This window comes from Sander vitreus, chromosome 2, assembly GCF_031162955.1.
Source record: "Sander vitreus isolate 19-12246 chromosome 2, sanVit1, whole genome shotgun sequence".
Classification (NCBI taxonomy): Eukaryota; Metazoa; Chordata; class Actinopteri; order Perciformes; family Percidae; genus Sander; species Sander vitreus.
In genome coordinates, this window is record NC_135856.1 from 37,055,077 (window position 1) to 37,127,165 (window position 72,089).

Here is a 72,089-nt window from a genome sequence, read left to right on the forward strand (position 1 = left end):
AACTGTATAGGCCTAAATGAAAACACCACCACCGGTTATATGCAAGCTTACCAGATTATGGCTTTAGGGATCGTTGATTTGTGAGGACAACGTTGACGTCAGGACGAATGTATGAAGAGTAAGCTGAAGAAGACCACCGACCCAGCCTTTGCAACGAGGTCCGAGAAATTCCTTGATTGGCCGCCGTGGTAGCAACCCCTATCCTGAATGAGTGCCCTGAATAATGCTGCGGTGACATGCCAGATTTGAGGAGAATTAACTCCAGATGTTGCCTAAATCAATCTTTAGACAAGGGAAAATCCCCCAGAATAATGAACAGAGACGCGAGGGAGTTAGTAGGAGGCCTTACTGTAAGATAGTTTAACATGGATTTAAATGGGCAAAATAGTGTATCTGTGCTGGCGACAATAACTGAGCATGCTCCTCCGCATTTAGAATGCTTTAGTTGTAAGCAATAGTGATTATCGTGAAAGGCCAGATCAGAGAAAGTAATATCACTATCGGGGTTGAAGGATTTGAAAGGAGTAGCAAATTCACCGCATCTGAGAAATGCATAGAAAGCTAACAGAAAACGGACTCCAGAAGTGCGTCGATGTAATGGGAAAAAACGCCTATCCTGAGTGTCGACACTAGTTTATGCAAAATCCCAAGAGTGATAGGATGCCTGAGGTCAGGGGAAGAAGGGTGAAATTTAGAGACGCCTTTCAACAGCAATTTAATGGCCTGATTAGAAAGGAGGCTTGGAAACGATGGATCGTAACACTTTACATGAAACTGTATACCTGCAATCAACCCACGAGTATACTGCACTTTGAAGTTGCGAGTATCGGTACAATAACAGATGAATGCACAAATGCTTTTAACAAGAACGGGTCTGAGAGGTACACAAATGATTACACAGAATAAAGAAAATGTATGCCAGGCAAAATCATTTTTAGAGTGGAAGCCGCTAGACCGTTCCTCATGTACATCCTAGATGATTCTAGATATTGTTGCAAGGGTTAGAGTTAATGCAGCGCTAGCTCTTGAAGAGAGGAAAGCTCTACCGGGACAGGGCTGGCTGACGGGCAGAGGCTTCGAAAGGTCTGCGCCTCAGTTTGCCCAAGGACGAGCCGGAGCCATCGTGGGGGGGGTCTACGAGAAGAAAGTCATCCAGCAAGTGAAGCACCGAGGGCACCCTCTCCCTGTTAAGCAGGATCCAGCACAGGGCCTCGGAAACGTGATTAAATATACACGGGCTGCTTTGGCAGCTGAAGGTTAAACGCACCCCGAAGTAGAACTTAGAGTCCCACCTAACGCCGAAGAGGGGCCACTGCGAAGGATGAATGGGCACTATTTTAAATGCTTTGGTGATGTCCGCCTTAGAGAGCCAAGCGCCAACCCCCGCCAGCTTAATCAATCTAATGGCGTTGTTCCTCCAGGTAGGTTGATATTATTAGGACTTTGTCGTCAAATAAATTACAATGATATTTTTAGCATCATTGTTGCAGTGTATTTGCAGTTTGCTTTGTATTTTTATGGCTGCAGTCATAGTTTGCTACTTCTTGCAGCGTGCTAACGTTAACGTTGTTGTTCAGCTTAAACAGGGGCTAATTAAGCTATCGTTAAAGACAGCCCTGTAACATGGGGTGTGCCTGGTCTTTGTATAGAATTGGCAGTCTGAAATGTTATTTAGCGCTGCTGTGTTTTAGTGGGCCCAATTGTAAAGCTAGTGAATATCTTTGGTATCATATGAACCTAGAGCATCTAGGGAATCCATTGATACCAACAATGTGATGCTTGTCTATATGGGGGCTAAATAAAATAACATTACAAAGTTAGGCCATTTTCAAAAGAGGTCTTTCACCTCAAGATATCAGAATAAAAATGGAATTGTTAACATTTTCTCAACATACTGTAATCATGATTATTAGTACAGTAATCGCCACACACCACGTTAAATACATTTACATACATGCTTCTTCTTCATTCAAGACCAAAATATCTGCAGTTGTAAACCCTGATAAAAACATTATAGTTTAATCCAACACTGAATCTGCCATGTGTGTATGCATGAACTACTTTTTCAGGGTCAGGCGGTGACAATATGTTTTTGATTTTGGAGATGATTCTGATATGCAGAAAAGAGGACTAAACAACTTAATTGATGTGAGGAATGAATGTGAAGTCTGAAACAAAAATGACAGCTACGTTTCTGGCAGTGGGCTTGATGTCACTATATAGTGGGCCAAGGCTGATGGGACTTGTGATGGTGTTGGGCAAATTGAACAGTATAGTTTCGGATTTGGAGTTGTTTAGTTGAAGAACGTTTTGGGCTGTCCAGTGGTTCACATCTTTGAGGCAGTCTGAGACAGCAGCCAGGCTTCTCGTATTGTTGGGTCTCTACCGGAGGTATTTCTGTGTGTTGTCAGCATAGCAATGAAAAGAAACATGCTGCTGGATGAGTTAGCCAATAGAAGCATATAAAGAGAAAATATAAATAGGACCAAAAATGGAACCCTGTGGTATACCATAGGGTATTTGAGTTATAGAGGAAGAGTTGTTGCCTATGGTGACTGCAGAGGTTCTGTTAAAAAGGTTAAAATTAAACCAACCATGTGCAGTGTCCCTGATACCAACCTAGTGGTGTGATCAATGGTGTCAAAAGCAGCACTTAGATCTAAAAGAATTAAAATTGTGCTCTCTTCTCCGTCTGTGGTTAAAAGCAGGTCGTTGGTAACCTTGAGGAGGGCAGTTTCAGTGCTGTATAAAGCTTTAAAACTGGATTTAAAGTTCTCAAATAGATTATTGTGTGCCATAAAAGATAAAAGTTGAGAAGAAACCACTTTTTCTAAAGCTCTAGAGATTGGTCTAAAATTATTAAAATCAGAAGGGTCTAGGTTGGGTTTCTTTAAAAGAGGTTGGACCACAGCATGTTTAAAAGCAAAAGAAAAACACTATGAATTAATGACCTGTTAACTGACTGGCTAAAATACTGGGTCAGACTGTGTTAAAAACCTCTTTGAGAAACTTGGTGAGAATACAATCAAGGCTGCGTGTGGTTGATTTAATGCCCAGAGGCGTTGTTAGGCCTGGGCGCCCTCAGCGACAGCCCCGAATGTTTTATGAATAGCCCCAGATCTCTCTCTCTCTCGCTCTCTCTCACTTTGATTTTTATTTTTTTTTTTACAATAATAAGCCCCACATGCCATGGCAAATTAAGAAAACAAGTATTTTCCAAGGCACTCGAGGTTCTTACATTTTTTTGGTATTTCATGGTTGAACTGTACCTATTTTGAATGTGCACAGTGTTGAACATGAGCAGAAGTCTTGCTTAAACACATCTTAAATATTATAGTCCAGGGGTTTATTAATTCATTTTAATAAGCCTTACTGCAATATATTCCATTATGTTTTTATATTTGGATTGTAATCTATGTTTCCCTTTACATAAAGATATTTCCAGCATACATTGATTCAGAAAAAGGTAGAAATAGGTGCATAAAATTTCACCAGAATGCAGGAAATGCTTCGTACGGACTGAGGATTGTGATTGGTTTAAAGAAATGCCAATAAACCAGGTTTTTCTCCCATCCCGGAATGCTGTGTGGACTCGCCAGACCCTCCTCCGCAGCGCGTAGGTCTGGTAATGCAAGGATTGCACAGACAACTTTACTCCTCCACGATGACATTTTATAGGAGATGTCAACTAGTCGCTGGTCATGTGGTTTTGTCACTAAAAACATAGGCCTGTAGCTCTGTCACTTGCAAACCACAGAACGTTTGGGACGTAAGGAGTTGGCATGAGAGGACGAGTAGAGCTGCCTTGTAGCTGTTTGGAAGCACATTTGCAGACAGCTGTTGGTGTAGACATGCAGGAGCTACGTGCTAATGCTAATGTTACAGGCTGTCGAACATCGGATCACTGGATTATCGCACGGAGCCCTAGTAGGAGGTATGAGAAGCGCTACACTTGAATGGCCATTTAAATCGTGTGCACATAAGTAGGCATAAACCCAATGCATTGGTTGCCAATGAGGACGGTCAATAGACTTTGCACTGACTGTTTGTCTTTTGATTGACTGACTATCACAGGGATGTGCGACTCAGCGTCGGACATAATTACCTGGACTGGTGGGCGTGAAGTTACCGCTGGTAAACCCAGTTGTGTGAGTAGCGGTGTTGAAGCACAAACTGAAAAATGGGTAACGTTAGTTAAACTGACTGCAAAAGGTTGCAAAATGCTAGAAATGCTAAGCTACACAAAGCAAGCATCTTAAAAAATCAATACATGGGGTTAATATTAAAGGGTGATAAAATATTGGTACATAATGCAAAGCATTCCCTCTTCCTTTGATTTTATTGGGCTAATGACTGAAAAAAATGTCAATGATGTCATCAGCGACTAGTCGACTTGACTTTCATCACATTAGAGTCGACTTTTAAAAAAGTCATGCAACTCTTACGTCTCACTCTAGTTTTGTGTTGGATGTCAGGAGAGAGGGCAGTAAATCCAAAAGTTTGTCCAAAATTACGGTGACTGTGGCCCAAGGGAAGCAGCGTGTAATGGCATTAAAGAGGCTAATGAACCTGGTTATGGAGCCTCGGATGATTAATGTAGTTGGGAGAAGAGAGGAGGAGGAGATGGTGAGGTTGTGTGTGGACTGCCTGGGAGGGGTAGTGGGCACTCAACCATCAGTGGTGCAGACGACGGCCCAGGCTGGGGGGACTGAGCCATTGAAATGGAGGGAGACCCAGTCAGAGGAGGAGGAAGACCAGAACCTCAGATGACGGCATAATCCTACACTGGTTACTTCCCGTGCCAAAGCGACGAGCTGCTCGGCCGGCGCTGGTCACAGGAGGACCCCCCTCCGGTGTAGGGTCTGCTGACTCAGGTGGATCCGGGACTGTGGGAGCATCGGTGGGAGCATCGTCAGTGTGGACCAATGCCTTATCCCTCAGCAACCTGAAAAGGTTGGAGAGAGTGAGAGGAGGTTGTGGAGAAACTTTCTCACCAGCTAGCTCCCTCCTTCCTTCCTTAACGGCATTGGTGTAGCTGTAGTGGGAACGATGGTGGTAGTGCCCGGTGCTCCTGCATCTAGCTCTGTCGCGGAGAGGTGGCCATTCATCTCGGCCGCAGGACCATCCGGGCAGGCAGTGTGCATTGAAGTCAGCCAGGGAAGAGTGGCCGCAGAGGCCGACACCAACAGCGACCCCGGGGGAGGACCGCAATAGGTCAGCCTGGATACCGAGACTGGAGAGCTGCATAATGGAAATTTGTTTTGGCTGGGTAGCCGCTATGGAGGCAAATCCTGAGATCAGCTGATTCTTGTCCTAAAGTTCGGACTGCATATCCTCCATTAAATGTGAGTATTGAGATTTGAAGTCTACAACACACAGTCATTTGACGAACTTACTGATGTGATCTGCTCATATGTTACCTTTTGTTAGAGCATGATAGAGCAGTTTAAAGTCCTCCTCCTCACCCACAAAGCCCTCGATAAGCCCTCGATAACAGGCTCCTTCCTACCAGTTTCATTGTTTTAATTGTTTTAAATATGCATGTTTTATGTGTTGGGTTTATTGCTTCATCAAGAGCAATTAAATCTAGCCTACAGAGGAAAAGGTTGGCCTTTAGACAAGGTGGGCCTCCTGAAACAGAGGCAGCCAAACGTCAGCTGAAAGTAGAAATCTTAAAGCTAAACAGATGTATACATCTCAAGTTGAGAGCAAACTAGCAGAGGTTAACCTTGGCTCAGCTTGCACTGGTAAGAAAACAATTGCAGGAATACAGCAAATAAGAAATAGTAACATCATTATGGATGGTTTCAGGTCTAACTGGGAATTTGCCAATGCTCTCAATACATTTTGAGAGCCCTAACCCATTTGACTTCGGAGAGGAAGTTGAGGGTCTGAAGTGTAAACTGAAAGATAACAGCACTTTGTTTTGGAGGAGAAATAAGTAGGAAAGGCTTTCCTCTCTCTCTCAAGACAAACAAAAGCTGTGGCCCTGACAATATCAGTGGCATTTTATTACCGGCATGTGTAAGGCAATTGAGTTCTATATTTTATAATATTTTTAACATGTCCTTGTAAACCAACAGAGAGTACCCAATTTGTGGAAGCAGACTGTGATTATACCTGTTCCTAAAGGAAGCAGACCCAAAGTTTTTTAATGAATTAAGGCCAGTACCTCTCAAAACATTCAAAAACATTGTGAAGTCAGAACTTGTAAACAGAACATGTACTTAACCCTATGCAATTCGCATATAGGGCACATACAGAATTTGAGGATGCCACAATCACCCTGCTCAATCTTATATTTAAACATCTAGAAGGGAACAAACGCCACGCTAGATTATCTTTATTATTTTCTTTGCCTTTAAATCAATTTAACCCCACATTTCGGCTACAAGACTTACTGAGCATTTTTGATAGAATCATAATTTAGTGGGTTGGATTTTAGATTTTTTTAAACAGGAAGCTCACAGAGAGTGAAAGTTAACGGCATTTTATCTGAGTCGCTATACTCCTCTACTTGCTCCCCCCAGGGCTGTGTCATCTCACCCTGAAGTGACAAGTGTCAAAGTAAATAGGACAACAGGCATATTTTGAAATTTGCCGACACAGTTTGAGTCTGCTAAACATCGAAAACATTAAATTTTTTATCAGTTGGTGTGATGATTCATTTTTAGAACTGAACATATCAAAAACAAAGGATATGATTATTGATTTTAGAAAGCATGCTCCCACCCATGATCCTACAATAATCAAAAGCCAGCCTGTGGCGTGTGTTGACAATAATAAGTACCTTGGGACAGTCATTGACTCTAAATGAAACTTTAGTGAGAATTTCGAGGCAGCCTGCAAAAAAGGTCACCAGCGTTGTCTTGCCTTAGAAAATTGTCCGTTTCACCATTGATGTAGTCTATATCCACTTTCGGGATTGCTCCATTGCCGCCGTAAATTCTGCCGGATCACACTCTTTTCAGCTGGATGTCACTCTTAGCCAACCAACCACAAAAATGTAGACTACAGAATACACTCAATTACATTGGAATGCATGCCACATCGTCATTGAAACTGTTTGGAAAAGGGCAGGCACGTAAAGAAAATACCTGGCAGGTCATTGGATGAACCATCTGTCTATCAAGGCCGCTACTGTTCATTCAGAACAACAGTGGAGGACACACACCTAAAGCTCCACTGCTGTTCGAACACTAACCGAAAAGCCTGAAAAGATGGATTTCCTCGTGATATGTGATATTGTGAGAATCCAGCTACCATGCAAGGTAACTTGAAACCCAACCAGTAGTCAAACCATGGGCTGAGTGGTAAATATTTCCATAGCTGGGTCTCTGTAAAGGCTTTAACCAGGTTTTCTAGATAGAGCCCTGGGGCTTACTTCAGGCAAGGCTTCCCAATCAACACAGGGAGAAAACGCAAAGAGCTGCTCAACACACATTCACAATCATCCATCAAAACACTGTCTAATGATGATGACACTGAATCATGAAAGAAATATCGTCCGACATTAAAAGGACTTGCTTCACTTAGATTTTAGCTTAATCTTAGTTCTAAAGGTTTAGAGAGGTCTAAAGGAATTAGTTGATTTGTGCAGTAAAAGAGTACATTCAATGAAATTCCTCTCTTCTGAGGTACTCAGATTAAAAAAAAAAAAAACATCAAAGAAAAAGGTAAGACACACACTGACTCCAGGTCACAAAATGAGTTAAAAAAGACAACACTTTGGATCCAAGTACATATAGGCCTACACAAAATATCAACATATGATAGAACACATCGTTTAAACTACTAACGTCCACAGTTTGTGAGGTTACAATAAGTCTTTAACTATTGCAACTTTAAATGCATTTTTTAAGTTGCCTTTGTAGATGTCTGACTTCGAGTTTGTTTTGCAGATTTAAGTAATATATGAGGAGACTGCGATTGAGCACCATTTTCACACTGACTCACTCTGAATAATGCCTGATGTGGGATGGCTGCTCACTCTTTGTCTGAATGCCTGGCATGGATCCCACAGGTCAAGATGTATGTTCTTGTACTTTTAGCAGCAATTGTGTAGTAAATAACAGGGTCAACATTAATTACATTCTCACTTCGCTGTGTCCTTAAGGCATTAACTGAACTTCTGTTAATTAGTAGCCGTGTGTGTGTGTGTGCGTGTGTCACACACACACACACACACACACACACACACACACACACACACACACACACACACACACACACACACACACACACTCTCTGGACCAATCAGGAAGTAACTGCATGCTATATAGGCAGGGGGTTTGTCCTCTGGACACTCTCTACTCTTTGTTGCCAGAGCCACATTTCTGCTCTGGGTCCCGCTGCGCGTTACGGGAATTCAACACTGTCTCCCTGTCACAAACCCGACTCCTGTAACGCCACGTTTAGTTTTGCTGCTGGCACTATCGGTGGTGTATTGGTGCGAAGCTCCCTGACAGGGTTTGTAAACTGCTTCGCCGGTGCTGGTATCTGCACTAGCCTCCCCCCCCCCCGCCACGCTGCTGTTCTGTCTCAACAGGTTATTTGCATGAGCTCACTCCAGGCTTTGAACACCTCCACGCACCTTTCAGCGCCAGGAATTGTTGCCCAACTGGGTGCCCTACAGGGCTGTATTAGATTGAGTGATTGTGACACAGGCGATAGTTTTGCCTTTCTTTGGCCTGCCCGTGTTTATTAATAATATGTGTGTGGAGATTGGAGTCTGTGTCGCCGGCGGAGAAGGAGGTGTCCCTCTGGCGGCCGGCAGCGAAGGCGATGTCCCTCTGGCGACCGGCGGCGAAGGCAGAATCCTTAAGGCGGCCGGCGGTGAAGGCAGAATCCTTCAGGCGGCGAAGGCAGAACCCTTTAGGCGGCGAAGGTGAGACCCCTCTGAAGGCCGGCGGCGGAGGCGATATCCCTTTGGAGGCCGGCGGCGAAGGCAAGAATCATCTGGAGGGAGAAGGGGCAGCTGGGTTGGAGACAGGCAACGAGTCAGCTGGGCTGAAGACAGCTGGGCCTGGGTCCGTCAACAATGCAACAGGGTCAGGAGTCGGCAAATCCACCGACAAAACACAGGAAGCAGAGGTCGGCCGGACCACCCACAAAACACGGGGGGCAGGAGTTGGTCGGACCGACAACAAAAGGCAAAGTCTCTGGGGTACCGGGGAAGGGCATAGTCTCTGAGGTGTCGGGCAACGGCACAGTCTCTGAGGTGTCGGGCAACGGCACAGTCTCTGGGGCTGCGGTCAATGAAGGCACTGGGAGACTGGTCAGCTGAGGCTCTAGAAGACTGGTCAGCGCAGGCTCTGGGAGAACAGTCAGCGCAGACTCTGGGAGGTCGGTCGTCGAAGACTCTGAACGGCTGGACGTCAGTGGAGGTTGCGGAAGGCTGCACATCAGCTCCGTAACAATGATCAACTCAGACTCGGGAACACTGGCAGACTCAGGAACAGCATCAGCACGGACTCGGGGCCGCCGGAGACCTCGGGCCCAGAACCACCGGACATCACAGGCTCAGGTCCGCTGAACAGCTCAGAATCAGGCTTGCTGCACAGCATGGACTCTGGACCGCTGCACCACAAGGCTCAGGAACACAGGTCAGCTCAGGAACACAGGTCAGCTCAGGAACACAGGTCAGCTCAGGAACACAGGTCAGCTCAACTTGGGCTCGGGGTCTCTGGACAGCACAGGCTCAGGGCCAATGAACAGTGAGGACTCCGGACTGAAGAGAAGTTGAAGCTGGGCATGGTGAAGGGAGCCATAACGTCCTTTTCCCCCCCCCGTCTACAGCCTCCACGGGTCCCAGGGAATATGGCTAGGCGGGTGCCCTCAAAAGACTGCTGGTGGTCGGGGAGTTTTGCTGACCAGGTGGCAGTAGGACAGTAAACAAAATTTCCGGAGAAGCAGACCAGGGAGCAGGACAAAAAACCTGTAGTAACAATGCTAGCAGGCCTAGCAACTGGCAGGCTGGTAGGCTGCTGAACATGAAGCTCGGAACGACCGCCAGGCTTGGAGACGGGGAAGCCAAATTCCTGCTCCATAGCCTGCCAGCGCACCTCCATCAGGTGCCTAGCAAAGGCGGGGTCCTCCTCATGAAGAGAGTGATAAAATGTTATCATCAGCTCACCATCTGTGTCCATAGGGTGAAGTAGAGGCTCAAACACTTCTGGGTCCATTTGTGGTTGGATTCTTCTGTCACGGTGTAGATAAGGCTTGGACCCAAATGCAGTTCAAACAAGATTTATTCCAACCAAGAACAACACTTAGAAAGAATCATCCACAGGGAAGCACACAACATGACATAAACCACACCAGACACAACAGAAAGCAAGAATCCAACAAGAGACAAGGAAAAACAGACTAAATACACAGGGTACTGAAGGGACAGGTGATACAACACGTGGAACATATCAGGGTGGGGCAGAATATTCAAAAAAGGCGGGAAACAAACAAAGACAAGAAGAAAAACCAGACGAGACAGAATACCAGACTATCAAAATAAAAACAGGAAACAGAAAAACAAGACTACCACAATAAGACAGAACACGGAACAAAATACCAAAACCATGACACTATGTTTATGGGTTTCTTTGTTAAATTAGGATTAAGTGATTTTTAGTTAATTTCTATTTCTTTTGTTTAGGTTCTGATAAAAAGACTTTCATTTCTGTTGAAACTTTATGGTTTATTTGGTGTTAATCTTTGGTTATTTTTGTTTGGCTCTAGGCAGCTATTAGTCACTTTCGGCTGCCTAGATTTGCCTTAGATTGAAGTTGGTTTTCATTTATTTTTGGTTTATTTATTTATTTCCAACCCAAAAATTGAGTGTTCTTCAGTGGCGGCTGGTGATAATTATTTTTGGGGGGGGGCGTTTTTTTTTTTTGGTGGAAGTGGGGGAGGAGGTGGGGCAAATAAATACAAAGCAGTACTTTGAAACTGGGCAAAACAACCACCACTACTTTATTTAAACAACTACGTATTTAAGAAGAACAAGACAATACGATACAAGATTCAAGTTAAAAACATAAGAAGATAGTGACTCTGACTGAGTTTTTTTTTAACTCACACCAACAACAGAGTAACTTTGCGTTTAACTGTAGTGTATTATTGGTTCTTTTTCCTGTCTTTCCTCTCAATTAGAACAACAATCTTGCATATGTATGTTTATTTACAGCACTACACTTTCCATTTTGCTGACAGAATTCATTTAACTCGTACCTTGGGCATGAAACAAATTTCAGCCACAACCAGTACTACTTTCAACTTGAGATTATGCTAAATAATCTTTTACCAGAAGTCTAGCATGGCTAAACTAAATGATTCAGTATGGTAATCAAATTTAGATCCAGCCAATTAGTTTCAAACTCAGTGTACTCAAACCACAACTTAAATATCAAAAACCCGACAAAGAAAATAAAAAATATAAAACCAAATTAACCAAAAACTAAGATCTCAGAATTAATGTTTTCATAGAGATAACCAGGGGAATACTAAATCAGTCTTGGTTCAACCCTGTGTCATTAGTTTGAGTGTACTCAAGTTCCTACCACCACCCTTAGCAGATAAAACTGTCCATCCTGGCTCCTCAGACAATGGAGTAGATGACGGGAAAATCCTGTGAGCAGTTGTTCCTAGTAACCGTTCACTTGTTTTTCTCCTCAGGATACAAAATAATCTTACATACTACACATTTTAACCACATTTCACTTAAATGTTTTAGCTTAAACTCAATGTTATTTGTCCATCTTAATTGACTAGCTTACAGAAAACATAGCAGTCACAACAAAATGACAGAAAATACAAGTGTCTGTAGCTGAATTAACCAACAGCTAAGATAACATTTTCCTAAATGTATGTTCCAATGACAACAATATCAATATTAACCATACCCATTGTAGCTTCATCAGGTTAGTAGCTAAATCCGACTGCTTTTAAACAGCCCAGTCTCATGGCAGTTCGTGAAATGGTCACGTTATTGAATCTATTGATTGTAATTTAATGTATTTAAATGGGAAGCATATTTCATGATCACAGCACTACAACGGCAGGGAGTAGTATGAAAAGCAGAAAATCCGCGTAGGAAGGTAGGTCGGGGTGGTGGATGGGTCAAACAATACAGGACTTTCACCCTGGAGACCGGGGATCGGGTCCGGCGTGTTGCAGTTCCTTTCCGCGTTACTCTCTTCCTAACCACAACCGTCCCGTTGTTGTCGGTGTGTCCTGCGTGTGATGGTTCCTTTCCCAGTTCTTCTTTTCCTAACTGCAACCATTCCGTTGTCCCCGGCGTTTCATGTCCCCGTTGTTGCATGCCACAGAGACCACAGATCGTGTCCCTGTGCCCGGGAATCGCGTCCCCATGTGGCGGTCCATCCCGTGGTTTTTTATATCATCTGTATACATTTATATTTCTGGAATTTTGATGGGGGCGGCGCCCCAGCGCCCTCTATTGATAAGCCGCCACTGGTGTTCTTTCTCCCACAGTTGCTGAGTGCCGAAGGTGGTGGTGTTGGTGTCCCTGGTGGTGGTGTCTCCCTCCCTTGTGCTGTGTTGTCCCCCCAACCCAGTCTCACGGCAGTTCATGTAAATGTCACGTTATTTTTAATCTATTGATACGTATTCACGGGGACGTTTTTCTCGTTTTTTACGTGGTGGCCAGCACAAAATACCCTACGGGGAAAGGATGCCTCACACGCCGGGAGACGGCCCGAAAAGGACACCCCATATGCTGGGAGGCAGCTGCGAGGCGGCCGCTGGGGACGCAACTACGGGGAAAGGACGCCTCACACGGAGACGGATGTGCGACAATAACGGGATGGCGGAGGTTGGGTTTAGGAAAAACACTACGGGGAAAGGACGCCTCACACGCCGGGAGACGGGTGCTGGGGACGCGCGACAATAACGGGACGGTTGTGATTAGGAAGACTACGGGAAACAAAACACCACACGCGGGACGCGATCCCCGCTCGCCCGGGTGAAAGTCCTGTGTTGTTTGTGAAAGTCCTGTGTTGTTTGACCCATCCACCCCCCCGACCAACCTCCCTACGTTGATTTTCGGCTTTTTATACTACTCCCTACCATTTTCGTGCTGTGACCACGAAATATGCTTCCCATTGAAATACATTACTTCACATTTTCATGCTGGCCACCACGTAAAAAACGAGAAAAACGTCCCTGGGAACACGTATCAATAGATTAAAAATAACGTGACATTTACACGAACTGCGGTGAGACCGTTTCCCCCTTTGGTTTATTTTGAGTTTTTCACCACCGTGTGTGTGTGTGTGTGTGAGTGTTCACGTGTGATTGGGGTGATCCTTCCCTAAGATCCCACACCCCTTGACCCTGTCCCTCCACTGGTAAGGCCTCCGCACTGATCTCCCCCATTTCTCTACCCTTGTGTGTATGCTATTTTAGTGGTATTTTATACTTGAGGTTTTTAGTAATTGTATAAAAAATTAATAATAAAATAATTGTCTTTAACAGAACTATGTTCTCTGGCTTCATGCATAAGTCGAACCTGTGTGCTTTCTGTATTTTGGTGGTTTAACTATCGAGCTAGCCAAATCCTATTCTCAGGGTGAAATTCCCTGGGTGGCGTTGCCGGTGTCTTCCTTGGAGCCATTGAGCAGGCCAAAAAGGTGCTCCACACCAAAAAGTCCCACTCGCCACACAAAGAAAAACACTATACACGAGAGTGCTTGCGTTTACCAGCGAGAGCAAAAGCCAGGTGCTGCAGATGTCCAGCATTTGAGTCAGAGTCTAGAAAATGTGGTAAAAAGGGTTATAGGGTGAAAAAATGTTTCTCTAAGTCAGTAAGCGAAATCAATTATTATACAGACACAGATGAAAACTTTCATCTTGGAGCAGTAAGTAAAGTAAACAGACCCGGGATGGATACTAAAATTGTAGGACAGTACACTACATAAACAGAGGAGCATAACTTTAACATATATGTAGCAAGAGGGTCTTTTGTTTGGGCCTTGTTGTATAAAGTTTTGCAAGCCAAAGCGTCTAATGAATGGCACAGTAGCTGCAGGTGCGGTCAACATGTTTGTTGTCCTCTCTCGTGTGGCCACGCGCAGCAAATACGTTCATGTTACATAAGTAGGTTCTACATTACGCAGAGATGGGAATAACATTCACCTCATTTTCCTAAAAATTAAGATTATTCATGAGTCCCGCAAATCCTAATCTGAAGTCGAGTCGAGACGAGTCTCAAGTCAAGTCTGAAGTCACTGTGCGTGCGACTTAATTGCGACTCGAGTCCAAATCTCAAACTCAAGTCCCCATCTATGGCACGGACAGATTTGACAGATATGGCAGCTGACCAAAAATGGATGGCATCAATGAGTGGGTAGTATCGCAAACAGTTCAAAAGAGCATTACACAGTGAAAGATTTATTGTCAACATGTGAGGACCTTATTACACTAGGCTGTCGTAATTCCACAATCGATGAGACAGGAAATACTGGAGCGCAAACATGACGGACATCAGGGCCTGAAAATTGGAGAATGTGCAAATAAAAATGTGGTGGCCTAAAATATCTGCAGATATTAAAAACATTTTGGAAACATAGCACTTCTGCCAGGAAAACAAGGTATAGAGTGCAAGGAGCCACTACAATCCACACCTCTGCCTGAACAACCATGGCAAAAGAAACAGGCCACATATTTAAGTATTAAGGCAAGCACTACATTGTGGTATCAGACTACTCAAATTGCACTTACCAAGTACCACAACAAACCAGGTTGTTAAGTTACTAAAATCCACATTTACAAGTTTTTGCTAACCTTACCAGATAGTCAGTGATAACGGTCCACAGTGGTAAGTGAGACCTGGAACAACTTTTGCAGACGGCATGACGTGCATTTCACGTCCAGTCCCCACAACAGCAAAAAGTATCCTTAAACAAAAAGGCCCACTATTAGCATTAATGTGCTAGACATAGTAAGGACCAGCATATGTCATCCAGGAGAGCTGCACTCAGCAATCTTACTAAGTGAACTCACCAGAGGGAGAAGAGGTGAGCAGGAACAGGCGATACCTACAGATGTTACTAAAAACATAGTTGCAGCTGCCAAATGCAGGAAGGACAGCTGGCAAAAAATTGCCATCTGTGTGACTGCCTCAATTAATAGGTGTATAATATCACTGCCCAATCTGTGTATATCTGACAATAATTATATTTGTGTACCTCATTAAATAAATGTGTTGCTATGTATTGATGTATTCTTATGTTGTGTATGACAATTTTAGCCTTTCAGCTCCAGTACATGGATTTGGGAGTGCTGTAAAGTGCTGCCTGTCTCCCTTCAGCACTTAACTGTATATAGATATGATGTTACCAATTAGACTATTGAGACCATAGCAGTGTGGAGCTCTGTCGCACTGGCAACATACAGCACAAAAAGCTGACACAGATAAGTCAGTCCCTCCAACAAGAATCTATATCTCATGAAAATAATCATCAGGGAAAGCCAAAGGGCTTGAACACTCTTACCTCCCACTAAGAGACCCAAAGTGTCTTCTATAAAAGAAGAAAGAAAATTGATCGGCCAGTAGGCAGTGCTTTTAAATGCATTGATCTGTTATCTCAAACATAACATACTCTGGAGCAGGTAAGCTGTGCAGGATAAGTTACCATTATGATGTACCCCAGTAAAAAGTAAAATCAGGGTTGAACCTGAAGTGACATCGCTAATCCCAAATCCTGCTTAGTTGTAAAGGCCTTTGGTGTTCTGTGAGATATGAACTTTTAATATGGTATCTCCTCTTTGCTACTTTCTTCTATTAAGGTTTAAGTTTTACACTCACTTCTTGGTTTGTTTAGAATGAATAAATGAGGAACTCCAGGACTAAACAAAGAAAAGAGCGCACCCTACAGAAACACAAATGTTATCCACAGAAACCCTCCCACACTACAATCTGGTACGTATGCATTTGTGTGTGTGTGTGTGTGTGTGTGTGTGTGTGTGTGTATCGCTGTGTGTGGCCTGCTTCTTATTCAAAGTGACATTTTAAGCTGTTTAGCTGTCACTCAGCAGCGCAGCGGCACAGTGTTGATGACCACCCCCCCATTGTGGTTTTGGTACGACCCACTGGAGCTTTGCCTGTTAATAAGGGTCCTGCCATGTCCGGTGGGTAAGGGGGGAGGGGGAGACAGGATAAGTGGCTATCCTAGTGGGAGTGACACAGCTGAATAAGTTCGGAGTCTCTGATGTGATGTCTAATACGATTTTAAAGGAGTGAAAAAAGAAGCAGTCTGGAAGCAGAAAGGCAGTTAACTGCAAGTCATTTGAAGCGCTTTTTGAAGTTTTCTGCAGTGACAGAATCAATCACGCTTCTGAACTTCCTCAGCCTGAGAGAAAAGCTAACAAGTTAAGTCTGTTATCTGGGGAGCTGATGATGACACATGAAAACATTCCAGCACTACTGTTGACTTGGCAGAGCTGAGGCCATTCAGGGTCTCAGCTTAAGGTTCAATATTATGTTCTCAAGCCTGAGAACAAAAAGTGAGTTGGAATTGAGTCAGGTGTATTGAAGAGATAAGTCATTATCATTTTTGCTATAGGGGAAAAATGCTCTGGCTTGTTTGTATTTCTTTAAACTAATCACAATCGTATGTATGTATTTATGTATGTATGTATGCGTGCGTGTATGTATTTGCATGCATACGTATGTATGTGTGGTTGAGTATATGTATCTGCATATGGAGGACAGGGTGGATAGCTGGGTCACAAAAACATTGGACCTGTACTCAGGAAATCAGTGTCCGCATCCCTTCTGAAACCAAAAGTTAACCTTTGTACACCTGCGGAATCTTTTCCACAACCCAATGCGACAGCCTGCATTTGGATACCGGCTGTCCCAAGCATTGGGGCTTAAAACAAACAAACAACTGGACTGTTTGTCTGAAAGTCTGAGTTCGCTGAGCATAGACCTTCAGGGCTCTGACTGGACATAGCCACGGTTCAGCGTGCTCCAGCTCACCGCCTTCTTGGGAGGGGCAAAAGGATCGCAGCAGCAATGGTCAACCTCTTGCCATGTGGTGCAACCCTCTGTGCGCCTTTGAGGAACTGTGCAATAAGGGCTGTAGTCCTCCTCAGCCAACCTATTACCAGCAACACGAGCGGCCTTGATCGCCGCCACCATGCCTCTAAGGGTTGATGTTGATTTGCCTGCTTCAAGTAATACCTGCAGATATCGGAGCACCTTCGGGGCTGAGCAGGACAGCACGTCAACATGGTTAGCCCTACACCATGACACAAAGAGTTCCCAGCGATATGCATTTGCTGCTCTAGTTGATGGTGCCATGGCAAAAGCTTGAACCCTGAGGAAAGGGATGGAATAGGGACCCCTGAGCCTGACTCAGAAGGTCCCGACGAACCGGAAGTTCCCACGGTCTCCCGACCAAGAGGGGTGTTATCCATGAGAACCACATCATGTGAGGCCAGTTCAGCACCACCAGGACCAGCCTCACTTCCTCCACCCAGACTGTATTCAGTTTTATGCGACGAGATGGGCAGTGAACACCGACAATTGCTGCTCCATACCGAGGTCCGGTGGCTGTCAAGAGGGAAGGTGCTTGCACGGCTTTACGAGTTGCAAGATGAGGTGAGACTGTTTCTACTTGACACCAAGTTCGACCTTCCTGGCTGATTCAATGATGCAGACTGGCTTGCCAAGTTGACATAGCTGTCTGACATTTTGGAGCACCTGAATGGACTAAATAGGAGCCTACATGGGAAGTCGGTTACTCTTTTTCATACGTAAGACAAAATTGAAGAAGCAATCAAGAAGATGGGTATGTGGGCCAGGCGCGTGGAGGAGGCAAACTATGACTAATTTCCAAATCTTTCTGATTTTTTAGACAGCTCAGACACACACCTTTCAGTGCAAGATGATATCAGACAGCACCTGCACCTGCTGAAATCCGTTTGCCACCCTGGATGACTACACCCTGACAAACCTCACCTCCAGAGAGCAAGACAGCCTGGCCAAACTGTCCTGTGACAGTGCTTTAAAAATGGACTTTTCTGAGAGATGCCTGCCTGCTTTTTGGCTGAAAGTTGCCACAGAATATCCCGAGCTGTCCGACAAAGCCCTGAAGTGGCTTGTGCCTTTTCCAACCACTTACCTCTGTGAATCAGGATTTTCATCCAGGGTCATGTTGAAGACAAAATATTGGAACAGATTTAATATTGAACCATATCTCAGATTGAGGCTGTCATCACTGGAACCTGACATTCAGAAATTAACAAAAGCAAAGCAACATCATCCATGTCATTAGGTGAACATTTATGATCATTTGTTTGTTTTTAATATAGGCCTATATTAGACAGATGACAAAAAGATTAAGGGAAAGATGTGGAGGGGGACAGAGGGGATATTACGTTCATATAGGGCTGGCACATACACTCCAATGGCTTTTCCTTTGGACAACTTTTATTTTTATTTTTAACCAGGAGTAGGCCTACTGTGTTTTCATTAAATGTGTATAGGGCCAGAGGCAAAGAATGTTCTCATGATCACATCACACGCATAGCCTTTATAGGCAGTTTATATGAAACGAACTGTTTTAAATTATAAATAGAATGAATAAGGCCTATTATTATTTTAATTTCCAGTTAGTTTCTTGATCTTGCGTTTCTGAAATGTCTATGGGGTTTGTTTATCCAAGTGTTCTTATTACTGTATAGATTTAATACTCCATTGCTATGGAAATAAGCCTGTTGTTCAAATGAACCTGATTATGCCCTCGGGCACTTGAGTAAATAAATAAATTAAATATGTGGCAGCCGTTGTGTGCAGTAAACTTTCTTTTAACAAGCCTGTTGTACTGATGCAATGACCAGTTATACTTTTAGTGCTAGTAGGCCTATTGAGAGGCCTACTTATTACGTGTATTATGAGGTGGTCCGCAAAAATTACAAATAGTGGTCCACACACAAAAAGTTAGAAAACCCCTGGTTTAGGTTACCTTAATTGCAGTAACGTTAATGCGTGGGTTAATCTACTCACTGTATTGTAATGGTACTAGTTTGTTTAGCGGATTGTTACATTGTGGGTGTGTTAGAGTCAGGGGAGGAGTTCTAGGCCAAAGTATCAATACCCGAGTGGCCGACAGGTTAATTAGTGAAGCTCATGTGTTCCTGACGTCTAACTGGACTGTTCTGCAATAAAGCCAAATACAGTGGATAACTGTGAATTATTCGTACAACATCATTCTACATGGTGTCAGAAGTTAAACGAAGATGACAAAGTTTCCACCTCCTGAAAACTTTGACTTCACTCGCCCACAATTGTGGCCGGAATGGCGCCAGCGATTTCAACGCTTCAGGATAGCAACGAAACAACATAAAGAAGCTGGAGAGTTACAGGTCTGTACACTGCTCTATTCACTGGGGAAAGAATCGGAACAAGTTTTCAAGACCTTCCATTTTGATGAAAGAGGAGATGAGAATAAATACGAGACTGTGTTAGGCAAATTTGACAATTACTTTGTGCATAAAGTTAATATTATCCACGAAAGAGCCCGCTTCTACCAGCGAGTCCAAAAGCATGGCGAGAGCGCGGAGGAGTACATTAGAAGCTTGCATGATATGGCAGATACATGCTCATTTGGTGAAGCAAAGACTGAAAATATTCGCGACCGGTTAGCGGTCGGAATACTTGATAAAGAACTGTCCAAAAAGTTACAGCTTACTCCCGACTTAACTCTTGACAAAGCAGTCGAGTTAGTGCAACAGTCGGAATAAGTTAAAGGACACATTAGTGAGCAAGGTGTCACTGCTAACACAAGCACACACCTTAGTGAAGTTGCTAAGAGAGGGCAACGTGCGGCAAAGCCAGAGCGCCAAAAGGGGAGCAAAGTGAAGCCGGCGCAGGAAAAGCGGAGAAAGAACTGCTACAGGTGTGGAAAATGTCATGCAAAAGACGACCGATGTCCAGCGAGGAATGCTGAATGCCACACATGCAAAAAGATGGGACACTTTGCTGCAGTATGCCGTTCATACATTGTCAACGAGGTCAGTGCACAGGACGGAGATAAGCAGAGCCAGGCTCCATTCCTCGGGGAAATCACACAGGTGATGGATACCACTGATGCATGGACGGTAAAGTTACCAATACAGGGCATTTTTGTGAACTTTAAAATTGATACTGGGGCAGACACGAGTGTAATAGCAGAAAAGACTTTTAGCTTAATGGAAAATAAGCCAAGACTGAATAAAGTCTACACACCACTGGTTAGCCCAGGGGGCAGGCTGAGCTGCTTAGGCTATTTCATAGCTAAAACGCAAAGAAATAAGAAGCAGTTCAAATTCAAGTTGCATGTGATTCGTGGGGATGGCAGCCACCTTCTTGGGAGAAATGTAGCTGTGGCAATGGGCCTAGTGAAACGCATTGGAGAAATAAGACAGCAAACCCCCTATCTTGCAGATGTCGGAATATTAAAAACAAAACCAGTCAAGATAACACTGAAAGAAGGCGCAGTCCCATACAGTGTGTCAAGTGCAAGACGTGTGTCAGTGCCCATGCTTTCTAAAGTTAAGAAATAACTTGATCACATGGTAGCGAGTGGCGTAATCACTGAAATTAAAGAGCCAACAGAGTGGTGTGCATCAATGGTACCAGTACCCAAGAAAAACAAAGAACAGATTTGAATATGTGTTGATTTAAAGAACTTAAACAGAGCAGTGAAGAGGGAGAAATATATGCCGCCCACAATTGAGCTCAGTGGTGTTTTTTGCCCCCAACTGGAATTCACTCATTCCACTTATCAACGGTAAAGACCTAGATACAGTGCCAATGAGATGTCAGAGACTGTTGCTGCGCATGATGCGTTATAACACTACAGCTGAATATGTTCCAGGGAAACAGTTGGTCATTGCAGACACACTATGCAGACACCCTCAACCGGAGACAGCTGCAGCTGCTCAAACACTATGTAGCTAAAGTCATCCCATTATATAAATCTGGTGACTCACATATTTTCAATAACTATAGACCAATATCTCTGCTTCCTCAATTCTCAGAAATACTTGAAAAACTATTTGTCAAAAGGCTAGATAACTTCATTGATAAAAACAATTTACTAATGGACAGTCAGTATGGATTCAGATCCGGTAGATCAACATCTATGGCACTTATTGAGTTAGTTGAAAGAACAAATTGTATTGAAAATAAAAACTATGCAGTGGGGATTTTCATAGATCTGAAAAAAGCTTTTGATACTGTTGATCACAAAATCCTGTTAAAAAAATTTGAAAGGTATGGCATAAGAGGTGTGGCCTTTAACTGGATAAAAAACTATATTGAAAACAGGAGTCAGTTTGTTCAAATGGGTAATCACCGGTCAGTGAGTCTTAATATTTCCTGTGGCGTTCCACAGGGGTCAGTTTTAGGCCCTAAACTGTTTATCCTTTACTTAAATGACATTTGTAAATCATTATATGTACTAAAATTTACTATTTTTGCAGATGACACAAATATTTGTGGTTGTGGGGATAACTTGCAGCAGACGCTGGAAATGGTCACTAATGAAATGAATAAATTAAAACTCTGGTTTGATTCAAATAAGTTATCTTTAAACTTCAACAAAACTAAATTCATGATATTCGGAAATCGCACTATAAATACAGATGTTAAAATAGTAATTGATAATGAAACAATTGAAAGAGTCTATGAAAATAAATTTCTGGGTGTTGTTCTTGACCATAAACTCTGCTGGAAGCCCCACATTAAATATCTGTGCATGAAGATGGCCAGGAGTATTGGTATATTGAGCAAAACTAGATACATCTTGAACAAAAATACATTACATACTCTGTACTGCACAATTATTGTACCATATATGTTATATTGTGTGGAAGTTTGGGGAAATACTTACAAAAGCAACTTGAAAAAAATGTGCACATTGCAAAAAAGAGCAATTAGGATAATAAATCACATTGGGTATTGTGAGCACACCAATCATGTTTTTAATTAATGTTAAATAATTCACATTTGTTGAAATTTATGGACATTGTTACATTGAAAACTGCACAATTGATGTTTAAAGTGAAAGAAAATAATTTACCATGTAACATACGTGCAATGTTTAATGAAAGAGACGGGGGATATCATCTGAGAGGTTATTGTATGTTCAAGCAACCTCTTGTGCGAACTACTGTGCATGTGTGTTTCAGTTTGTGGGGTGACCTTATGGAATGGACTGAACAATGACATCAAACAGAGCCATAATATCATTCAGTTCAAAAATAGATCAAAGACATCATTACTTGACCAATACAGAAAAGAAATAAATTGAAACATAGAATTGGAATTTGTAATTTAAAAAGGTATTGTTGTATATTATTGTAAGTCCGAAAGATTGTATGCTGTATTTGCATATCATTTAACTTTGCATAATATGATTTTGTAAAATAAGGGGCAGGACCAAATAAGCTATTTGCTTCCGCCTGCTCCTTCTCGAACTAATTGTCACGATTCATTAGGACAGGAACCCAAAAGCAGACAAGGTAAGTAGAATGGAAAAAAAGTGTAAGTATTCATTTGGTTTTGGTACGTGGAAGCAGGGGGGAGTCCAGCTGGTGAGGCAGTGGGTGGAATTGAGTCGGCTGACGGATTAATGCAGATCCAGTAATAATGGTGATGCAGACGGCCAGGTGGACATAGGGACAGAATCCTTTTCCAAAGGGAGACATATTGGATACACTTCTTTAACACCCTAATTCTCAACTGTATGAATGAGATTTCATTTGCTTGTTTCTTACGAATTTGTGACTTCCTTGCCTTTTCATTCAAAACAATGTTTGCATTTAAAAAGAAAATTCATTCGTGCTTATTCATTTCATGTCTTTTTAATTTCTTCTCAATTTGTCATGTTTTTCTTGTTACAGTTTTTCTCGATTGCTTGAACACTACAACTAGGCTTTTGAATTAAAATTTCAAAACCATAATGTGATTTATGAAAAAGCATAACAATTTCCCTAAACTATAAACACTATTCCCCTGTTTTGACACATGATTGAGATTTGTTGAATTGTCACTGCAAAACTCTACACACCAATCCCTTCATTTTTCATTGCCTACAGCATGTGGTCATTTAGAGGGCACTAGCTTTCAATATTGTTTACTCAAGTCAGCACAGTTTGAGCTCAATAGGCACACAATTACCCATGTGGAAACACAAGAGTGCCTTTGGTATCTTACTGTGTCTGGGTAGGTTGTGGCTCCCTCTTTTGGGATGTATTGGATGTGCTGGTTGTGGGTACCTATAATTAACCCCACCTGTTTGTTTGCTGCAAAAAAAAACAGGTTGGGACTCTCTCAAGAGGAAGTGGCCACTGGGCCAAATGCCTTGAATTAAAAGTAAGTAAGTAATACAACATATTTGGTAGACCCAAATATGTTATATGTATTAATCTGTATTACTCTGTTGTATTGATCTCTATCAATCGGTCTTTGTAATTTATTAAAATGTATGTAAATGGGATAAGATCATTCAGCTTAGGAACACAAACCATTTTTATAACATTGACTTTCCCAGCTATTGAGAGTCACCCATCTATTAACATCACAAGAAATGTTATTCAATAATGGATCCAAATTAACTTTAACTAGGTCTTTTAACTCAGGATAAGTTACCCAGGACTACAATACCTTGCTTGGGCCACTGAAATGCACCTGATTGGAAGGCTGTTACGGGGCAGTGAGCTGTTAAAGGTAATGCTTCTGACTTGGACCAATTTACCCTATAAGCAGAACATTTTGAGAAAGAGCCAATGATTCTGAGTAGACAGGGTATTGGTCTGCTAGGTTCTGACACAAAAAGTAAAATATTCACATAAAAGCAGACGTTTATACATCACCCTTCCTACAATAACACCTGGGAAATTAGTCTCCCCCCTTATGGCTGCTGCCAAAGGCTTTATGGCTAAACAACACAACCCTCACCCCAGTTTCAGAAGCCCTAGTGGCTCTATAAAGGAACATTTCTTCATCTGTAGAGGTAGATAATGACCTATAGAGAGCAGTATACTGCTCTGCAGAACTATTGGAAGCCAAGTCCCTCTGTTTTATGTATTTAGTGAGTATTTAGTTTTCCTGCTTTGTCTCCTGATTCAAAATAATTTTCTTGCTCTGAATGAATTGAATTCAACCATCTCTCACTTTGAGTCTAGGCACACCCATGCATGATCAGAGATTACGATATCGCCTATCACACAAATTTATAGTTTCTCCCAGCTGGGTTCAAAATTCTCCAACTATCAACCAGGCCCAGAGTCTTACAAATCCTCTGTAGTGTGAGAGAGGCTCTTTTTGTTTAATTATTTTTTAATTGGAAACACATATCCAACCCATCCTCCACAAATTTTTCATTTTCTACAGCCAACATATATGTTTCTTGTAAAAAGACCACATCATGTTTGTTTCTTTTAAGACTGGACAGAACCTTCCTCCTCTTAATGGGATTCCCCATTCACATTCCAAGTGGAGAAACATATATACTGTAACTTAAGTTAGTCGACATAACTGTATACTAACATATCTCAGCCATTTTCTAAGCACATAACAAATACATAGTGGTGATGACTAAACACAACCAACCTCCGCTCACAGAACAGTCAGTGTTAATTTGAACCTGAACTATGCACATTCCAACTCCATTTGATGTCTGTCTTGCAAAAAAAACAAAACAATCCATGATCCGTACTCGATCCACTCGTTCTGCCTCCCATGCACTACTACAAAAATTGTTTGTCCAAACCAGTGACCAAGCCAGTGGGCGTTTCTCAATCTGTGTTCTTCTATTGACTTGTGTTCTTGTGTCTCTGTGAAACGTCATCTCGTGTTGCCAAAGTACTGTCCCAATAAACAAGTTCGCATTTCACCAAGAACAGTTAAGATTCCTGGAAATGTTCTTGAGGATGCATTGGTTGGTAACTTGTATGAACTTGACATCACCCGTATCCCAACATTCATTTTGGCATTCAGTGAGGGTCGGGGTTCCAGTACATAGACAGAACAAAAATGGGACAATTTTAACAATTTTCGCCATCTTATTCATCACTAAATTCACTTCTGAGAACGTTTTAGGCGAGAAATGAACGGTTTAGATTTTGAATATAGGCTTGCGAAAATCTTTGCCGAATTGACAATTTGCTCCAAAGTTTTCGGAGTTGAGGAGCTCCATGAAGTGATGCGGCAGCCAGCTTGCGCCTGCCGGGGCCGCTAGCTCATCGCTCGGACAGTCACGCTCGGAGACCCCTAAGCCGGAGGTCTTTTAGACCGGGCGGTCCTGTAAATAAGAGGCTTTTATTCCGCCGCTGACTGATCGTTTGTTTGTTTGTTTAGTCAGACCTCACCAATCATTACTTTATAAACAAGCTCTAAAAATATTAGATCAAAAACCCATAAAATGGCATCACTGCAAAATATACAGAAATACAATGATACAATGCAATGATGGTCGGAACATGACAAGAGTAGTACTTAACCATAATTGTAGTCCTAATGTGCAGAACAACTTTTGGTCAATCCTGGTTAGTAAAAGGTGATTTATGGAACTCTCTATCCACGGAACTTAAATCCCAAACAGAGCTAAAAGTGTTTAACACAAAAGCCAAACTATGGCTTAAACAACAACAGAGATGTGAGCACTAATGGTGTCCTTTAGCGACACAATGTTTATGGCAATTCTGTTTTTATTTGATTTTATTCTTTGAGAATTTAATAGACTGCTGTGCTGTGTTTGTTGCTGTGATTGTTTTTGTAAAAGCCTGACCAGGGACAAGGACTGCAAATTAGCGAAGGCTAGACGTCCTAAAAAAACCTTGCATCTCTCCCATTTGGTTGTGATAATGTTATAGGTAATGTCCCGGATAAATGAACAATAAATAAATAAATATTTCCACGCCAGAATATTTGGATTTGTCTCTTGCCTGTTTTCATCAGAAAAAAACTAGCTTATACTTCAAAACCACCAGAATACTTAATAGTTCTGTGGTTGAAAGGGTGTTTGGCATAATAAAGACGAGGTGGCAAGCAATATTTTTCAAGGCTCTGGAAGCGAGCAGTCATCGCTTGTTGTGCTATTTTGGCAAGCTATTAGAAATGTTAGTGAGCTAAGCTAATGTGACAAGTTATTCTATAGTAAATAAAACTTGAAAGTTGTCCTCCTATAAGGACAACAGCAAAAAAAAATACATGTAGGGAGGCTGTTGCAATATCTGTAGCAACAAGTATATGCCATGTTTGCCTAAATTGTCACCAGGTCTAAGTTTGTTTTTTTTTTATCCAAAATGTGCCCAGTGTAATAAGCTGTTACATTTGTGCCTGACGATATATTACATTTTACCTTTGTAATTAAAGTGAGTAAAGTTTTATATTGAGTAAACTTAATGTTGCAGCAAAGCATAATTTAACCAAAACTCAGAACTACTATTTCTACTCTTTGCACTTGAAATAAAAAATGATAAAAGGATTATCTTTCAAATGTATTTAATATATTGACTTACTATTTGAATATATTTACATAATATCTCAAAATAGACGAGAAGATAAATTTTAGTATCTCAGAATATAAACTAATTATCTCAAAGTAATAAGAAACTTTAAAATATCGACTTAGTATCTCAATATATTGACTTAATATCTCAAAATATTTACTTAGGAACTCAGAATATTGAACTAGTATCTCAATATATTGCTTTAGTATCTCAGAATATTGAATAAGAATCTCAAATAAGAAACTTTAAAATACTGACTTAGAATCTCAAAATATTGACTTAATATCTAAAAATATTGACATAGTATCTCAGAATATTGACTTAATATCTCAAATTAGTGACTTAATATCTCAAAATATTGACCTAGTATCTCAATATATTGACTTAGTATCTTAATATATTGACTTAATATCTGAATATATTGACTCAGTATCTCAATATATTGACTAAGTATCTGAGAATATAATCTAAGAATCTCAAAGTAGTAATAAGAAACTAAAATATTGACTTAATATCTCAACATATTGACTTAGTATCTCAATATATTGACTTAATATCTCAAACTATTAACTTAATATCTCAAAATATTGACTTAGTATCTCGATATATTGATTTAGTAACTCAGAACATTGACTAAGAATCTCAAAGTAATGAGAAACTTTAAAATATTGACTTAGAATCTCAATATATTGACTTAATATTTGAAAATATTGACTTAATATCTCAAAATATTGACTCAGTATCTCAATATATTGACTAAGGATCTCAGAATATAAAATAAAAATCTTAAAATCTTAAGAAAATAAAACTTTAAATGGTTGACTTAGAATATCAAAATATTGACTTAGTATCTCAATATATTGACTAGGTATCTTAATATTGACTAAGAATCTCAAAGTAATGAGAAACTTTAAAATTAGGGCTGTCAAACAGTTAATTTTTTCTTAATCGTGATTAATCGCTGAATTTCTATAGTTAATCGCATGTTTTATCACATGAATAAAATTCTGTTATTTTGCATTTCAGGACAGGTTTTAAGTACATATTAACAATGGAAAGCAATTTTTACCAGTGTATCTTGTTTGGAAAAATGTGTGAATCTGTCATTATTGCACCATTCAGAACATGCCAACCGTAGTACGTCTTTAACACCCGAGTCCTCTACGATGCTGACAGGTCTGCAGTTAGTTGCCACACGTTTCACAAGAGCTGTAGTCATTTTTTGGGATTTGGTTTCATCCACAGGTCGGCAAGTAGCACTCTCCAAAATAGTGCTTTACCTGAGCCCGCTAGCATCAACCCGAGTCACGTTAACTGTACTACTCTGCGTAGCTCATAGGTGGTAGCTCAAGCTTGACGTGCTTCGTGATATTTTAATTCGTCTTTACACAACGTGCATATGGCTTTCAACTTGTATCTACGAGCCGTCTGGGAGTTTCGGAAAATAAAAAGCGCCATTCAGAATTGTGTTGCTGCTGTCTTTCTCCATCATGCCTGCAGCCTGCAGCAGCAGGATGTGTTACGAGGAAGTGACAGCTTGATGATAAGTAACGGTGCTGCAAAGGGTCAAAATAGTAGCCTAGCTAGATTCTAGTGATTTTTAGAACAGCTTGTTAGGCATGACGCAAAGCCGACTGAAGTGTAAAATAAATTCATAAATGGCGGCATGCGATCGGCCATGTTTAAAGTATTGACTTACAATCTCAATATATTGACTTAGTATCTTAAAGCACAATTTTACTTAAAACACGCACACAGTTAAATGTAAAATTCAACACTTTCAGCAGATATCTTAAATGTTTTATATACACACAATATATACACAATATGTATCCACATACATGTTCATACATTTACATGCAGCTGTAAGTGGCATATTATACTACACCATGCGGTCCCGCCAGGGCACACTTCCCTCAGGGGAGCTCAAAAAAGTACAGAACTTCTCTCGTACTTAGTATGCCTCTGTTGCTCCCGTTTCAACCCATTTTCACTATGCCCTGTAGCTGCTCCCCCCGTGCCTTTGACTCATCCAACCATTGCTGATTCTGTGTCGGGTTCAGCAGGTAGTTGTGCAGAATACGAACAGCCATGACAACAGAGTCCACATTCTCTGGCTTCATGTCGATGCGTATGTACAGCACCTTCCATCTTGCCGCCAGAATACCAAAGGCACACTCTCGAACCATTCTGGCCCAGGACAGTCTGTAATTGAAGATGCCCCTCCATCTTGCTAGACGTCGTCCAGGGAATGGCCTCAACAGATATGTTTTGAGGGAGAACGCAGCCAAGCCATTCACCGTGGTGAAGGGGAGTGGACTTTGTTGGCCAGACCAAGGCAGTCTGCAGGAACCTATAGAGAATTTTCCTCCATCCCTCTGCCTAAATCTGAGGCATTGTAGGTGCCTCCGTCACTTGATCGTCCAAAGTTCCCCACCTGGACGGTGATGAATCTGTAGTTGGAATCTACCAGTGCTAGCAGAACAATGGAAAATGTAAGTATAAACTGCCTGATTTGGGTGGAGCTTTTATGGTGACATGTTTCACATCATTGGCTCCTAGGCAGTTTGAGTAATTCCACTTTTCCCAGAATAGGCTGCTGTGTCTCTCCACATCTTTTCTGTTGGCCTGGGCATCTGTGCTGACGTCATCTGCCTCTTTATGGCCCAGCAGGTGTTGTTTACCGACTGGTCCAGGGTGCTCTTCCCTAGTCTGTACTGATATGCCAGGCTGGCAAAGCTTTCTCCTGTGCCCAGGAGTCTGTGAAAATAGGATATAAGGACATATTTCTAAGAAAATAATTATGAAATAATAATAAAACAAATAATAAAAAGCCACTTGGAGAGCAGAGGGAAAGTGGGCGGGAGAGGAGTGGGGGATGTAAAATGTGATGCACCTGCCCTTGTTCACTTTAAGCCCAAACTATCATGGGTTGACCTCCAGTTGTAGGCTCTGTAATTAACAGTTCACAGATAATGTTGGGAATAAAGAAATCACAAAAGTGGAACATACTTATGTAAGAATACATATTCGAAATATAATTATATGTGAATATTTACTCAACCAGTCATTTTACAGTAAAATATTAAGCTATCAATTAGATTGCTAAATGTGCAAGTGAACCAGTCTACACATGTAAGTATAAATACTTATAATAACATATACATACATATACACATATATATATATATATATATATATATACACACATACATATATATATATATACACACATACATATATATATATATATATACACACATACATATATATGTATATACATATATATACATATACATATATATACATATATATATATATACATATATATATATACACACATATATATATATACATATATATATATATATACATACATATATATACATATACATATACATATATATACATATATATATATATATACATACATACATATACATACACACACACACACACACACACACACACACACACACACACACACACACATACATACACACACACAGTATAATTATAAAAAATCTGAGGCCATGATTCTCAGCATCAAACCAATGGAGTGCCACTCCCGGTAGGGAATTAGTCCTTTCCCCAAGTGAAGGAGTTCAAGTACTTAGGGGTCTTGTTCGCGAGTGAGGGGACAATGGAGCTGGGGATAGACCGGAGAATGGGCGCAGCGGGGGCGGTATTACATTCACTTTATCGCACCGTTGTGATGAAAAGAGAGCTGAGCCAGAAGGCAAAGCTCTCGATCTACCCTGCAATTTCCATTCCTACCCTCACCTATGGCCGAAAGAATTAGATCCCGGGAACAAGCGGCCAAAATTGGTTTCCTCATGAGGATGGCTGGTGTCTCCCTTAGAGATAGGGTGAGAAGCTCTGTCATCTGTGAGGATCGCGGAGTAGAGCCGTTGCTCCTTTGCGTCGAAAGGAGCCAGTTGAGGTGGTTCAGACATCTGGTAAGAATGCCCCCTGGGCGCCTCCCTAGGGAGGTGTTCCAGGCACGTCCAGCTGGGAGGAGGCCTCGGGGGAGACCCAGGACTAGGTGGAGGGATTATATCTCCACCCTGGCCTGGAATGCCTCGGGATCCCCAAGTCAGAACTGGTTAATGTGGTAGGGAAAGGGAAGTTTGGAGTCCCCTGCTGGAGCTGCTGCCCCCGTGACCTGACCCCGGATAAGCAGAATACGATAGATGGATGGATGATTACTGTCTCTAAGTGTTATCAAAAAGGTACTTTAAAATATATGCCATTTACATATTTTTTTAGGATGCTCCCATTTCTTGGCTACCTGTGTCCATCAGCCTCCACTGCAGTCCCATCATCGGTGCAATTTTCCTGTTTGCGCAATAAGACCATTCAAGTCATATTATGCCTGCCAACTGTACATTGAAACATTGTATGTCATCTTAAAATCCATAACAGTTATATATTTTATATTGTATTATAGTGTATAAATGAAAACTCACTCCCAGGCCAGTTTGGAAGCATTGTATTTTACCTGTAAAAAAAGAGCCTTGTTACTCATTCTCAATAATAAGGAGCTCGGTCTCCTCATCCGACAATGGGAAACTATCAGCTATTAAAAATGTTTTCAATATCACATAACATGTAGATAGACCTTGACATGTTTGGAATTGCAATAATTACTGATGAAAAGTTGCTCCATTTATGCATATTGAGTTTTACTGCCACCTACCCATGCATAGGTGTAGATTTTGGGGGGATGCAGGGCATATCCCCCCCTCCCCCCACACACACAATATTTAGAAGAGGTAGATTTGTCCGCCTCAAGAAATATGAAAGACAAGCCACTCCCAAAAGAGGTAAAAAATAACCGTTCAGGGTGCTCAAAACATGTACTTGTACTTTGCTTGTTAAAGAACACAACAGGAGCATGTAAAATAAAGATGGGATATATGTAGATTTAAACATTGAAGCATCTGGCTTTAACAAGGTCTCATTCTCTAACAGATTTGTTGTTGAGATGCACATGACTCCTTAAAAAATCCATCCCGAAACACGTGATCTTTTGAATATGCAGAAAGTTTTGAACAATACAGGAAAATAATAATTTCCTTTACATAAATAAAGACGTTTGCACCATAACCTGATGCAGAAAACACATACATTGTTGCATTCAAATTCACCAGAATGCAGGAAATGTAATGTTTGACGCTCAAAATGTTATGAGGGACGACCCTAAGGATATACTGTCCACCCACCCCAACGTTGAAACAAATCCTACGTCCTTGTACCCATCGATGTATTTTCTTGCACCGAATGCATAACGGCAATGCATTGTGGGTGATATCCACCTCTGGAGTGATCAGGGTTGTTCACTCGCTCAGTAAGCCCTCCGTGGGTCGAGCTGACCACGTTCACTTCAGTTTTTCAGACAAATGGAACGACACTTATGATGGGCATGTTGAACCACAGCAGCACTGCTGTTATCCTGTTCAGTGTCGGAATATCTGCCTTCGTTCCTAGCTGTGTATTCCTAGTGTGTAGTTTCCTCCAGTTAGACTAGTGTTTCTGGATTTTCTTTTGATGCCTGTCTGTTTTAGGATCCAGCATTTTTTATTAATGCTTGCTTTTTGTCCAATTAACCTACCTACTGGTCTCCTGCATTTGGTTTGCTTTTGAATTTGTATTGATGAGGAATGAGGTTGATTCTTTTGAACCAATACAATTGAATTTCAATTCAAAAAACCGCAGTCAGACCAGCAACTAAATATTTGGATGTTTAAATGGATGTGCTGATAACTTTGCCAGTACAGCACTATGTATAGAGTGGGATTTTGTATGTTATTGATCATTTGTAGGAAATATATTTTGAATTACTGATGGTCTAAAAAAAGACTTAGTTCTCATTTTAAATTCCATTAACAACATTCATCATTACCACCTCCTGACTGTGAAAACCTGATACGAGATACTTCTGAATAGTTTGAGCTCCATCCACTGCCTAAGTAGGCTGAATTTAAAATGCTTGTGTCTTCTTTCTTTGTCTTAGTATCGGAAATTGTCATGGCTTTTCCATCGCTGTTTGGTTAGCTGGAGACATCTTACATCAGTGTGCTTTCGTGTTTTCAAAGCATGATCAGGAGGACGGCGATGCAACTAGAATTAAAAAAACTGCTTGTGTTCCTGTCAAAAAACCACAGATTTACCACAGAGCTTTCCTGTGTGTGTGTGTGTGTGTGTGTGTGTGTGTGTGTGTGTGTGTGTGTGTGTGTGTGTGTGTGTGTGTGTGTGCGTGCGTGCGTGCGTGAGTGTGTGTGAGAGAGAGAGAGTAAATGTGTGTCTGTGGGTGGTTGGTAATGTGGAGGAACTAAATATTCTTGTGGTTTTTTTCCTGTAGGGAAAAGGCAAGTCTATGGAGTGTGTAAGCTGCTCAGACTGTGTGTGTGTGTGTGTGTGTGTGTGTGTGTGTGTGTGTGTGTGTGTGTGTGTGTGTGTGTGTGTGTGTGTGTTTGTGGTGGTTGTGATTGACGTGCCGTGACGAGGTGCCTCTCATTCCCATCTGCACGCTGAGCTTCCGATCCGACAGCGCTCGGGATCAATCAAAAACTTCCGGGGTGGGAATGTTGAGGAAGCAGGAAAACACGACTCGCTTCCCTGATTTTACACACAAACCCCGACAGACAGATCGATCCACGGCCCCATCTCCACTTCTGCTTTAAAACGACATCTGCTCAGCGCTGAATCTTATTCAAATGACCAGTAACTTTGCTTTAACTAAAGTTTACTGCATTGATAACAGTTTTAACTAGAGCTGTCAAATCGATTACAATATGTTATCACGATTAATCGCATGATTGTCCATAGTTAACTTGCGATCAATCATAAATGAATCACACTTTTTTTTTATCTGTTCTAAATGTACTTTACAGGGGATATTTTCAGGTTTTTAAAGCCTCTGAACAGGTGATTTCAGTTATTGTGGCTCATTAGACTCTGCTCAGGTTGAGCTCAAATGGGAATTTATTAGGTCACAAATCCTTTCTACCAATAAACAACACATTCTCACTCCTCTCATGTCAAATACGGACGCTTGGTCAAGTGCCTTTGGCATTTGGTATTAACGCAAAAAGTCTCCTTTACCTCCTTTACAATTATACACGCTTGGTCTGGACTCTTGGCGTCACTTTTTGACGCTCTGGGTCGGGATGTACGTTTAACTGACATGTGGCACGAGAACGGGACAGTAAGGTTTAGGAAAGATGGTGGGTGGGGTTGTAAAATGAACGGCACATGAACCCCGGTCTCCTGAGTGGAAGTCCTGTGTTGTTTGCCTCCTTAATGCGGGTTCTCGGTCTTTCAAACTACTCCCTACCGTTGTCTCTCTTAATACTACATCATCTTACAGCACCGCTGTCGAGCTGCTGCTCTGCCCGGTGCGTTCCATACAGACGCTGAAGGGTGATTTTTGCGTCGGTATCTGACGCTGAGAGACTCTGACCAAGCGTCAGTATTTTACGAGTTGGGAGTGAGAACGGGTTGTAATACAACGCTTTAAAAGTAAGAGGAAGAGGATGTGCTTACCAGATTTTCCAGGGGTTATGTACCGGATATTTCTTGTCCGGGACCAATAACTTTTAGAATTCTAAAGTGGTTGCCTTACAAGTGATACGCTGTTTTGGCTGGTGGACACATCAGCAGTGGTATGTGCCAAGCTGCTAGCAATAAGACTGAAAAGTTGGGGCTAAATAACAAGCTGTGTAAGCTCTTCTTATATCATGAACATCATCACAGTTGAACAGAATTGAAAATCTGTATAGTTTCAGTTCACCACTAACAACCATCAGTAACCAGATCATCTGATAATTACCTACAGCTTCTGACAGAAGTCTGAAGAGAAACACTCATGGGTGACTTCGAATCGTGCATTATTGCAACTGCTAACTGCCAAAGATTTACAAAATTGAAGATATTGTGCTAATGATATTAAAGCGCAAACACGGCCATAATGGTTTGCAGCTGAGTGCAATTTGCTCTTTTTTTGCATTTGATAGCAATTATTACATTTTGAAACTATATTTTGAAAAATACTGTGACACAAAATCTCGTGTTTTGGATGTAATTATCATTCTGTCGGTGATGTCTCAGTGTTTTTGTTCCAGTCCCCTGGCCACATCTGACACCCACCCTGTCATCCCCAGCTCTCTGGGGCTCAGTGCACCGGTAGAGAATAACCTTCCAAGGCGCGCCTCTGGTCGTTGACCCGTCCGGTCAAGTAGCCTTCTAGCTACAGCAGTGTTGCCAGGTTGGTTCAGAAACCTCATTATTAGCCAAAAAAAGACATTTATTACTCATTGCAAATTTCTATAACATTGTATGATTTATGTGAGAGTCACAACATTGTACAAATGTACACAAACACACACACAAATAAATAGCAAAAACCAAGTATTCATTATGGGGGCCCCCTGCCCTTGTTCACTTTAAGCCCAAACTATCATGGGTTGACCTCCAGTTGTAGGCTCTGTAATTAACAGTTTAGTAGTTTACAGATAATGTTGGGAATAAAGAAATCACAGAAGTGGAACATACTTATGTAAGTATACATATTCTAAATATAATTATAATATGTGAATATTTACTCAACCAGTCATTTTACAGTAAAATATTAAGCTATCAATTAGATTGCTAAATGTGCAAGTGAACCAGTTTACACGTGTAAGGTGTTTGCGTCACAAAAACGTCAGTGTTTGTGACGCATTTGTCAACAACTGGCTGTTACCATAGAAACGTTTACCGTACCCGTAAAATATATATTTATATACACGGTTTTGTACCTTTGCCTTTTTTTGACGTTTTCAAAATGTTTTTTGAGCCGAGTGAGTTATGCTCAATATTAATCTTGTAGCTGGTTGGCTCGGTTCCAGATCTATTATATATATCAGCAATTTTTCGAAACGTAAATGAAATAGCCTGACAAGCCAGACCCACATCAAGACGCACCCTAGCGGCTGGAAATTTAATTTGCAGCTGCTAGGGTGCGTCTAGATTTCTAGGCTAATGAAACAATCGAATGGGGAAAAATACTTCCTGACCCAGAGCCGATAAAAAGTGGGCGGTCACTGTTGAGCTCTATATACTGGGAAGAAATGGCAAAACATTAAGTGCAATGAACAATGATGTGCTGCATGCATATATTTGAGGGAAGTGGACCCACCATTCCCTTCACAGACACAAGTTGGGAGAAATTCATTAAATCAGTGTTTCTGTGGAAAGACCTTGAGTGCAGAGAAAGTATTATAGCAGAAGAGGCAATACAGGCATACAAGTTACAAAGCCAGGAACCTACAAACCAGTTAGTCAAACAAGCTAACACTGGCTACCACAGGGAGTGCTACAGCCATTTCACAAATATCACGAAGATAAAACGAGCACAGGAGGAGAAGACAGAAGGCAGTATTAGTTGAAGAAACTGCAAAGGAAGGTTTGTATTATTATATTGTATAGACAGGTGGTGCAGTATAAACAGTATAAGACATACAGTGCAGTGATAGTTTTATTCATCCCAAAAAAAAGAAGGTAAATTACAGTGTTACAGCAAAATATCAGACACACAGCACACATACAGAATATACATTAAATAATAGGTTACAATATACATGAAATAATAGAATACAATAACAAATATAAAAAAGTGTATATATATATATATATACATACACACATATACATATATATATACACACACATATACACACACACATATACATATATATACACACACACATATATATATATATATATATATATATATATATATACACACACACACACACACATATACACACACACAAACACACAAACACACACACAGGGAATAAAACACCTTGCCAAAATGTACCCTTCTAATTATGGCATCATTAACATCAACGAGGCCAGACCCCTGAACACTGTGAAACTGGTCTATTACCCATGTTAAGGGAACATGTGGAACCAATATATGGAGTGTGAGTTTTCCCCTGCTGAAAGTTACAAACCATTTTTCTTTAATCAGTGATGTGGAGAAGGATGCAGAATCTAAATCTATTGTTTTGTTTTGCACTTTTTTAGTGGTAGAGGCAGAGGATGGTGAGGCGGGCTCTGAGGTCTTACGCCGGTGACCTCTACACATCCAAGTGGGCCCCACACCGGCTTCCAGTACAATGCATTATTTGCAAACATGAGAAGTACAAGGTTCAGACGCAGAGCAGGAAAAGGGTAAAAGAAAAACTAACAGTATGAAACACTCCATGCTGGGAAACTGCTTCTCGCTGCTGAAGGGAGAAGGGATGAGTCTCTCCTTCTCCATATCCAAGACAGGGACTTGGTGGCTAGTGAAGCACCGTATCACTTCACCTGCTATCGAGATTATACCCGGTACCTGACCACACACAAAATTGAGAGAACAGAAACAAACATATGAAAATGGATACAAGCACTTCTGAAAAACAGGCATTGATGAGAGGCTGTTAAAACAACGTGAAGTGCTTCGACTGTCAAAGTTTAATTTGCTTTTCAAAAAAACTGTGGAAGAAACAGAGGGAGTGAACATCGCAGCTTATAAAGGCACACTCACTAAAAGCAAGACTTCACAAATCTCATCCCTTCTTGAAATTCCAGAAGGCATCCACAACCTACCTTGTATATGTGGACAATCTGTCAGCTGATGAGATTGTGCATGAAGTTGCTGTCTCCTCTGCGTCCTCCTCATCTGAAGAAAGTGAAGGAGAAATGACAAGTCAAGGAGATATTGAAAATGCCACCATCAAGGATTCTCGGGTGTTATATCATGCAGCAATGACACTTAAAGAAATCATTCAAAAGACATCAAAAAGATCACCAAAGCTTCCATGGCCTCCCACAGCAGGTGACCTCACACTGGAGAATGCCCTGAGTGTAGTGCCTCACCAACTTTTTAATTTTATTGCATGGACAGCAGGAATGTCATCACAACCATCAGATGAACGTGTTGATGTCACTTCAGAGGACATCAGAAAGATAGTGTCCACTTGTCAGGACATTATTACCCTGGCAACCAGAGGACAGTGGCTCATGCCAAAATAGTGCTCACTTGCAATGGCAGTTCGGCATCTGACCGGCTCTGCACAGCTTATAGGTTTGTTAAATGGTCTGGGTCACTGCTCATCCAGGCATCAGACAATGTTGCCACAGACTTACTAGGGGCTAAACAAAGAGGTGTAAAGGCACTCACTGAATTCTGTGAAAAAAGGATCGTCAATGGCGAAGCATCATTCCATGACCCAATAAAGAAAATGAAAATCAAAACATTCCAAGACACTGGCCAAAGTACAGTCACAAAAATTAGAGGAAAAGAAATCACCCTAACATCACATCGCAACTTGTTTGCAAGGCTAATTGTTGTGGGCAGCGTTAGGCAAATTAACATCGATGAAATGCTCACTTACAGTTTGAGTCCTTTTCCACAGTCAATTTCCAACTTTGATGGCTCTCTGGTCAAAACCAACAAAGCTAAGCTGATGCACATCTTGCTCGATGAGATCAACCCACCTGCAACAGTGAGTGACATTCCTGATGGCTCAGTTTGGATTTGGGATGCTATGGCTCTGGTGCAACAACTAAAGCCAGGGTTGTATGCTGATCATGTACTGAGGACATTGGTTCAATCAGCTAAGGCAACAAAGTCAACAGAGCTTAATTTTGTATGCAACACATACAGCGACCTGAGCATCAAAAACGCTGAGCATAGTCGACATGCAGAACAGGGCTACCAAAACATCAAAATACATGAGATGACGAAAAACCCCAAGGCAGTGGAAAAAATTCCTGGCATGTGGCCAAAATAAAGAAAACTTACTGGAGTATTTCTTCCAACATTGGAGCTCATCTGCAAAGAATATAATTGACAATATAACCGTCATTGTTGCACATGGAAGCAAGTGTCACACAAAAGATGAATGTGAGCTATACTGACCTTGAGATACTGGAACTCAAAGACCTAGAGACAAGTCAAGAGGAGGCAGACACCAGAATGATGCTGCATGTAGCCCATGCAGCCAAATACAGCTGTGACCTGACACAGACACAGATGTCTTTGTTCTGGCTCTAGCTTTCTGTAGCCACATTGATGGCCACCTCCATTTCCATACTGCCAAGGGGAGAAAGACACATTACTGACATTAGCAAGCTACATGCCCATCTTGGCGAAGACAAATGTAATGCCCTTGTGGGTCTGCATGCCTTTTTCTGGATGCGACACTGTGAGCGCTCTGCATAAGGTTGGGAAAGCAAAAGCATACAAAAAACTAAGTTCAAAAACAGAATACATCACTATGTTTAGAGAACTAGGAACAAGTTTCACCCCATCACCAGAACTATGTGAGGCTCTGGAAGCTTACACGTGTGACCTATATGATCAGAAGGACTGCCAAGATGTCAATATTGCGAGGGCTAAATTGTTCAAATCAGGTAAATGTTCTGAGAGAGACTTACCTCCAAACAAAGACTCATAAACACATCCAGCGGGCAAGCTATCAGGCTGCAGTACACAGAAGGAGGCTTGAGTGTATGCCAGACATTCCTCCTCCTGTAAGTTATGGCTGGAAAATGGTAGGAGACGAGAACACTTAGCGGTTCAGAGCTTCCGGCAGGCATTCTTGTGTCTTCAGCCCTTCTTTCTGTCCACCCAGGCCGCATTGAAATCCCTGTAGTCAACGCCCTTGACCTCTCCATCTTGTCATGGTCTAACCTTTCCTCCGAACAGACACAAGGACTGATGCTCTTGCAGAAACACAGCACAGTTTTCAGCCAGGGAGAGGGTGACCTGGGATGTACTACCTTGGTGCAACATGAGATTCCTTTAGTGGATGTTGCCCCAGTGCAACAACACTACCGCAGGCTCCCGCCATCAAGGTATGAACAAGTCAAAACCCACATCCAGGAGCTGTTGGACAGAGGTGTGAGGCGTCCAAGCTGTAGCCCCTATTTCTCTCCAGTTGTGGTGGTTTTCAAAAAGAATGGAGAAATCAGGTGTGGACTACCGTTTGCTCAATGCCAAGACAAGAAAGGATGTTTTTCCCCTTGCCTCGGATTGAAGAGCCCTCACTGGTGCCCAGTTGTTTACAGCATTGGACCTAGCAAGCAGGTACAACTAAGTACCCATGGCAGAGAAGGACAAAGCAAAGACTGCTTTTTGCACACCTTTTGGACGCTTGTCTGAGTTTAATTGTATGCCATTTGGTCTATGTAATGCTCCCAGTACCTTCCAAAAGTTGATGGAGCGGATTTTTGGAGACCAGAGTTTTCAGTCTTTACTACTGTACCTAGATGACATTGTTATTTTCTCCTCATCCTGTGACCAGCACCTCCAACGTCTTAACCTAGTACTGACCAGTCTCAAAGAACACAATCTGAAATATTACTTCTTCCAATCTGAGGTCAGTTACTTGGGCTATGTAATTTCAGCGTCTAGTGTGTCCACTGACCCTTCGAAGATCAGTGCAGTAACCGGATGGGCAAGACCTACCACTTGCAAAGAGCTACAATCATTCCTGGGGTTCGCCTCCTACTATCGTCGCTTTGTGGAAGGTTTTGCAACGTATGCTGCTCCACTCCGCCAGCTGGTGGCTGAAATGGGGGGCACTAAGAAGAAGCACAAGGCCCCGGTGAAAAGTGTCATTGACGACAGCGGGAGCGATGAGTGTGAACACGCATTCCAAACACTCAAGAGGTTGCTTGTTAGTGCACCAGTTCTTGGATATGCTGATTTCACCAAACCCTTTGTCCTTGAAATCGATGTCAGTTATGTTGGACTCGGAGCTGTGTTATCCCAAGATCAAGGTGGAAAACGTCACCCGATTGCTTTCGCAAGCAGAGGCCTCAGACCTACAGAAAGGAATATGTCCAACTATAGTTCCAGAAAGCTAGAATTCCTGGCATTGAAAGGGGCAGTTACCCAAACATTTTGAGATTACCTGCTGGGGAATACATTTGTGGTGTTCACAGACAATAACCCCCTCAGCTATCTACAGTCAGCTAAACTGGGAGCTGTGGTGCAACGGTGGGCTTCAGAGTTAGCAGTCTTCGACTTTGAAATCAAATATCGACCAGGACCCACTAATCGTAACGTGGATGCCTTGTCACGGCAGTTTCCCTCCCAGAGCACATCCTCTCTATTCCCCGGCGTGAAGGTACAACAGGAAGTCCACAAACAAACTGAAAGCACACCTCAAGTTGCCAATGTTCTTGCAGCCACCTGTCAACTATAGCTGCTTTCCCATCACGACCAAGAGCTGACTTATTGGCTCTACAGGCCACAGATCCAGTGTTTGGCATATTCTTGCCATACTGGAAAAGAGGAAAACCTCCAGTGACACATGAAATGGCCAGTGCTTACAAAGGTGTGAAGAAGTTGGTGCAACAGTGAGCCAGAATAAAATCAAGGGATGGTATCCTGTATCGTCAAATACAGATACCGGGGGAAGGACAAGTCCTATTCCAGCTGTTGTTGCCCCAGTGCTTACAGAGGTCCTTAAAAGCCTCCATGACGACCATGGGCATCAAGGCATCGAACGTACCAAGAGTCTTGTGAGGCAGAGGTGTTTTTGGATATTCCTGGGGAACGACATCGAACAATATTGTCGGGAGTGTAATTGCTGCACGCTGGCGAAAGCGGTACAACCAAAAGTACGTACCTTCAGAGGGGGGTGGGGGGTTCTGGTGGCTTCTAAACCCTTAGAAGTCATTGCCATTGATTTCAGCAAAGGCCAGTGATGGACGGGAGAATGTATTGGTGGCTACAGATGTGTTTTCTAAATATTCCCAGGCATACCCAACACCAGATCAGCGTGCGAGCACAGTGGCTTGTGTGCTGACAGAGAAGTGGTTTTAATCTATGGAGTACCAAAACGAATTCACAGCAATCAAGGGAAAAGTTTTGAAGGGGACCTCATGAAACGACTTTGCCATCTGTATGGAGTTGAAAAGAGCAGAACCACCCCGTACCACCCAGAGGGCAATGGGCAATGTGAAAGGTTTAATCGAATATTGCATGACTTGTGCCGCCTAGTAACGGGGGCGCTGGCGAGATTGACACCGCTCCGTCTGGCTTGTTTACTTTCAGTAATTTTACTCTTTTTCCACGTATACATTGATAATTTTATTTGATTTTCAAATATATATATATATATATATATAGCTAGCTACGCATTTTAACATCTCGCCACCGTATTTTGTTTTATATGGGGTTGGAGTCTGACATGACATGATGCCTGATGACCGGAGGATGCCATGATGACCGGAGAATGTAAGTTAAGTTTACCGCAGTAGCCTACAGCCCACTAGGACCACTTACCCACAACAACTTCATGCATAGGCTACATCTGCTGGAGTAAGGATGAGGAAATACTTAATAAGTGAACTTTACCAGTTATGGGGGAACTATGCACCTTCTGTGGAGCTTCTGTGTCAATGTGACATTCTCCGACGCCCAAAGTATGTCCACCGAGGATCTCGTCGCAACAAAATCTACATGGCTCGCAAGGATGGCAAAATAATCCCATCTCTGGACTGTTGATCGCAGTCATTTGAAGCCTGATCAACGAGTTGACCATACTGTGCTTGCCCGTCTGCCCAGATTGGATGTGCACAGTCAGTCAAACCGACTGAAAGCTGGATTGTTCAACATAAGATCCCTCACCAACAAAGCTTCTCTCGTCAGCGACTTCATTGTGGACCATAAACTGGACTTTCTATGTCTCATGGAAATGTGGCAGCAGAGCAATGATTTCTTCCATCTGAACTAAGCAGTCCCGCATGGATTTGTTTATATCTGTAAACCCCGCTCATCCTGGAGGGGAGAATGTGAAAATTACATCACTCTCTGTGCCTGATCATACCTCTTTTGAACTGCTGGCTGAGGATCCGCACCCATCATTATTGCGGTATTGTACAGACCACCTAATCCATCAAATATGTTTATTTCTGAACTTTGATGAACTTTCAACTGTTCTTACTGCGTTGAATGCAATGTCATGCAACGTCATCCTGATGGGGGATTTTAATATACATATGGACAACTTTTCTAATCTATTTACAAAAGAATTTATGGATATGCGTGACTCCTTTGGACACAATATGTTAACTTTCTAACCCACAATAAAGGACATATTTTAGATCTGGTCTGTTGCTCTGGTATCAAGCTTAGCATTATCAGTACTGCTAAACTACCCATCTCTGATCACAAAGCTGTACTGTTTGACACCCATCTGCCTGTCATGAAGTCCAAGATTCAGCGTGTGATGTCACATCGCAACATTAAAAAGGTGGAACCTTTAAAAAAAAAAAAGACTGGTCTTACTGTGCATAAAGACATGTTCTCTGAACACCTGCATCAGTATAAAAACACCCTCTGTGTTGCAAAAACATCATATTATGCAAAGATAATCAGTGAAGGACAAGCAAAGACCAGGGCTCTCTTTTCCACTGTTAATGGTCTCCTTAAGGCACTTGATAACATCACCCATCAGGAACTCTCTGATGAACGCTGCTCAGTCTTCCTGAACTTTTCTAATACCAAAATTGGCAACCATGCTCACTGAGCACTCAGGGATCTTAAAACAATGAACTCTGTGAATTCAGTCTTCCTGCTGAAAGTACCATCTGTGGCCTCATCAAAAAGTGCAATTCCTCCACCTGTCACCTGGACCCTCTTCCAACAAGCCTGGTTAAGAGCTGCCTGCCATCTATTGTTCTGATGATTACATCAATAAGTAACACCTCTCTTCTCTCTGGCACTGTACCACCCTCCTTTAAAACTGCTATTGTCAGACCAACGTTGAAAAAACCTGGATTGAATTCTGACAACTTCAACAACTACAGGCCCATTCCAAATTGCCTTTAAAATTAAAAAAAAAAAAAGTTATTGATAGTGGCAACTCAACTCCAGGATCACCTGAAGGACAATGATCTCTTCGAGCCATTCCAGTCTGGATTTCGTCCTATGCACAGTACTGAAACGGCCATGATTAAGATTACTAATGACCTCCTCTGTGCAGCTGATGATGGACTTATTTCCATTCAGATTCTCCTTGATCTCAGTGCAGCCTTTGATACCATCTCTCACCATCTTCTCCTGGAACGTTTAGTCAATATTGAAGTGCGGGGCAGTGTTCACCAGTGGTTCACCTATCTCTCTGGAAGGACACAGTACGTACAAATGCTGAGTTGCAAATCTGAGAGTAGTGCTGTGACAAGAGAGGTGCCCCAGGGGTCTGTGTTGGGCCCTCTGTTGTTCATTATCTACCTCCTCCCATTTGGCACTATCCTCAGTCAACATGGTGTTCAATTTCACTGCTATTCTGACGACACCCAGCTCTACAAAACCCACTGCAACTCTTCCACCAGCTGTAATCACTGCCTGCCTCCATGACATAAACTTGTGGATGACACAAAACTACCTGAAGTTGAATAACAGTAAGACTGAGCTGCTAGCGGTTGGCTCCAAATCAGCTCTTGATAAGATGGAACCTTTCACATACCTGCAAACTTGTCGCTTTTCGGCGAAAATCACCGTTTTGAATGGGAAAATATCATCCACGTGAATCGTGTAGATCCGAAGAGTTTTTCTTGGGGGGTGGGGGTCTTGGTGTTGCCAGCGGCTTCTCTGAAAAGCCCTTGGCTGCTTCAGCTTTCCCACGGATGAATTCAACTTTTAGACCGTTTATGAAAAGATTCTCTGGCGCTACTTCAATGGACACTGACGTTAGTTTTGAGGTAAGTGCTGTTATCTGCCAACAATATAATTGTTTTCTCTAACATTGTTGTTAACATGTTTAACGTTAAATTGTGTTGTTAGCCTGCAAGCTAGTTCAATGTGAAGGATTTTGGCGAGGCCATCTCCTCCACTGCATTAGTATTGTTATCCGATTTTTAATGTATATCTTGTCGTAAGATATGAGCGAAATGAAAACAAACACGTAATGAAACAAGGCCCATTGGTGTCTGGTTTAACGTTAATGAGTGAACACCTGCTCTGGCAGTTGACTAATGCAGTCGGAGTTAGCCTTAAAAGTTTATGATCATGAAAAAGGAGCCCTGCCCAGCAGATAATATATTTACAATTGTTTTACAGAATGAGCGAGCTTAAAGAGGAGGATTCTATTTATATAGCACAGCTTGACTCAGGGCTGAGGTGCAAATGGAGCTGGGCCTGGCTAAAGATTGAGGTCAAAACCGAGGTGAAGGGAGTTCAGCACAGCTTCCTGCTGTCACAGTATTTTTTTTAAATTGACAAAGCGGGGTATTCAAAAGGCAGCCTTTGCTCTAAAGAAATAAACTACAGCAACAAGGGCTCTCATGCTCTTTTGGCACACTGCCAAACAGAGGTGCACCGTTAAAGTGTGCACTGTAATGACTACAGCCAGTGTCCTTCCAGTTCCAAGTCAAAGTGCGCCCAAGGCGGGGCCTGAAGCCATGAGAGCGTGAGTTAAGGTGAGACCCCTTATTGCCTGCTAGTGTGGATTGAGGTGTTAAGTCTTCTATTATTCCCTGCATGTAGTGAACAATGAATGTGTGGGTTTTAAAGTGTGCTGTGGTATTTTGTTCTATTGGTGCTCATTGCTCTTTTACTGTGTGTATTGGGTCCTAAAGCATATTAATAGCCTCTAAATTACTTCTGTGCATTTTTGCTATTTATATCAAGTGATTGTGTCAGTGCCATTGCACTTTCCCCTCTAAAGTCACTACTGTGTAGTTCCACACTGGCGCTGTTGGCCTTTTCCTATTAGTGTTTTTAATTTATGCGGACTTTGTTAATAAACTCAATTTATATTTTGTAACTGGCCTCTCGTCCTGGTTTGTTCTGGACACGTACCTGTTTACATCACTACACATGTGTATTGAGCTCCAAACTGCTTTTTGTGGTGTGAAAACCATATTTCACTTACCAGAAACTCTAATGGAGATGTTCTATGTCATAATCATGTGAACTGAACTTCAAACATCCTCCTGTTGCTTGAAAACCTTGTTTATCTGACTAAAACAGATTTGCAGTCATTGCTTACCATCCATCCATCCATCCATCCATCTTCATCCGCTTATCCCGGGGTCGGGTCGCGGGGTAGCAGCTCCAGCAGGGGACCCCAAACTTCCCTTTCCCGGGCCACATTAACCAGCTCCGACTGGGGGGATCCCGAGGCGTTCCCAGGCCAGGTTAGAGATATAATCCCTCCACCTAGTCCTGGGTCTCCCCCGAGGCCTCCTCCCAGCTGGGACGTGCCTGGAACACCTCCCTAGGGAGGCGCCCAGGGGCATCCTTACCAGATGCCCGAACCACCTCAACTGGCTCCTTTCGACGCAAAGGAGCAGCGGCTCTACTCCGAGCTCCTCACGGATAACTGAGCTTCTCACCCCTATCTCTAAGGGAGACGCCAGCTACCCTCCTGAGGAAACCCATTTCGGCCGCTTGTACCCTGGATCTTGTTCTTTCGGTCATGACCCAGCCTTCATGACCATAGGTGAGGGTAGGAACAAAAACTGACCGGTAGATTGAGAGCTTTGCCTTCTGGCTCAGCTCTCTTTTTCAGTCACAACGGTGCGATAAATTGAATGTAATACCGCACCTGCTGTGCCGATTCTCCGACCAATCTCCCGCTCCATTGTCCCCTCACTCGCGAACAAGACCCCCAAGGTACTTGAACTCCTTCACTTGGGGTAAGGACTCATTCCCTACCTGGAGAAGGCACTCCATCGGTTTCCTGCTGAGAACCATGGCCTCCGATTTAGAGGTGCTGATCCTCATCCCAGCCGCTTCACACTCGGCTGCGAACCCGATCCAGTGAGTGCTGAAGGTCACAGGCCGATGATGCCATCAGGACCACATCATCTGCAAAAAGCAGCGATGAGATCCCCAGCCCACCGAACTGCAACCCCTCTCCACCCCGACTACGCCTCGATATCCTGTCCATAAATACTACAAACAGGATTGGTGACAAGCGCAGCCCTGGCGGAGGCCAACTCTCACCTGAAACGAGTCCGACTTACTGCCGAGAACCCGGACACAGCTCTCGCTTTGGTCGTACAGAGATTGGATGGCCCTGAGAAGGGACCCCCTCACCCTGTACTCCCGCAGCACCTCCCACAGTATCTCCCGGGGCACCCGGTCATACGCCTTCTCCAGATCCACAAAACACATGTAGACTGGTTGGGCATACTCCCAGGCTCCCTCCAGGATCCTTGCGAGTAAAGATCTGGTCCGTTGTTCCCACGACCAGGACGGAATCCGCATTGTTCCTCTTCAACCTGAGATTCGACTATCGACCGAACCCTCCTTTCCAGCACCTTGGAGTAGACTTTACCGGGAGGCTGAGAAGTGTGATACCCCTGTAATTGGCACACACCCTCTGGTCCCCCTTTTTAAAAAGGGGAACCACCACCCCGGTCTGCCACTCCTTAGGCACCGTCCCAGACTTCCACGCAATGTTGAAGAGGCGTGTCAACCAAGACAACCCCTCCACACCCAGAGCTTTAAGCATTTCTGGACGGATCTCATCAATTCCTGGGGCTTTGCCACTGTGGAGTTGTTTAACTACCTCAGCAACCTCCACCAGGGAAATTGATGCCAATCCCCCCCTCATCCTCCAGCTCTGCCTCTACCATAGAGGGCGTATTAGTCGGATTTAGGAGTTCCTCAAAGTGCTCCTTCCACCGCCCTATTACCTCCTCAGTTGAGGTCAACAGCGTCCCCATCCTTACTGTACACAGCTTGGATGGTTCCCCCGCTTCCCCCTCCTGAGGTGGCGAACGGTTTTCCAGAAGTACCTTGGTGCCGACCGAAAGTCCTTCTCCATGTCTTCTCCGAACTTCTCCCACACACGCTGCTTTGCCTCTTTCACGGCAGAGGCTGCAGCCCTTCGGGCCCTTCGGTACCTTGCAACTGCCTCCGGAGTCGTCTGGGATAACATATCCCGGAAAGACTCCTTCTTCAGTCGGACGGCTTCCCTGACCACCGGTGTCCACCACGGTGTTCGTGGGTTACCGCCCCTTGAGGCACCTAAGACCCTAAGACCACAGCTCCTCACCGCAGCTTCAGCAATGGAAACTTTGAACATTGTCCACTCAGGTTCAATGCCCCCAGCCTCCACAGGGATGCACGAAAAGCTCCGCCCGGAGGTGTGAGTTGAAAGTCTGTCGGACAGGGGCCTCCTCCAGACGTTCCCAATTTACCCGCACTACCCGTTTGGGCTTACCAGGTCTGTCCAGAGTCTTCCCCCACCCCCTGACCCAACTCACCACCAGATGGTGATCGGTTGACAGCTCCGCCCCTCTCTTCACCCGAGTGTCCAAAACATATGGCCTCAGATCAGATGAAACGATTATAAAATCGATCATTGACCTTTGGCCTAGGGTGCTCTGGTACCAAGTACACTTATGAGCATCCCTATGTTCGAACATGGTGTTCGTTATAGACAATCCATGACTAGCACAGAAGTCCAACAACAAACAACCACTCTGGTTTAGATCAGGGAGGCCGTTCCTCCCAATCACGCCTCTCCATGTGTCTCCATCATTACCCACGTGCGCGTTGAAGTCCCCCCAGCAGAACTATGGAGTCCCCCGACTGGAGCCCCATGCAGGACTCCACTCAAGGTCTCCAAGAAGGCCGAATACTCTGAACTCTTGTTTGGTGCATATGCACAAACAACAGTCAGAGTTTTTTCCCCCCCCCACAACCCGCAGGCGTAGGGAGGCGACCCTCTCGTCCACCGGGTTAAACTCCAACGTAGCGGCGCCAGCCGGGGCTTGTGAGTATCCCCACACCCGCCCGGCGCCTCACACCCTGGGCAACTCCGGAGAAGAAAAGAGTCCAACCCCTATCCAGGAGTATGGTTCCAGAACCAAGACTGTGCGTAGAGGTAAGCCCCCACCAGATCTAACCGGTAGCGCTCCACCTCCCGCACAAGTTCGGCTCCTTCCCCCACAGAGAGGTGACATTCCACGTTCCCAGAGCCAGCCTCTGCTGCCCGGGTCTGGTCCGTCGAGGCCCCTGACCTTCACTGCCACCCATGTGGCAGCGCACCCGACCCCAGCGGTTCCTCCCACAGGTGGTGGGCCCATGGGATGGAGGGATGTCCGCCACGTAGCTTTTTCGGGCTGTGCCCGACCGGGCTCCGTGGCAAACCCGGCCACCAGACGCTCGCTGACGAGCCCTCCATCTGGGCCTGGCTCCAGACGGGGGCCCCGGGCTTCCTCCGGGCAGGGTCACTTCATCCCTTCCTCGATTTTTCATAGGATTTTTGAAGGATTTTTGAACCATTCTTTGTCTGGCCCCTCACCTGAGACCACTTTGCCTTGGGAGACCCTACCAGGAGCACAAAGCTCCAGACAACACAGCCCTCAGGTTCATAGGGACACACAAACCTCTCCACCACGATAAGGTGATGGTTCCCGGAGAAGCTTACCAGAAACTCTAATTGAGATGTTCTATGTCAGAATCATGTGTATCCATACTTTGCAGTCACGTGATTACCATGGATACCTGGCGGGCAAGAAATGCCAAGAGAATGGCGACAAACAGTGGCCAGCCAGGGGAACTGCAGACTTGCAGATTTCCAATACTACAATCAATCAACTATTTAGACCATATGTCACCAAATGTTGAAATTAGATATCATGAAAAGATTAACATACTTGGAACTTGTGACCCATACACAGCACCCGCTGATGTTTTCATTGCTTTGAAGCTGGCAAAGTCTCCACCAGACTTGGGGTTTGGAGATATTTACATCTATCTTAAGCTGCAGACACACCGACCCTCGGCAGAAAAGGCAGTTGGACTGATCAGTCTCCCCGAGTTGGTCAAAAAAGTGCCTCCATAACAGCAGGCGGCGCTAATCTGTATTGTCGCCCAAAAAATTAAAACCAGCAGCTGATTGGACGAACGCGTCACGTGGGTCTGGTTTCTCCGGAAATTTAAAGCCAGACTGTCATGGTGGCTTGTTCAGAATACGATCTCATATTGGACTAAAACAGTTCACCGAAACGTGTTTCTGAAAACATTTTAAGAGAGAAATAGGCCATGCAGTTGCTGAATCTGTCTTCATTTCAGATCAACAAAGGTCAGTTTAAGAGATTTTGAGAGACTCTAGTCATGCTCATCCCGCTCCCCGTTTCCGGGTTAGCTCTCCACCAATCAGATGGGTCATTTGAGTCCGACTGCCGGCAGTGCCCGCCCCGCCGATTATACATGTAAAATCGGCCAAAATGAAGGACGACGGCCCCTCGGACGGACAGCGGCACGGAACACACCGAACAGACTCGAGTCACTGACCTCGCCAGCCTTTATCAGCGCCTTTATAGAGAATCTGTCACCTTACACCGCACAAAAAATGAAAGCCTTTAAAAGTACGGATAGCTATCTTTTTTTCAAGAGTGGATGGGTTAACAACGCTGTCATATGGGAGGTAAAAAACAGGAATATCTTCATAATCAAAGCAAAGGTCAGTGTTACTAGTTAGCTAGCTACCCGCTAACGTTTGCAAATGTTTGTGTATCAGGTTGATTGGTCGCTATGCTTTCAATCACACTCACTCTCTGGACCAATCAGGAAGTAACTGCATGTTATATAGGCAGGGGGTTTGTCCTCTTGACACTCTCTACTCTTTGTTTACGGAGCCACATTTCTGCTCTGGGTCCCCTCGCTTCCGCGGCGCGGTTACGGGAATTTGACAGGTAATACAGTGTTGCTAATTTGTTTGTTATCTATAGACCTCTTTTGTGATAGGATGGGCATTAAAGCATGTATTTTCTACTACTACTACTACTACTACTACTACTCCTGTAATGGGACCAGGTTGAGTTTTGCAGCTACATACCTGACGGGTATGTATGTATGCCGGTTGGCATCTCGTATTTTGTTTTGTTTAATCATAAATTGTTACTGAATTTGGTTTGTTGTGTGTACGCCAGGGTTTGTAAACAGCTGCGCCAGTGCTGGTATCTGCCCTAGCCCCTTATGGATTTCTTTGTTAAATTAGAATTAAGTGATTTTTAGTTAATTTCTATTTCTTTTGTTTAGGTTCTGATAAAAAGACTTTCATTTCTGTTGAAACTTTATGGTTTATTTGTTGTTAATCTTTGGTTATTTTTGTTTGGCTCTAGGCAGCTATTAGTCACTTTCGGCGGCCTAGATTTCCCTTAGATTGAAGTTGTTTTTCATTTATTTTTGGTTTATTGATTTATTTCCCCCCCAATAATTGAGTGTTCTTTCTCCCACAGTTGCTGAGTGCCGAAGGTGGTGGTGTCGGTGTCCCTGGTGGTGGTGTCTCCCTCCCGTGTGTTGTGTTTTCCCCCTTTGGTTTATTTTTTAGTTTTTCACCACTGTGTGTGTGTGTGTGTGTGTGTGTGTGTGTGTGTGTGTGTGTGTGTGTGTGTGTGTGTGTGAGTGTTCACGTGTGATTGGGGTGATCCTTCCCTAAGATCCCACACCCCTTGACCCTGTCCCTCCACTGGTAAGGCCTCAGCACTGATCTCCCCCATTTCTCTACCCTTGTGTGTATGCTATTTTAGTGGTATTTTATACTTGAGGTTTTTAGTAATTGTATAAATAAAATAATTTTCTTTAACTGAACTACATCTCTGGCTTCATGCATAAGTCAAACCTGTGTGCTTTCTGTATTTTGGTGGTTTAACTATCGAGCTAGCCAAATCCTATTCTCGGGGTGAAATTCCCCGGGTGGCGTTGCCAGTGTCTTCCTTGGGTCTGGCCGTTGAGCAAGCCAAAAAAGTCCCACTCGCCACAATCACTAATCTGTTCCGTCGTGTGATGAACTCTTCATCTAAATACGTACACCCTGCCTACGCTAACATGTCCCCGTTTACATCAACCACTATGAAATTGTCCCGGTTGTCAGTGACTACATAGCTGACGTGGTCTTATTATAGCCCCATCATTAACTAAACCCATGTAGAAAGACTAATAAAGCGTCCAGCGTATGGTTTTGACAATGTGTGTGTCAGTCAATCGTAGCGGTCTGCGTCTGCCTAATCTGTGCAGCCAGCGTTACAATGTATATTTCTAAACATTGTTGCGATGCCTCTTCTTATCTGTCTCGTTTTAACCTGTCCCTCCATTTGCGGCCTTTTTCGAGATTGTTCCGGCCCAAAATGCCTGATTTTGCGGGAGCTTTTTGTAAAAAATTGCGATAAAAGTTGCGATGTCTTTTGTATGTTTGTGGACTGACGAGAGGAACCGCATGAACATTCCCACCTTAAAGGCGCTACTCGTCACACGGGCCAATTTTGCTGACACCTGTGCGCAATTTCACAGTAGGGATAGGGACGCTATCTGCTCTATCAAATGAGATTACATTTGTGTGTGTGTGTGTTGTTGGTTAGAATAACACTGGTAACACTTTATGGTAAGGGTACATGAATTATCATGAATTCATTCAAGACTATGAACACGTCCATTCCTGATAATTCATGGGATATTAAGGAATGCAGTAATACATAAATCATTAATTACATAATGCATAATAATACATAAATTAATTCATGCATACAAATATGCCTGCCTCTATGGGAATTTAACATAGGGGTGTGTATACTTATGCCCCCTGTATTTTAAGGAAGAACATTTATTTATTTATTTACGATACATTATTCATTCACAAAAAAAATTGCTGTCTATAAAGGTTGGATTTTTCCTTATTAAGCTCAATTTCCAAAAGATGATTATTTTATTACTCTTTTTAGTCAACTTTTGCATGGGTGTGTAAACTTATGCACACCACTTGTAATCCTAATGAAGTTAAATTGTTTCTCGAGCATCTCTCAGACGATCTTACAAATGAAGCTGTCGGTCCGACAGCAGCTCTGATATGTTCACCTTTTAGAGAACGTTAATAATATATTCCTCGTTGATTGTCTATTATTTCACCCACCCTATTAATCAGAATGTTAATTTGTATGATCTGACCGGCCCAATCCGTAATGTTTGATTAACCACAGAGCCACGGATTATTGCTCTCTCTCTCTCTCCAGTTTTCTCTCTCTCTCTCCTGCTCTCACTCTGGTACGCCTCTATGTTTACATGCGGCAGGGTGAAAAGTCTTCCGCGAGGATACATCAGTGTATCCTCGATTTTGACTCCTCCGAGGAACCTCCTCGATGCTCGATCCTCACTCCTCGATGTGCACTTTAGGAATTGGGATTGGGAATCACGTGTTCCTTCTACAGGGGCACCATTGAGAGCATCCAGTCCAGCTGCATCACTGTGTGGTAGAGGGAGCTGCATAGTTAAGGTTGCTGGGCGGATCATTAATGTCCCACTCCTCTCACTCCTGGACATCTACCAATTCCCGCCTCACCCCAAAGCAACCAGCATTGCGGGTGACCTCAGCCAACCCTCACACAGCCTCCTGCCATCTGGGAGAAGGTACCGGAGCATCCAAGCCTGTTCCACCAGACTGGCGAACAGCTTTATTCCCCAGGCTGTCAGGAAGCTCAACACCCTCCCCTCTCTCCCTCCCCTCTGCCACCAAGAACTCTGGACTCTGAACCCCCCCCAATCTGGATCAGCACTGGCCACAAAAGAAGTTGTGTTTTGCCTTACATTTGCACTATGTAGAATTTTTAACTGTATTGTACATATTACTTATCTTTTTTAATTGTGTATATAACTTATCTTTCTTTATGTTACTTGTTACATTACTTATCTTTTTGATATTTTATTTTATATATTACTTTTTTTTAAGGGTCATAGAGAAACGTATTTTCAATTGCTCTGTATGTCTGACACATATTGCAGAATTGACAATAAAGTTGACTTGTTTCAGACCAGGGCCTAAAAAGGCATGTTGTCACATGACCTATGACATCATCGTTCGAGACATTGAAAATTCTTTAGCAATTTAAGGTCATATTAGTTGGCAGATATTACCAACCAAAAATGAGACAAATCCGATAAACCCCCTAGGAGGAGTTTAAAAAAAATGTAGTAAAATAAATGAAAAATGCATGTATTTCTAAATGGCCAAATTCCGGTTGGGAGGGGCTAATTAAATTAAATTAGAAATATGTCCACAATTATCCCAACAATGTGTTAGGGGTGGAACGGTACACTGAAGTCACGGTTCGGTTCATACCTCGGTTCAGACATCACGGTTCGGTTCAGTACAATGGAGGGAAAAGCATAACAAAAATGCAGAAGAATATTCTTTTTATTGTGCATGTCTCAGGCTGTACCACCTAGTGTCATCCAGTCTCTCCCCTGAGTTAGCTGCAACAGCCTGAAGTGTATAAAGTAAAATGTAAACAGTAAACAATAAGTAGGCTACCCCACATCATCTCCAGACTCCATCTGGAACTTGTAAACAAAATAAGACAATCAGCTAGTAGTGTGATATGGGAGACTGCTCTCATATGTGAATGCACAGAGCAGGGGTGTTAAAAGAGCAGCTTCGGTTACACAGAGCAGTTGGCGAATTGTGGCGTTAGCTTCACACGCTAACAGCGGAGCTAGCAGCAAATAGCGAAGCTAACGGCAGAGCTAACAGCTAATGGCGGAGCTAAAAGCGGAGCTAACAGCGGAGCAAACAGCCAAGCAAACGGGCCTGGAAGCCATTTGTGGTCGAGGCAAGAAGGAATACAGCTACAGTACGTCCGTGTTTGGTTGTATATGGAAGGGACTAGTTTGCTTCGTGTAGACTCACTGGACTGACTCAACATGTAGGCGGAGCTTGGGAGCTTCACAGCTAAGGCGGGGCTACAGATTAGGTGTCCCTAAAAAACGCGTATGTAACAGTAGTTCCACATTACAATAATTCATTGTATATATTGTATATCATAGGCCTGGGTCAAAATGGGCGGGCCCCGACCTAAAATGGGTGGGCCCAGGCCCACCCGGGCCCAATGGTAGCACCGCGAGTGCTACAGACCAGTTCAGAAGGTTAAAGAAAGCTCAGGTTATTGGAAATCTCACTGGAAAATGGCATAACCAAGCCAGTGATAGCAGCCTGTTTAATTGAGGCTGCACAGTTAAAGGAAATGTGGGCAGAACAGGGTAGAGAAAGGGAGAGATGAAAGAGAGATTCTGCGACAAGAGAGTGAAAAGGACATTCAAAGACTAAAGAAGAAAAAAGAGGGAATCCATTTGGAGAAGTTAGCCAGGATAGAGGTTGAGAAAGCAGCAACCCAATACTTAACCCCTAAACCTTTTCACTATCAGGGGCTGAAAAACGTACTACTAAACCTGGTACTTAAAATCTGTGTCCCCTGGAAGATTGAGATCTAAATCAACGAGCGTGAGGTGGACAGCGTGAGGTGGACAGCGTGAGGTGGACAGCCTGCGGAGTGCAGCAGAGTTGGCTGACGATGGCTATGAGGTGATCCATGGTGTTAAACCTGGTGGACTGCCATGACAAGAAGTCTGAAGTAGAACACAAACAGAAAAAGCCTGTGAGAGTGGGGCAGGGTGCCCTTCAGCAGTCAGGAAGTTCAGGTCCTCCCTAAGGTCGCAATCCCACTCAAAAGTCAGAACTATGATACTACAGTGGGTTGGGTCATGAGAAAAGTCAGTGTCCAAACTTTAATGACGGTGGGATCCAGCTAAGCCATTTCGGTTAGTGTCATGGTTTTGAGGGTTTCACTTCAAAAGGGGTAGTTTCTGAGTCAGTGTGAATAGTAGATCATCTTGTGAAGTTCTCCTCTGAAGTTCTGGGCAGGTTTGCAGCATACCATCCAGTCAGAGGTTCTAATTTCACATCCAAACTGTATAAGCAAGTGATAGCAGAGTTTAAAATAGTATTCATTTGCATACCATCTGCAGTCACAGGGAGCTATAGAACGATTTCATAGCACATTAAAGAGCATGATAAGAACATTTGTTGAGGCGCAGCCAAAGAATTGGAGCTGTTTGTGGTGCTCCCACTGAGTCTCTGGGTTTCAGTCCTTTTGAACTCATCTTTGGTCATGAGGTGAGGGGCCCATTGGACCTGTTTAAGGATCAGGTCATTGAACTGACATCACCAGGAAATGTCCAACAGTATGTCTCTTCTTTTAGAGCCAGGCTGCAGTCTGTGAAGTTACAGGGAAAAACCTGGTTGCGGCCAAGGCTCGAATGAAGACCAACTATGACAAAAAGGCAGTTAGGCATATGTTTGATCCAGGTGACTATGTGTTGGTGCTGGTCCAAGGACTGCGTGATCATTTGGGACCTGGTTTTGCTTTTTGGTTATGTTTAAACCAGACTCTGCCACATCAATGCGTTGAAGGCACATAAGGGTCAGAGGTAGCAGTTTGCTGTATAGTACCAGAGCCTCCTGTACCAAGTCTATTTAACTATTGAAAAGGAGGTCCTTTTTTGTGGCAATAAGGCCTTTATTGATAGTACAGCTTAGACATGAAAGGGAAAGAGCGAGGGGAAATGACATGCAGCAAAGGACTGCAGGTTGGAATTGAACCTGCGACTGCTGCAGAGAGGACTGAGCCTCTGTACATGGGGCACATGCTCTACCAAGTGACCTAGAAGAATGTCACGGCAGAGTCTTTTCCTATTGGCTGTTTTGGCCTACCGCCAGGCTGAGGTGCGTGTGGCTGACACACCAAGGCAACCACCGGCCATCGAAAACGTTAGTGAGGAAAGCAAACAAACAACTGTGAGAGCGCACATAAGGCTCCTTTTTTTCATCTCATCTATCAATCCAATACACATTAAAACTATCAAAACCAGCAAAAAATTACGTTGGAATGTTCCTTTCTAAAAAAACACATGGTTCAAACGATTGGAATAAGTATTTTTGCACATTATGTCCATAAGATGGCAAACATACAACGAGATATACGAGGTACAGTATAACTACTTGTGTATATTTATTTTAACAATAACATGTCTTTTAAAATATCTTGACATACCTACACTTTACAAAATAAACTAACGTTAATAAACTACTATCCTATACCATGAAATTTTATATAAAGACCGTAATAGACCTCCCTATCTCTGCACCATTTACACCGCTAAATAATTAGCCCTCTAGCAAGCAAGCTAGCTTACTAGCCAGCCAGCCTCTAAGTAAGTAAATTGTTTCAACTTAATGTTTCATTCAAACACTCATGTCACAACGTAGGAAAGCACATTGCTATCACCACATGAGTGACAACTTTGTTTGGCTAATTTTCTGTAACCATTGTAGGATGAAGGCATGTTAGGTGGGTGGAATTAGCAAGCTAACGTTAGCTAACGAGCCAGCAGCGGACCCTTCGGGCTTGGTCCCTACACTCCCACCTTATGGAGAATTCTTTGCCGATAGAACGGATGACAGCCCAGGAGGTGGACAGTTTTGTTAGTCATCTCCCGGTGTCTGCTGTCTTCCATGCGGGTAGTGAAGCAGAGGGACCGTAGGCTCCGTTCGGTTCTGCCGCTGCTGATTCTAGCAAACGCTGTTTGTTTTGGGTATCTGAGCAACGTTTGTATCCGGTTTCCCTTTTTGAATGACGAATAAATTACCGCTGCCTGCTGGCATGGAGAGTTATTGCTTCTCACGCAGGTGCAGGACATACGTGGTATTTGGCTTTCAGCTGTAGTCTCTGCGGTGTCCAGTGCTAATTTTTAGCCAAGACAAAGGCGACGAGGTTCGCCACTAGTTTCTGGCCGTCGGCTTGGTGTGTCAGGGCCTTTACCTGCTTCGGAGTTTACAAAAGTGGTAGGTAAGGACAGACTACGAGAGATTCGGGAAGAAAGCCATGTATTTTGGAATGCCGCAAAGATTCATTTTTCCCCTATCAAGTTGTGTTAATGTTTGGTCCGCATCTTAAATGTCTACAAAAAAACTACCAACTGAATGTCAACGATAAATAGCGCCGAACCACGGAGAGAGCTGGCAGCCTGGCAAAACCAAGTGTCTAGTTGTAGCTGTAGATTCAAATGCACATGTAAACCAAACTGTGGAAGCCCTAGACATGTAATGATGATATCAAGTTTTGCAGTGACACTATGTCCATGAACATAGCTCTAGTCGTTTTTAGAAATTTTACATATTATATATGTAGTGCCGGACCACAGCAACCCTTCAGACCTGACAACGCCACCTCCTGTTGAGGGTCAGGAGGAACCCTTTAAACCCTTAATGTGTTAATTAGTGTATCCTGTATCCTGTGACCAACTCTGATTCTCCCTGAACAGGAACAATAAACAGGAGGCAAATATTGTACAAAATTAGGTTTGGTTTTATTACAAAGAAGTTTAAAAAAAATCCCAATTAAAATAGTAAATTACATGGCAGAGACATGTGGTCTTACTCTCCTCAAAGTAGGAAGGTCGGGTCAGCGCGCACACACCACCCCGGGAGGCAACTGTGGGAGACAGAAAGAGGAGACAGAAGGCCCAGCACCGACAAGGACATGCACTTATTTCTACAGGATTCGCTACGGCACATCATGCAAGATTCACTACAAAATATCATGAAAGTCACTACAAAATATAGTGTCGAGGCTACATACACGTCCCTACAGAGTGTCACCCGGTGCAGTCTCACCACAAGGAGGCAGTGTGTCGACACGGACCCAGCCTTGTACACGTTCAAGCTGTGGATATACAGAGAGAGGAGAGCAACCTGTGTTAAAACTACCATCAATGATTTCTCTCAGCAGACCACTTGTAAAAGCAAGCACAGAAATGATAAGCAACAATAAACAAAAGAAATAAAATGGTAAAATAACCGTAGAAAACAGTGAATGGACTGGTCCCCCTTTGAGAAATCACACAAAACACATTAGTGGCCAGTCACAAAGTTACCGTGTCTTGTAATTAATTATTAGCACATTAATGAAAAGAGTAAAATATAAGCTTACTTTGCAAGGACACAACAAACTCATATAGCACAGTTAATGTGGGAGGAGGGAATTTCCAAAGCAGTATTTTCCAGAGCTCTACAGCCACAGCAGCTCATTAGTAGTCACGTCAGTGGTAAATGTCAATTTGCTCCAGTTCCCCCCGTGAAGGACGGGAACTTGCGTCTGGCTATCACCCTGCACGACAGGAGAATCCACACAACGTGGTGCGCTCAGCGAGAGGTAAGGGACTAATGACTGAAACTCGTAAGCTTTTTATCACTTCCTGATTGGCAACAGGTCACATGACCACGTGATGCGACTACATGCACAAATCAGCTGGTTTCCCACATATATTTCATTCAAACACGTATGGTACAGTACAACATTGCAATGGTCAAGCTGGCTTGTGTGTGTGTGTGTGTGTGTGTGTGTGTGTGTGTGTGTGTGTGTGTGTGTGTGTGAGTGTGTGTCCATGTGTGAGGTGGTCAGAGAGAAACTCAAGCTGACATGAAGTTATTACCATAGCACATCAGCTCATATAAAGTTTCAATAACAATGTTGCTAGAGGATCAAAATACAACTTATATTACCTCTCTATCGCTCTCTCTCTCTCTCACACACACACACACACACACACACACACACACACACACATACACAGTGGAGAGCAGTGGATAGTTGCTAATAAAGTTCGACCCCTGACATTTATGTTAAGAGGGGCCAGCATTGCAAACTCATTGCAGAAACAGATGACCACATTACAGCCATTTGATTATATTCTCTTCTTTCCATCTCCTCTTTCTTTCTTATATAACACTAGTGCAGTGCCCGTTGAAAATGGAAAGTTTGGAATGGGCCGATTACTTGGCCTGTGCTATTGCTGCTTGTAGAATTCTTCAAAACCAAATTGTACTCCAAAATTACTTACAGAAGGACCCCAAATATGGGGTGCCGAATGTAAAAGTTTGGTTACAATTTTTTAGCTGATACATTTTCAACATTTAGCTCACTTTCCTCACATTTAGTGCATTTTCCTCACATTTGAGATAGAAATTTTATATATGTGTATATATATATATATATATATATATATTATATCTAAATGTTAAATGTTAATGTTAAATCTAAATGTTATATCTAAATCTAAATGTTAAATATATATCTAAATGTTAAATCTAAATCTAAATGTTAAATCTAAATGTTAAATATATATCTAAATGTTAAATCTAAATGTTATATCTAAATCTAAATGTTAAATTCATATCTAAATGTTATATCTAAATCTAAATCTTAAATTTATATCTAAATATTATATCTAAATCTTAAATATATATCTAAATGTTAAATGTTAAATCTAACTGTTATATCTAAATGTGTCGCCAAGTGTAAAGCTAAATATTTAGAAAATATTCAAATCCCCAAGGAAACCACGCCCACTGCAGTGGCTTCAAATCGCGCTGCACCCAGTGATGCCCCAGCAAGGGGTATCTCTGCTGTAGCCAGTGGGTACTAATCAAAATAATAATTGAATTATGATTGATTTAAAACAATATATCAGCTAAAACAGCTCAACACATATGTTAAAACATATAGCGAAGTAATCAATGGTAGAAAAAAATAGCTAAAAGTGGCCTACTGACTTAGCTAACAGTTGAAATGATTAGCTAAAAGTAATGACTTTTGAAAACCACACTTCAAGTAAAAGGTCTAGTTAGTAGAATTTCTGACCAAACCAACCTAAATGTTTACAGTTCAATTGCATGAAAATGTAAGAATATTCACTTTAATATGATAAATAGTGTGAACACATTGGGAATTGATAGGGCGGGGTATGTGAGTTTATATGACAGGGCTGTGGGGGAACCTCAGACCAGAAGGGTTAGAAAGCACTGATCTAGATCAGTATTTTATATTATTGACCGACCGGTATAATACAGACATGCCTAATAGTTGTGTTAATCACAATACCGTTGTTTGAATGACATATCTCCGTGTGTGACTAGTGTCATCCTTCCCAAGCAATCTAACATTAGCCTAGCATGGATAAAGTCCAGCTATGCATTCAACATATTCATCCGAACACAACTAAAATGTCACAATCCAGCCACTTGTAAGAAGTTTGTAATACTGGTTACATAGCTAGTTATCGTGTTTTATTAACCTTAATTCTGTTTGCCAAGGCTATATTTTATTGGCTTCCAAAGTAGCTATCCGTTGCTAACATTAGCTAGCTAATTTATGTCAAAAAGCAGTAGCTAACTAATGTTACTGCCAAGTTGTCAGTGTAAACACATGACAACACTTGACGAGTCTTACAACACCTCTCTGGTCTCTAGTGAAATCATATCTTGGCAATAGTTAGCTAACGTTTCTGCTTTTTGAGATAAATTAGCGTTAGCAATGGATAGCTCCTTCGCAAGCTAATATAGCAACATAATTCAGGTTAATAAAATATGGTAATGTAACCAAAGTATTGAAAACTACTTACATGTGGCTATAGTGTGACAGGCCTACTGCTGTTCAGTCTCGCATTGTGAGACCTAGCTTACTTAGCTAGTTACAGTGCTGTAGGCCTGTTCAGATGACATGTCGGCTGCAGTGTGTGAGCTAGATTGCTTGTGAAGGATGAGTCAAACTAACGTTAAACACACAAGGAGATATGAGTCAAACAAAACAACGGCATTATAGTACACACAAATATTATTATATTCTGTGATATAAGTCAATAATACAAAATACTGACTGAAATGTGTTTTAATCCAGTAACATTAGTCAAACAGCTCCACTGTAGTCAGTATTTACTGTACCAACATGTGTTGACTGAAAATTGCGGTGCAGCGTGATTTGAAGCCACTGCAGTGGCCGTGGTTTCCTTGGGGATTTGAATATTTTGTAAATATTTAGCTTTACACTTGGCGACACATTTAGATATAACAGTTAGATTTAACATTTAACATTTAGATATATATTTAAGATTTAGATTTAACATTTAGATATAAATTTAACATTTAGATTTAGATATAACATTTAGATTTAACATTTAACATTTAGATATATATTTAACATTTAGATTTAACATTTAACATTTCAATATATATTTAAGATTTAGATTTAGATATAACATTTAAATATAAATTTAACATTTAGATTTAGATAAAACATTTGGATTTAGATATCACATTTAGATATAAATTTAACATTTAGATTTAGATATAACATTTAGATTTAACATTTAACATTTAGATATATATTTAACATTTAGCTTTAACATTTAACATTTAGATATATATTTAAGATTTAGATTTAGATATAACATTTAAATATAAATTTAACATTTAGATTTAGATATAACATTTAGATTTAACATTTAACATTTAGATATATATTTAACATTTAGATTTAGATATAACATTTAGATTTAACATTTAACATTTAGATTTAACATTTAACATTTAGATATAATATATAAGTTCTGTCTCAAATGTGAGGAAAATGCGCTAAATGTGAGGAAAGTGAGCTAAATGTTGAGAATTTATCAGCTAAAAAATTGTAACCAAACTTTTACATTCGGCACCCCATACCCAAACCACTTAATATGCAACTCCACTGTGTAGCCTGCTACTGACTTATTGATTTACCTGACAGAGAACGTTGCAGATTCAGAATGTAATCACAAATTATCACAGTAAAAATATGGAGTAATCAGATATTAGGGACTGTTCGTTATTTATTTAAGGGGCAACCAGAGGAGTTATAGGATCTTTAGTCAAAATAGTCTTGACCCTCCCTTCACCAGCAATACATTTTTCTATGACCCTCCAAAATGATTGGCAAAAGAGGCATGACCCTCCCCAACAATTTATTGATGCCTTCTGTACTGGTTTGCACTTGGCAAAGATGTACAGATAGCCACTGTTTTTTTACAATCATGACACACATGATTTAACCTCTGCTTTCTCATCTTATACATCCCACTCCTCTGTTATGGTGTGGTGGCCATTTCAGTAGATTTACTCACTAACATTGTTGTGGAAACACAATAAGCATGGGAACTAAATGCACACTTCCTGCATTACTGCATTACTGCATTACTTCAAATACTAAGTTACTCCTCTAGTAAACTAGTATTCACATGAAATAAAACAATAAAACATTGAGACCAACAAAGCACACTGGTAATAACAAATTAAACACATGAACTGGTTGCTATGGACTCGTCACTAGGCTTCCTCAGTCATTGTGTAGTTTAGCATATAGGTAAAGCTGCCGAAGTTGAACATTATCCAAAACTCCATTTCTCAGACGAGCGTCAATTTGGGAGCTTGCATGCTACCACTCCTTCCTTCTCAAATGCCTTGAAAAGGCTGTCGTTTATATATATATAATATCACTGGGACCGAAACGATATTTGAGTCGGGTATGGCTGCATCCTGGAGGCCTCCCGTCTCCCTCCCGGCTGGTGCTGTCCCCGAGCTTCAACTTTTCAAAATAAAAGCTTGCGTCTGGTCCGTCGTACTTTGGTGTTTTGGATGTTTTTGAACTAAACAGTACAGCAATTATGCTAATGAATACAATATTTTTTTCAGCAGATCTCTTAGTTACAACATGATAGAGCTAGCAAAGCAGTTTTGTGTTTATATCTGATTTATTCAGTTTGGGAAATCCCACGGTCTCTACAAAGCTATAGCTCAAATTGTCTGGCTGACTAAACAGGGAGGGACCCATCTGCTAGCGATGGGGGGCAGAGACAGAGAGCTACATGCACCAAACAAGTCACTTTGAAATTTTGCTGTTTTCATGAATACAAAAGTTGGATTGGTTTAGGTGCCACTCCAATCCAAGTAAAACTGTGAGGCAAGAAAACATATGGACTCCAGGGAATAAGCTCCCCGGAGTTAAGTTAGTAACATGCATTGCTAGGACATGAATGCACACAGATGGCAAGAGAGGAAACAACACAGAAGGGGTCTAATGTTCAGTCGCCCACTTTTCTACAACAACATAACGTTTCCTGTGGTCAAGGTAGTGTTTATAAAGCAATCTTACAACTATTTTGTTCTAAAAAGGAAGCAATGGTAAAGTTGTTGGTATGTGTATTTATTTAAGTTTATTTTACTACTTTGTAGTTTGCACAATAAAAATAGTTTAGATTCTGTTACTAATGCATTCTCCTCCATATAAAGTTATTGTATAATATTGTGGAGCCAAGCAAAATCCTTTTTAGTAGCTTTTAGTAAACATGATGCCATTGAAATGTTTTTTATATTCAATGTACTGACAGTAGAATAAGTCATTATAAACCTTTATGAAGACCCAGTCTAGCAAAAGAAAGAAAATACTATGATATACCTTGAAACCGCCAGAATCTTAAAAGATACTGTGATACAAATTTTTGTCATACAGCCCAGCACTAATTGGAATTAATTAAAAGCTCTCTGTGTTTGACTGAGCCACTAAAAGAGACGTTTTGCTTCAGTAACTAACGCCAAAGGTCCCTAACTACAGTGGTGTGAAAAAGTGTTTGCCCCCTTCCTCATTTCCTGTTCCTTTGCATGTTTGTCACACTTAAGTGTTTCGAACATCAAACCAATTTAAACAATAGTCAAGGACAACACAAGTAAACACAAAATGCAATTTGTAAATGAAGGTGTTAATTATTAAAAGGTGAAAAAAAAATCCAAACCATCATGGCCCTGTGTGAAAAAGTGATTGCCCCCTAAACCTAATAACTGGTTGGGCCACCCTTAGCAGCAACAACTGCAACCAAGCGTTTGCGATAACGTGCAATGAGGCTTTTACAGCGTCCTGGAGGAATTTTGGCCCACTCATCTTTGCAGAATTGTCCTAATTCAGTTACATTAGAGGGTTTTCGAGCATGAACGGCCTTTTTAAGGTCATACCACAACATCTCAATAGGATTCAGGTCAGGACTTTGGCTAGGCCACTCCAAAGTCTTCATTTAGTTTTTCTTCAGCCATTCGGTGGTGGACTTGCTGGTGTGTTTAGGATCATTGTCCTGCTGCAGAACCCAAGTTCGTTTCAGCTTGAGTACACGAAACAGATGGTCGGACATTCTCCTTCAGGATCTCTTGGTAGACAGCAGAATTCATAGTTCCTTTTATCACGGCAAGTCTTCCAGGTCCTGAAGCAGCAAAACAGCCCCAGACCATCACACTACCACCACCATATTTTACAGTTGGTATAATGTTCTTTTTATGAAATGCAGTGTTCCTTCTACGCCAGATATACTTGGACACACACCTTCCAAAGAGTTCCACTTTTGTCTCATCGGTCCACAGAATGTTGTCCCAAAAGTCTTGGGGATCATCAAGATGTGTTCTGGAGAAATTGAGACAAGCTTTGATGTTCTTTTTGCTCAGCAGTGGTTTTCTCCTTGGAACTCTGCCATGCAGGCCATTTTTGCCCAGTCTTTTCCTGATGGTGGAGGCATGAACGCTGACCTTAACTGAGGCAAGTGAGGCCTGCAGTTCTTTGGACGTTGTTGTGGGGTCTTTGTGACCTCTTGGATGAGTCGTCGCTGCGCTCTTGGGGGTAATTTTGGGCGGCCGGCCACTCCTGGGAAGGTTCACCACTGTTCCATGTCTTCGCCATTTGTGGATAATGGCTCTCACTGTGGTTCGCTGGATTCCCAAAGCTTTGGAAATGGCTTTATAACCCTTTCCAGACTGATAGATCTCAATTACTTTCTTTCTCAATTGTTCCTGAATTTCTTTGGGTCTCGGCATGATGTGTAGCTTTTAAGGATCTTCTGGTGGACCTTACTGTGTCAAGCAGCTCCTATTTAAGTGATGCCTTGATTGTGAACAGGTGTGGCAATAATCAGGCCTGGGTGTGGCTAGAGAAATTGAACTCAGGTGTGGACAACCACAGTTATAGTATGTTTTAACAAGGGGGGCAATCACTTTTTCACACAGGGCCATGATGGTTTGGATTTTTTTTCTCCTTTAATAATAAACACCTTCATTTACAAATTGCATTTTGTGTTTACTTGTGTTGTCCTTGACTTTTGTTTAAATTGGTTTGATGTTCGAAACACTTAAGTGTGACAAACATGCAAAGGAACAGGAAATGAGGAAGGGGGCAAACACTTTTTCACACCACTGTAAGCATCCTTTTCTGATGTGCTGGGAGTGAGACTGTGTTGCACCAAAGCTGAACTCCACACAGATTTCCATTGCAGTCAGTGTTCGTCTTTCAGCTTGCCTCTCTCAACCTTTTCCTCCTCTTTCCATTGGCATGCCTCCCCTGGCCCTAATAAAGACACATTTCTACACCCCAACACCTCATTTTGTCACCTTGTTTTCTCTTAAGCCTTACTGCCATTTAATCAGTCTCCCTTTACTGGCTTATCATAGTAATGACAGGCTACTAGCATCCACTTCATAAACAACTCTAAATCAGTTTGTGCTGACTTTAACTCTCCAACAATTTTACCCATTTATCCCTTCTGTTTTGGGTGTGGTGGGGTGAAATTTGACAAGCACTGTTTATTAAATTTAAAAAGTTACCTTAGAAAAGAAAATGTACATCACATCGAGTATTTCCACTAAATTCAGGAGGGATATTTAGTGAAAGAGAGGAGTGTTTTACCACAAAATGGCATAAATAATTCAAGATTTGAACCCTGGTGGACTCTACATGACATAGTTATCCAATCAGATTCATGATCTCTACTGGGAACAACCTAGCAGCTGCTTTCTCCATCTGAATCAACTGAGGACCAAGATATTACTTTCCATAGTGAATGTATCATCTTTTGTCACATGTCCAGTGTGTTGCTTGCTCATCACAATTTGAACTTGACAGCGCATACTGTACAGACGAGGTTTCGAGAAGTATAACAGAACATGTGCTCAGTCGGTTTTGCATTTCTATTTAAAAGTCTAAATGATAACACATTGTGGGAGAGGGGGGCTGTTTTTGGTGTGTGTGAGCCATTTAATTGACACCCCTACACTGCCACACAAAACCATGACTAATAATTAGCATCATCATACAAGTTTTGTATCTATTAGCAATAACATCTGCTGAACAGGGCCTACATTTACTCAAAAGTATTTAATAAACTGTTTGCAATCTTCCACACCATGGCTAACAAATGCATAAAAAGCAGACGAAAGGAGAAAAAAGCTCCACTCTTTCTACTTTAGTTAATTATCTTACCATTGATAACTAACATTACCATGTAGTAATTTAATTGTGTCAAGTAATGCACATTTAAGATTAAGAATTGACTCTAATTTGCATAGTCATTGACCTTATGAATTTCCATTGCTTATATCAGCTTTGCATGTGTGCTGATATTTACCTAACTTTCTGACCCTCCACTCTAACCAAGGATGCCTGTTTTTAAACTCCCTAGCCTGACTTTCAGTCCACAATGCTGGCCAGGAGTTCTCACTTCTCACCATCTCTCTCATCATCTGAAACAAGGAAATATAAACATTGTATTCTGTTTACTGCTGTACTCAGACACAGAGACACACACACACACACACACACACACACACAGAGACACAACACACACGCGATCATCATATAAGCTACTCTCACTTACCAGGTAACAGTAACGTTGCGGTAGAATTTTCGGGCTGGTTTTTTGTAACGTTAACGTTAACCATCTGGTCATCATGATCTGTGGCAACTGCAGTGTCACCCGACGCGGCGGTAACTTCAGGGACAGACTTTTGAAAACACTGAAGTAGTGTTATTTGGGTCTGTTTACGTTTCATATCTTGTTACTTTAAAACTTTGTTCAAACTCTACCAGTTGCAAGAAAGGAAAGACCACGCAAGGAATGACCGCCAAACAACTTGTTGTTGCTTAGTAACTTTAAGTGACGTCGCCTCAGATCAAGGGCACGGCCACTGAAGCCCAAAGATCCAAATGTCAGTGCTTCACAACACAGACGGGGTGAATTTATGAATGAAAGTGAGAACGTTCTGTCACAACGATGTTGTTACGTATATCACTTTTCCTAGTGGGTATACGGCGTATACCTGCGTATCACGTAGACTACACCACTGAACACAACGTCTCCTGCAGCGTGGGGTCAAAGGCAGAGGCAGCAGGATGCACTATCGTTAGCATTTTGTCATACACAGTTAATTCATCAAATTTAGTGCCCAATGCCCATAACCAGGCATGCAAACAGGTCAGGGGTAAAAAAGGTGAGAAGGATACAGCTGACCCCCGACCCTCTAGGGGGGATCTGGGGGTATGCTCCCCCAAAATTTATTTTTGTACATTTTAAAGTTAAACGCATCAATCTGGTTCACTTTGACAGCAAAATTAAGAGGCTAGATCTGTGTAGAATATGTGCTCTTGTAAACAATGTCGTGTTCTTGTAAGCGATTTAAACATAAACGCATTTTTGTATAGCATACATTTGATTCATAAAAAGAAATTAAACAAACGGGATTACCTGTGTTGAACTACTTTATTTTCTATTTATTACCGGTAGGCTAGATGACAATAATGTATTCTGTTCTAACTCTCCCTACATCAAAAGGACAAGCTTTGCATCCAATCTGTACATTTAATATTAATTTTGTAAAACAAGGACCTTTTTCATTTCATTTATTTTTAATTCGAACAAAACTAAAAATACATATACACATACAGCATGTACCTATATATACATATACATACATATAAATACACATACATATATATATATATACATATATACATATATATATATATATATATATATATATATATATATATATATATATATAATAAAAAGTGTGTAGCAACACACCAAAGGAAAAAGAACAATATCCATACAGTGTTGCTGTTCCACGGGTAGAGTAATTGACTCACTTTTTACCTTTTGATCAATGAAAGTCCAAGTCATATTTGCAGTTAAAATCTTTGGTTCCATTTATTTCCATGATCTTAGTTGGGTTTCCAGACAAATCACTGCTTGTATGTATGCCTGTGTAGTGTTGTGGTGTTGGTGTGCATATGTGCGTGTTGGCAAAAATTGTACGTGCTCCCGGGTTGCACCTGAGGAACCAAAGATTGGTTCCTATTTATACCACGGGCACTAATTGGCTCTTACAGGTGTCAAAGGATGAAATTCTCATGCTGAAGGAAAGCCTTTCATTCTCCCGTGATTAGACCACTCTGTGAGACGGCAAAGGCAAGATGATCTGCAGCTTACGTCAAAAGCATCACTTAAACCTAACAAACATCCATTAGACATAATTTTTAATCTCGGCCTATTGATCCAAAGTACAGCAAAAGATAAAGGTAATCCAGCTCACTGTCTGAAGTTAAATAGACAACTTGTCATGGTGGACAATAAGATATATTATCTTCTACCTCTCCCTTCCTCCCTTTTGACAAACATGGCACCCTGATTTTGGACATTTAATGTTCCTGGGCTCAACCCAGTGATGGAAACCCTCAGTCAGGCAGGCAGCCAGCTGCTCTCCTTGCAACCTGTTATGGCCTGATTTCACCTGAAATTTAAGGTAAATACAGTTTGCTATATGAATGGAAAAAGGTGCATTAGTTAAATAAGTGAGCACAATGTCAATACTCATATTTTAGATAAGAAGATTAACGTTGTGTAGTTTGTCATGTAAGTTTGTTAACGTTTAGTGCAATGAAGGGAAGCCAAACTCCGTTCATCCCACACTGCAAAGACACAAACACTGGTGGAAAATTGGCATAGCTTCCCTTTAACGTAAGCTAACGTAATTTAACTAGATATAACATTACAAACGTTATACATCGTTACAAACGTCATTTGTCATGACAAGCTGGAGAGGAGACTGTCAGCTAATGTCGTTAGCTAACACATAACTTACGTTAACTTAGCTAACATTAGTAAATTATTAAGTTAATTATCAATGATAACTTCTTCAGTAACACTATCTGTTTGCTGTCGTACATTGATAATGGTAAAAGTGTGTCTGGACTAGTGGATAACTGCAGTGGATTCTGTGTCGTTAGTTTTAACATTACTTACCAGAAACAATGTTGTCAGTGAGTCTCGGGATGGATGTATACAAGGTCTCGGATCGAGCCGTGAACTTTACAGTGCATGTCTCCTAGCATGTCTGTGTGTGAGCGTGCACACGTACAGCTGGGTCAGGATTTCTTTGCATTAGCGCAGAATACACGAGAGATATAAAAATATTTTAGGTTCATTAAAACTGTGGCCGGCTTGCTCTCTAGCTAGTTAGCTTAGCACTGTTCCACAACACATTAACGTTCTCTTACCTGATGCGTTTTATGCAGTGAAGGTTTATAAGCAGAGAAGCGAAAGAACGAGCGAGATCCTCTGCTCGTGTGAGTAACATTATCTCGGGACGATACACACAGACATCGTAGCTTCAGCGAGACATCATTCATGCGACTTTGAAGTGTGTAGTCTTTCTAATTATGTTTTTTCACAGTCTTATACTTCAACAGTTTAACAATAAACTGGGCCCGATTCATTTGTCTTGACAGTTAATATAGTTATAGTTACAACAAGCCCCGAACAAGCCCCTCCTTTCTCTACCTGCAGTGAATCATCTCAGCAGAGGGAGGAGGATAGAGGACAGGAGGAAGGACTGATACTGAATGATGTCTGTGATCTTTATCTTCTTCTCCTTTAAAGGGGACGCTGATTGGTTTGAGCGAACATATGGGCCGTTTTACGAAAATCGATGGCTAACTGCAAATTTGGTAAGACATGTTGGACTTTAGGAGCTCCACACAGTCTGACGAGAAAGCGGCAACCTCCATACCCAGTGAAAGTCACCCTTTCTCGGTTACTGGACTACCGAGGCTCGGGGCTCGGCGGAGCTCCGCTAGCCGGCTGCCAGCTGCCAGCTGCCAGCTGCCGGCAGCTGTGTGTGTAACTAGAGTATATAAAGTTTGAATTCCGTCACGCCACTTATATAACAGCTACCCCAAGGTCTTATAAAGCTAACAATTGTGTCCAATTTCAATTTAATGCATTTTTGTGAATTTCAGAGGTCTAGGAGGAGGCTAGCTAGCTCTCATTGATAGAGCTCCATCCAGCCGCAGGCTCTATCAATGAGACTCGCGGACAAGAGGCATTTATTTCCCCGATCGTTTGTTTAAATAACTCAACACACATATCCATTATAAGATTAACTGTAACATGTGGTAAGAGATTGACCGGTCGCTGACCGCGCTCTCACTCACACACACCGGCCATTTAGCAGGAAGAGGGGAGCTGCAGGCCCTGGAACTCTGTCAGAGCCAATGGCGCAAAAAGTGGGTATGCGCTATATGCAGCGCCGCACCATAGGGGCGCCAAAGCGATGGTAAAAATATTTTTTGGGTATTTTCAAATTATTTTTTGGGTCGCTGCTGTTGTGCGTTTCTAAATCATTTCTGCATTTCCTCAATGTTATTATATAACATTTTAGAGGACTAACAGGATAGAGTAGGCGCCCTATCTCATAAGATTCCATCATAGAATGTTGACATAGAAGAGGGGTGGGGGGGCGCCGTGAGCGCCGAGCAAGCAGGTACGAGCATACGAGTAGTGAGTTGTTGGGGGCTAAAAATAGAAAAAGAAAGAGGGAAAAGGAGATGGCATGGCCAGGGATGCCACAGCAGTTAAATAAGTGGATGGTGAAAGGTAACAGGTAGGATTTAAAGTGTGACGTCTGTGCTTGGAGGCTTGCAAATATTTATGTTAACAGACTAGCTAGCATTTGCTAACACTGGGAATGTAGCAGCCAAATGGGGGTTTACCATGGAATCATGCATAGATTGGCTACCAAACTTGGAGGCTTGCAAATATTCATGTTAACAGACTGTTCTCAGACTAGCTAGAGTTTGCTAACACTAGCAGCTTAAGTGGGGTTTACGGCTAGCTTAATGCAAACCAATGCTGCTGATAGCTACATTTAGATTTTGGTTAAACCCTATGGTACCAATCCCATGCATGACATATCTTAATTTTATTAATATAATATAACAACAGGTAAATATAAGGTAGCATGCACAATAAATGACAATAAGCTGGAAAACATAACTTATACAATAACTCTGGTTTACCATGGAATCATTAATAGATTTAGTTTTACCATTAGCTGTTAGCTCTCTCTTTAAAGGTCTATGCTAAGTGGCTCTCCATATTTGTACTTTTTAGAATCCAAAATGTGAATGTAATTTCAACAGCAGCAAAACCTTACTGCATAACATCACTAGGCTGATAAGAACTGAATTAAGGCTGCTATATTTACCAGTGAGTTCATTTCATTCAGGTGTGAGGATGGTGGATCAGGAAAGACAGGGGAAGGCAACAGGTAGGTCTAACATTAGGTGGAAGTGTAGAGGGAGCCACTTGATACCAACAGATTCATTTCTTAATATTATTGATATGGAAAAACTAATATAGAAAATATATTACATAATGTTTGTTTGACAATATGTCTTAGTGGAGAAGAACACAGGCAAGGAGTGAATGAGACAGACATGAGGTCGGTGATGACATCAGGTAGAGATGAGACTAGTGATGACATCATGTAGAGATGAGACCAGTGATGACATCAGGTAGAGATGAGACCAGTAATGACATCACGTAGGAGTTCTGTTAGTTAGACCACACAAAACTAAATGTCCAGTTCAAGCTCCGAGTCCTCCTCACATTCGTTTCATTTTGCACTTTAACGTTAGTGTTGCTTACAGATGAAGTCTGATTACATCTAATGCCAAATCAAAATAATCTAACATGTTTTGTTACATGCTATCAG